The sequence below is a fragment of the Pipistrellus hanaki genome, assembly GCF_964339955.1.
Source record: "Pipistrellus hanaki genome assembly, chromosome: 12".
NCBI lineage: Eukaryota > Metazoa > Chordata > Mammalia > Chiroptera > Vespertilionidae > Pipistrellus > Pipistrellus hanaki.
The window spans coordinates 55,704,685-55,776,571 of record NC_140514.1 but is presented as its reverse complement, the minus strand read 5'-3'; the positions used below and the strand labels follow the sequence as shown (position 1 = coordinate 55,776,571).

Genomic DNA, 71,887 nt, shown 5'->3' with positions numbered 1-71,887 from the left:
AGAGTGAAGATGAGCAGTCGTGGTCCTCAATCTGGGACAGCTAACTAGTTTGCATTTGTTGGCGTGGAAACTTTCACAGTGGAATGGAGAGAAAAATGAATACTTGTCTTCTGTTTTGCCGAAGGAATAAGCAATAAACACTAAGAAATCAGTGCACAGTGTAATGATATTCCAAAGATCAGAGAACCTCAATAAAACAAAATAAAACAAACAAAAACAAAAAACAAAACTCCACAAATGTATATTTGGGTAAATCTCTGTCGAGAGAGGGAAATACATCACAGTATTTTAGAAGGAAACAAATGTAGTGTTTTAGCCAGTAATGATGATACTTCCTCAATCTCTAGAATAGTGGTCTCCATTTTAATTTGAGCACATTTTTATCATTAAGGGCTTCTGAGCACTTAGCCCTATCTACAAAAATAAAAGAGAAAGATGCAAATTGACCATACTTCTGCGACACCCACCAGCCAATCAGGAGTGAATATGCAAATTAACACGACAAAAATTGTGGGTTAATTTGCATACACTGGTGCCCAGAGTCTGGGAGTGGGATGTTTGCATCCTTGACATGGTGATGATGCAGGCCTTTTGCACCACCCCAGCCACTCTAGGCCTCTGGGCAGCGTGAGAAGGGGAAAAGGCTGTTCTGGGCAGAGCAAAGGCAGAAAGGCGGCTCTGGGCCAGAGCAAAGGCTGTGCTGGCTGCCAGGGTAAGGAAGGCCCATTCTGCACGAATCTTTGTGCACCAGGCATCTAGTTGTATGTATATTTACATAGAAATTATATACATTACTTCTGCATCTATGTCTTATACACACTGTAAAATCTACCAACACTGAAATAAAAAACTGCCATTGAAATGCATGAACCTTGATGTTCTGATGTTTTTCCCCAGGCCCCAGGGAAGAGTCTTCCACTTTACCCAGGTGTACCCCGGACTCAGAAACCTCAGCCCTAACATGCAAACACTGAGTGAGTTGGGAAGATCTGCTGAGGAAGGGGTGCAGCAGGCTCTCACACATCTATGCTAGTAATATGGGAATCACAGATGCACATTTAACAAGATGTTGCTTGAAAAAGCTCCTCTGGTTCCTAGTCCAGCATGTCAGGAGCTTAGAAATCATCACTCTATCCTAACAACAAGTAAAAAGCGAGTAAACCGAAAAATCCACAACTTTTCTTAGGTTTATCTAAGTGAAATCACTGGGCAAATGGCTGGCCCCAAAGGGAAGAGAGCAACAAGCAGGTCCACAGTCACAAATCACCTGAACAGAAACCTACAAGCAGAAATCTCACTGGAAACCAGGGCAGGGCTGCAAAACCTGAACTGTAATTGATAACTTGCTGGAGGCCCAGTGTGGACAAGCCCAAGAGATAAAAAGTCAAGGGGGCCTTTCATGATATTTTCAATTGGTTAAAAAAGTGTAACCAGTTAAGGAAGTGTAACTTTTGTGAGTTTTACCTCCTGGAGCTCTACCAAATTCTCACAGTGAAGATGAGCAAGGAGAGAGGAAAAGGCGTCAAGTGAGAGCACTCTGTTCTTCCCACAAGGTCTGCTCTCAGGGGGAAACCAGAGCCTCACCTGCTGGGGAAGGGAAACACCCACCTCCAGCCCCCTTGTGCCGCACTGTGCCCCTGAGAGAGAGCAAGGGACTGAGGACCACTTGTGAAGTTCCCAGCTGAGGATTCACCACAGGACTGCACCCCTCACCCCAAACCTCACCATCACCTCACTGAAGGCCTGTTTACAGCAGTTCCTTATACCCAGGGCACCATGTCTGCCTGTCAATAAAAAATTACAATGCATACCTAAAGGCCAAAACACAGTTTGAAGGGACTGAACAATCAGAACCAGAATCAGACATGGTAGGAATGTTCTAATTATCACATTGGAAATTTTTTTAAATGATGATGAATGTATTAAGGACTTTAATAGGAAAGCATAGACAGTGCAGAAGTACAGATGGATAATAAGAAGAGATCTCCAAGAAAGAATAAAAAAAAGAAGTGCTAGAGCCCAGCCAGCATGGCTCAGTTGTTGATTGTTGACCAATGAATCAGGAGGTCACGGTTCAATTCCTAGCCAGAGCATATGCCCAGGGTTGCAGGCTTGATCCCCACTGTGGGTCATGAAGGAGGCAGCCAATCAATGATTCTCTTGCATCATTGATGTTTCTATCTCTCTTTCCTTCTTTCTGAAATCAATAAAAAAATATATTTTAAAAATGCTAGAGGTTAAAAACATTGAAACAGAAATGATTCTTTCAATAGGCTCCATAGTAGAGCAGACAAGGCTGAGGAAAAAGAATCTCTATGCTTAAAGTTCTCACAATAGAACCTTCTGACTCTAAAGAGCAAAGAGAAAAGCCTGGGAAAGGGAGAATAGAATAACCCATAATTGGGGGACAACTACAAAAGTGTAACATACATGTAGTGGGAATACAAGAAGGAAAGAGAGATAGAAAGAACAGAAGAAATATTTGAAACAATAAGACTGAGAATTTCTTCAGCGAACAAACCACCAAAGCTCAGAAAAACACTAAGCAGGATAGGTGCCCCCAAAACTACATCTACGAATGTCATATTCAAACTCTAGAAAATCAAAGGCAAAGAAGAAAATTGTGGGGAAAGCCATAGACAAAACCACTTACCTCTAGAGGATGAGGAGAGTTATTTTCAATTTCTCATAAACCAGGCACCCAGGGAAGCAAGAGGGAGAGAAGTAAAAAATTTAGTGTTGAGGAAAAAAAACCACACCACTAACCTAGAATCCTATACTCTGTGAGACTGCCTTTCAAAAGCGAGGCAGAAATGAACACTTCCTCAGACAAACAAGAATTGGTGCAGTGTGTTGCCAGGAGAACTTACCAGGAGTGAGGCTTCCTGACTAACCATTGGAAGGATGTAATGTTAGTTCCAAAACAGTTGCAAGTATCTCTCTGAAGTTTACATCACCCTATCTGGCCATGATTTTTTAAACCGCACATGAAAGGAAGTGGGTAACTTCTACACAAACAGTGGGAGTGAATCAGCTGGAGGTGCTCCCCTTTTATTTAGACCCAGAATTAAAGAAGAGAGAAAGTTGGCGTTCATTGGTTGGATGACCACCATGAGCCAAGAATTGTGCCATTCACTTCATGTGTCCTAACCAAGTGGACAATGCTGAGTAGTTGCCTTTATTATCCCCGTGATACAACTAGGAAAGGACAGTGACCCAGCAGGTGATAAAGCAGGATTTAAACCCAGAGGAAGGCACTGTGATCGCCCAAGAAGCAATTCAGCTGCAGCTCTTTTCACAGAGAAAAACATGTCAGTAGTGTCATGGCAGACTAAGCGTTAGCATTCTGAGCCAGAACAAACCCTCAGAGCACAAGGGAAATGATAGTCCTCCTTGCACATTGCTTGGACCAAATGTTTGTGTTCTCCTCACTCCCAAATCCAGCTGTCGAAACCTAATCCATAATATGATGGTATTTGGAGGTGAGGCCCTTGGGGAGGTGAGTAGATGATGAGGGTGGAGCCCTGGTGAAGAGGATTAGTGCCCCCATAAAAGAGGCCCTTGAAAAAATGGCCATCTGTCTTGGTGTGGTCCCTCTGGGCTGCTATAACTAAAACCATGAGATGGGTGGCTTGTAAACAACAGAAACGTATTGCTCACAGATCCAGAGGCTGGAAGTCTGAGGTCAGGCCACCACAAGGTCCAGCTGCAGACTTCTGTGTCCTCGTGTGGCAGGAGGGGTGAGGGAGCTCTGTGGATCTCTTATAACAGCAGTGTTTCCATTCGTGGGGGCTCCTCCTCATCTAACCATCACCCAAAGGTCCCCCTCCTAATACCATCACATTGAGCATTGGGATTCCACTGTGAATTCTGAGGGGCACAAACATTCAGACCAGAGCACCACTGTGAACCAAGAAGAGGGGTCTCACTAGACACTGACTTTGTCAGTACCTCGATCTTGAACTTCCCAGCCTCCAGCTGTTACTAGTGACCCATTCCATGTATGTTTGCTATCACAGCCCAAAAAGACTAAGGCATTCACTTTGCCATGCCCTGGCTCAGAGGGGAGCCTGGCCAGGTCACTGTGATACACGGAGGCAGCAAATCGGATCCTCTGTCCCCTCCCTTCCAGGACAGACCGTCACATACAGTGGTTGTTTATAGGTAGATATCTGAGACAACCAACCCTCACTCCTGCCCCTGCCGAGGCCAGGAGGAGCCCCCCGGCAGGCAAGGGGAGGGGTCTGAGTGCGTTCTGAGAGCAGGTGTTTTCTTCAGAAGGAAAAAAAAACACCTGAGGAGTGTTAAAAGACTGGAGGTTAAAACTCCATTTGTGTTCTTGCTTGACATAGCACCCCTCCTTGAGCTCTGAGATGAGACTCACACTAGCACCCCCACATTCTAATAATTGTCTGCTCTCCAGTGTCAGGTCTGGTGCCGGAGAGAAGAACCAGACTTGAAAATAGAAATCTTTTCACAGCTTATGTTCAGTGAGCAAACCTGAGCTGAAATGATATGTAGCTGTTTCTGGTTTCCACTGGTCTCATCGAGTGTGGATTGTAGTAAAAAATAACGTATATATACACTTCCCCAAGAGAGGTACAATGTGTAATTGCATTAAAAAATAACGTATATATACACTTCTCCATGAAGTTTACAAGGTAATACTGCAATGCAATTCTGACACCAACCAACTAAAGTGAGCACACATGCCATAAGCTTACGGACGCCATCCCCAAAAGACTCCTTCACTCAAACACCTACCAAAAGTTCCAGGGTTCCCAGGGTACCCATACTTCTGGCCAACTGGTGACAAATCCAGAGGATTCCCACAACCTCCTCAGGTTCAAGATTCACTAGACTAACTCACAGAATTTAGGAACACATTATACCCCCAATTATCAATATATATATGGCTAATATGCAAAGTGTCCCCTCGGGAGGTCAACCAGTAGACCAGGAGTTCAATCACTCGCTATTATGTGCCCTGACCACCAGGGGGCGGCAGGGAATGAAAGAAGGCCATGGCCAGCAGCCAGCAGCCATGGAAGGAAGGCCCCAGCCAGCAATTGGAAGGCCCCGATTGGCCCTGACTGCCTGCCAGGCCTAGGGACCCTACCCATGCACAAATTTCACCCAGGTTTCTCGTAGTTTAATATAAAGGATACAAATAAAGACCAGGCAAAAGAATAGGCCCATAAGGCAAAGTATGGGAGGGCCCCAAACTCAAAGCTTTTATGTCCTCTAGTGAAAGTAAGGTGCACCCCTGGCGTGTTGATGTTTGGTTACCAACCCAGAAGCCTAACACAGCCCTGATGTCCAGGGTTTTATTGTGGTTTCGTTAGGTAGGCATGGACGATGAAGTCACTGATCACATGATGAATCCCCTCTCCAGCTCCTCTTCCCTCCTTGAGGTCGGGCAGATATCACCTGGTTCAAAGCCTCAACTGTCTAATCACACGGCTGGTCTTCACGCACATCCGTGCTGGGTCATCTTGTTACCATAAACTCAGGTGCAGTCCCAGGGCTCCATGATAGTGAAGACACGGCTATCACTTGGGAATTCCAGTGGCTTAGAAACTCCCTCCTAGGACCTGGAACAAAGACCACATATCCGGTATATCCTTTATCAAACAGCCAAGAGAGCTGCCTTAGACACTAAGAGAGACCTGACTTTCAGGCCCTGCTTCATGTTCGCCAGTAGAGAGAACTGGATAAATGCTGGGATTTTCCTTGTAGATATAAATTAGATGGGTTAGTGAATAACCAGCCAAATCTCTGAAGCAATTTGTCAGTCTTTTGTTTAAATCAATCACTTATTCATTTACTTATTAAGCAAATACTTAAAAAGCTACTAAGTGTCAAGCATGGCTTAAACTGCCAAGTGTGACCTGCAATTTATTTCCATAATGCTAGTGGGTAGACATTCCCCGGGAGTGACTACCTCTGAATCTTGGAGGAAAAAAATCATCATTCCTGAAGTTCTGGGAATTAGTTAGGAGCAGAGAGAAAGGTAGGGTGGGGAGGGTGGCTGACATTATCAATACCCTCAATCTGTGCGTGAGCCAGGGGAGCAGTGTGGTGTGCGGAAGGGGGAAAGAGAAGAGGGTCTATCTTCAAGTAATTTCTTGACTCCTCACATAAACCCACAGGATAGTGTCCTAAACGAGACAAATAAAGAGATGGAGCTCCATGTGACTATGAATGTGGCAGAACCGGTGAGAGAAGAGCCGGCATTGAACCCCAGGCTTCCTGACCCCAAATCCCGCCACCTCTCCTTCCATTACATCATACCTAACATCACTCTCCCTGAGGATTGCCCCTCAGCATGGCCACTCTCCTGAGTTAGGGCTTCAGAATGTTCTGAGACTTAAAGGACACCATCTCTTTTAAGGGAAGAGATTTCTGTTGCATCTTGGGCAACAGTTGAGTCACATTAAAGGAACGTGACAACCACTTTCTCCTAAAAACTGTCTTTTCTCAAACGAACTGGGAGTATTTCTTTGCCTGTTTTCTTCCTTTTCCATTTGGAAAAAAAGACACAAGCATCTTCTTTCTCTGCTTCTACTTTCCCACATTAGAACTTTAATAGCCAGCCACAGTATTAGTTATCATTGCTACATGTCAGATCGCCTCCCATGCTAAGCAGCTTAAGACAACAAACATTTATCATCTCACAGAGTTTGAGAGAGTCCGTCATCCACAAGTGCCCTGATTGGGAAGTGTGCTTTGGACCTCTCATGAAGTTTCAGGAAAGGAGATGGCTGGGGCTGCAGTCACCTGAAGGCTTGACAGGGCCTCACACACTCACTCAGGATGCCCACAGCAGCCATGGCAGCTAGCTCCCCGCAGGGTGAGTGAGTGATGGGGTGGAGGGGGTGGCAGGGGAGGTTACAATCATGTCAGAAGCTTCAATATCTTTCATAGCCAAGTTTTAGAAGTAATATACCAGAATTTCTGTTTTATTTTCTGTTCACACAGACTAACCCTGATGTAATGTGGGAAGGGACTGCCAGAAAGCATTAATCATGGGGGGACACCTTAGATATTGAGCATTGAAGTTCCCAGCTCCCATCACCAATGACTCGTGTCCCCCCACATGTAAATACACTCACTCTCTCCTAAGGTCCATGCCCCACTGCCTCTGCTGACAATTATCTCATTACAGTATCAGCTCAAAGTCCAGGTCTCATTATCAAAATCAGGTCCAGGTGCAGAAGCAGCTTGTCCCTCACACACCCACCCTTGGCAGAAACAGGTAGAGGACAGCTGTATAGACATTCCTGTGTCAAAAGAGGGGACATGAGAGCACAGAGGAGCCACTGGCCCGTAGCAGTTCTGAAACTCCACTGAGCAATGCTGGCAGTCCGTGGATGAGGACCCAGCAAGGCACCGGAGCTCTTGGTTCTTTCCTGAGTCACCTTTCCTCTCCATGTTAATTAACACACGATACTTAACGTGGGGCTTTCTCAGCCTCCTCTGCTTCTAGAAGTTACCAAAGGCCTTTCCATTTGAACGGTCTGTGTCAGTGTAAGCGGGCAATGTTTCTGGAGATACAATTATCTTTAAAACATCTGGTCTCACATGGATCTAATCGGGGTTTACTCTATTAGATAAAAGCACGCACATAAACCTCTTCAAAATAAGCCCTCTCCGTCTGAGACTTCTGCTGAGGAATCGTCATTCTAAGCTTCTGAGAAGTTCTGTGGTGTGGCTGAGAGGATCTGTGAAGCATACCATTAATATTTAGGGGTCTTTTTCTTTTTGATGGAATGGTGCTCTGAAGCACCATCTTTGTTATTCCTGAACTCTTAGCAAAGGTTTTTACAGTCACATTTTTATTTTCATCTCTGGGCTATGCTATTCTAAGAGTGTCCTGTATTTGATCTTTGCTTAGAAGCTCTTTTAAAAAAAATATTTTTATTGATGTCTGAGAGGAAGGGAGAGTGATAGAGAGATAGAAACATCAATGATGAAAGAGAATCTGGCTGCCTCTTGCACAACCCCTACTGGGGAGGATACAGCCTGAAACCTGGGCATATGCCCTTGGCCGGAATCAAACCTGGGACTCGTTAGTCCTCAGGCCAATGCTCTATCCACTGAGCCAAACCAGCTCAGGCAGAAACTACTTCTTAACTTCAGCGTCAATGCCTACCTGGAAAGGTTGGGAATCTTCAAAAGCAGCCACTAGTGGCTCCTTTTTCCTCAATGTGTGTGTCTTCTCTCCTTGTCACTGTCAGGGGTCCTCAAACTTTTTAAAGTGGGGGCCAGATCACGGTCCCTCAGAGAGCTGGAGGGCCGGACTCTATGAACTACTAATTCCTACTGTAACACCTCGGCTGCGCTCACTGCCCAAAAAACCTGGCGGGCAGGATCAGACTCCTCTGCGGGCCGCATGTGGCCCGCGGGCCGTAGTTTGAAGACCCCTGCAAGCAGTAAGGAGGAAGCAGCAGCGCCTTCAGCTCTGTCCGAGCACCTCCTGTTCACATCACTCCAGTCGTTACACTTCCTGCCACCACGTAACACGGACCTCCTTCCTCCAGCATCCAATAAGACTTCTCCTGTAAGCCTCACCAGCAGCCTCAATTTAAATTCTGCTAACATTGTGTTCAAGGCAATTTAAGAGTTCATTCATGTGTTCTATATAGTCCTCCCATATTTCCCACTGCCACTAAAATGCGACATTCTCATATTTTAGGAACAGAGCAGCATTTTACTTTCAGTTACCAAAATCTGTATTAGCTGTCTATTGGTGGGCAGCCTCAACACATAGTAGCTGGAGATAAATGCTTACATGTTACAAAATGTCTAGGAGCCAGGACCTGGCTGCTCAGCTCGATGGTAGGTGGGTCTGGCTCAAGCTCTCTCGGGAGGTTGCAGTCAAGCCATGAGCAGGGCTACACCATCTGGGTGCTTGAGTGGGGCTGGAGGGCAATGTGGCTCTGGGCAGGATGCTTCTGTTCCTCACTCCCTGGCCTTTTCATGATGGGCCAGTTGGCTTTGTCTGGAGAAAGTATTTCCTGAGAGAGGGACAGAGTGACCAAGACAAAAGCTGCACTGTTTTCTATAATTTTATCTCTGAAGGGACCTGCCATCACTCTGCCGTGTTCTAGTGGTCACACAGGCCACCCGGGACCGTGTGGGAGGTGGCCACACGGGGTACTGTGAGAGGCAGAGATCATGGGCAGCCGGTGACAAGGCTGATCTCGGCTGTCACCTGCCCTCGCCAGCACTCCACGGCCACGATCCCCAGCAGCTTCTCCAGCCTGCTCAGAGCTCGCTGCAGACCCACATCTAACATCAAAGGCCGGGCTGCTCCCTCCTGCAAGCACTGTGCATGTGACCGTAATGTGACGAGTCACCTTTCAAATAGAGCCATAGCTGGTTTCTCTGCCTCGGGGGAGACAGCCCAGGCTCTGAGAAATTCACAGAGGAGGAGAGCTTCTCTCAGCACCGAAGTTCCTGCCAGAACAGAAGCACACTCCAAGCTGCAGGTCACCTATGCTTCCCAGTTTACCTGCCTGCTGCTGGTTTATTCTCGGGAGGAACCAAGTGACGGTGGCACCACTGCCTGCAGGCCCAGTTCTGGACGTGAAGTCCTGGGTGCAAGCGCTGCCCGAGCACAGAGCAGTGACTCCTGCATGGTCCCGCCAGGGCCCGGGGCCAGCGGCTGGGCTCAGGGTGAAGCTTTGCCGGCGGCGAGGAGACTGCAACTGCATCTCCTTTTCCAGGGAACCGTAGGGAAGCCTGGGCTGCCCACTGGGCTCAGACAGGCAGGAGGTCCCAGCCCCAGGAAACATTTCCACATTGCAAGTATATGTATGTGGTGTGTGTGTGTGTGTGTGTGTGTGCGCGCGCGCGTGAGAGTGAAGAATGCTAAGTAGAATATGGTTTCATTGTTGTCACTGAGCACCTAGTGTCTAGAAACTAGATATCAGATACTAGATACCAGAAACATAGTTCCTGCCTTCAAGTACCTCATAAGAGACAAAACATCAGCCCTGCTGACACCTTGATGTTGGACTTTTAGCTGCTAAAACTATGAGAAAATAAATATTTTAAGCCCTAGAAAACAAATAGAGTTATCTATATCTATATATATAAAAGCCTAAGCAACTATTACAATAGAAAGACTGGAACAACTAGTTGCTATGATGTGCACTGACCACCAGGGGGCAGATGCTCAAACAGGGGCTGTCCCCTGGTGGTCAGTATGCTCCCACAGCGGAAGCACCCCTCAGCCAGAAGCAGCTCATGTCTGGTGAGTGCAATGGTGGTGGTGAAAGCCTCTCTTGCCTCTGCAGCAGCACTAAGGAGCAGTGAGTGTAATGGTAAGGAGCAAGCAGGTGGGTAGTTAGGAGCGAGGGGTCCCAGATTGTGAGAAGGTACAGGCCAGACTGAGGGACACCCCTTCCCTGCTCAGCGCACAAATTTCATGCATTGGGCCTCTGTTTTTTTTAATAAACAAAAGTTCTTAATGTAATATAATTAAGCATATCAATTTGTTCCTTTATACCTCCTATGTTTGATTCAAGAAACTAGTGATCTGGTGCATGAAATTTGGGTGGGTGGGTATCCCTCAGCCCAGCCTGCACCCTCTCTAACCTGGGACCCCTCGAAGGATGTCCTACTACCAGTTTACAGGAAATGGGGCTAAACTGGCAGTCAGACATCCCTCTTGCAATCCAGGATTACTGGCTCCTAACCTCTCACCGACCTGTCTGCCTGATTGCCCCTAACCACTCTGCCTGCCAGCCTGCTTGCTCTCAACTGCCCTCTGCCACCAGCCTGCTCACCTCCAAATGCCCTCCCCACCAGCTTGATCACCCCAATGGCCTCCCCACAAGCCTGATCACTCACAACTGCCCTTCCCTCTTGGCCTCTAACTGCCTCTACCTCTGCCCCATGACTTTGTCCAGAAGGTCTCCCAGTCTAATTAGCATATTACTCTTTCATGCCTTTTTTTACTACCTCATTATGCCTTTTAGTGTAGTTAATGTGCAAATATTTATATAGATAAAGGTCTGGTGCATGAGTGGGGGATGACTGATTTGCCCTGAAGGGTATTCCTGGATCAGGGAGGGGGGTCTCTTGGGGCATGGGGTGGCCTGGGCAAGGGGCCTGTGGTTGTTTGCCCCCATGGGGTTAGGGTCCCCATGGGGTTAGGGTCCCAGCTGGGGGTGTGTGGACAGCCTGGGTAAGGGTACTGAGACCTGTTTTCAAACTGGCCACACCCCCTCAGGGCGGCAGTTTCCGCTGGGGTGCCTGGCCAGCCTGGGTGAGGGGCTGATGGCTGTTTCAGGCTGGCCATGCCCCCTTCAGGGTGGAGGTCCCTGCTGGGGTGCCTGGTCAGCATAGGTAAGGGGCTGAAGGCCATTTTCAGGCTTGCCACAGCCCCTGGTGACCCAGGCCTCCAGCCACTCCTTTTTCTGTCCCCCTCCAACCCCTCCTTGAGCAGAGGCCAGGGCCAGTTGGAAGCCTGGGTTGACCCAGGCCCCCAGCCACTCCTTGAGTGGCAGCCAGGGTTGGCGGGAAGCTTTGCTTCATCTGTCACCGGGGTCAACCCAAGCCTCCTGCTCGCTCCAGCTCTGTGACTGCCGCCATCTTTGTTGGATTAATTTGCTAACTTGTTCCTATTTGGCTGGTGGGCATTGTGGGGTGACAGTCAAGTTGCATGTTTCTCTTTTATTAGTGTAGATTTGTAGAGAGCCGCCTGAGAAGGCACATGGACATTCTTTTAATTCTTATCAGCTGAGCCCGAGGGCACTGGCAGAATCATGTTATCAGTACTGATTTCTTAATCCGTGTGCTTGGAATGACTCACCCAGGTCTTGATATGCTAAATCTTGTACCAAAAAATAAGGAGCTAACCCAGATCTTGATGAATAGGATCCGGGCACACCTGAAACTCCTTTTGACCTTAAACTCCCCTTTAAAAGCCAATAAATATGCTGTGTTGTCTGTGGTGAGTGTGACTGTCTCTCCATCAGAGAGATGGCACCCACCTAGCTCCCAGCCTTATAAATCTATTTCTGCCTCTTGTCTCTTTCTTCCTCTAATTTCTTAATCCCCAGCTCCTCCCCTTAGGAACCTGTCGTTTTTTCATGCTGGATGCAGAAAAAGGAGAAACACCACATAGATTGTCCTTTCCCCTGAGTTCAAGATATTTTCACTCTCTGTTAAGAGTACAGGCAAAGTTCCTGTGTGAGTCTCCTACTGTTGCTGGAATAAATTACCACAAATATGATAGCTTAAAGCACATGTGTCAAACACAAGGCCAGCAGGCCAAATCCAGCCCGCCAGGCCTTGCAATGTGGCCCGCACCACACTGTCATCACTGCACTCCGCTGTCAGTTTATGACATTGTCAGTTTATGACTGTTCAGTAAACCATTCGGCCCACGATTTAGGCTGGATTTTAGATTTTGGCCCCTTCTCTGATTGAGTTCGACACCCCTAGCTTAAAGCAACAAGAGTTTATGACCCTGCCATTCCGGAAGTCAGGTGTCTGCATGGGTCTCAGTGAACGAAAAGCAAGGTGTTGGCAGGCCTTGTGCCACCTGTGTTCCCTGGTGGGGCGCCTCCCTCACCCTCAGAGCCCCAGGGCTGGCCACTGTGGTCTTGTGGGGTCTCTCCTCTGTCTCCCCCTCCCATTTATAAGGTCCCTCGTGATTATGCTGGGCCCACCCACATAGCCAGGATGATCCTTGCAGCTCAAGGTCAGCTGAATATAAAATTAACTCCATCTGCAACTCCGACCACATAATTGAAGCCATTCACAGGTTCTGGGATTAGGGCGTGATGTCTCTCATGCCCACGTTGTCGCCCGCCCTTGTTCTGGCTAGCTTCCCTGGCCTCCTTTCTTGACACCACCTCAGAGAGCCAGCAGACTTGTCCACATTAAAGTTGGAGGTTCTCCCCAGAGACCAGAGCTTGTCTTGGGAAGGTTAACCCTGATTATCCCAGAGGCCCCTCGCCCCTTAGCAGCCAGCCTTGGGAGAAGGATGGTACTGGGAATGGGGTTCCCAGACCCCTCAGCCGGAACCGTGTGTAAGCAGCAGCATCTGCCCTTGCTCTGCTCACCCCGGTGGGGAATGATGACAAAGCACAGAGCAAGTGTCCTCTCACCGGAGAGTCAGTGCTCCTTCACCCCCGCTCGGGTCACTCCCGCTCTGGCTGTGAGCACAGCCGGAATGCCCAGGAGCACCTCGTGGAGGCTCATCCCAAGGAGCAGAAGGCTCCCAGCGAGCTCAGGGCCCTGGTGAAGCTCATCATGTACTTCATTGGCTCTTCCTCCTCGAAGCTGAGTGCCTATTTCAGGACGGATAGCTGCCTTTCCTTGGTCTCTTGCCTTTGGGATGTGGGCTGGGGTTGGGGAGAGAAGACTGCGGACAGAGAGGTCTTTGTTATTGTTCAGTTTCTCTCTCGCCCCCATCCTAGAACTAAGTAATTTTAAAGCCTGCCTTTAACTCTGGGATAAACCACCTTGCATCTTGTGCCATTGCACACACTCACTGAGCCTGTGCCCCAGCAGCAGGGAAAACACTTCTTTGTTTCAGAGAAGTCACCTCTTTTTCCTGCGAAGTCACCTGGAGCAGAGCTCAGCTGGGCCGGGGGGGGGGGGGGGGGGGGGGGGGACACTGGGCAGTAAGTGTGACAGACTCCTTTTAACCATGGATCTGCCTCCTGCCCGGTCACACCAAGAGGCCAAGCGCTGCAGGGTCCTCCAGAAAGTGGGCTCCAGCCACTGCCTTGCACTTGGGAGGGAGGCAATGTCCACTGCTCGCACAGCTGCACCCTGAAGCACCCCTAAGGAGAGCCCTGCTAGGAAAGGGGGTCAAGCACGGTCAGGCCATGTTTGGTTAAAAACAAAGATATTACTTTAGTGATTCAATGTTATAATTTTACATTTTTCAAATATAAAATTATAACATTGTGTATATATTTGAGAGAATGGAAAAATGCCTATTTGAAACTTAAAATAATATTCAGGAAAAACATGAGATCTTTTAGGTTTGGAAAGGTGGTAAATCTTTAGGAAACTGCTCTAAAATAATAAAGGAAACATCCTGTGTGGCCAGAAAATGAGCTGTGACCATGAGTCTCCTGAGTCCCTGCCACCGCTCCCTGAAATCCAGAGGAGGCTGCCAACACCTTTATCAACATCGCCAGCCTCAGATACACTCGGGCTCTCCTGTGGTTCCATCTGATTGCTCAGTTGAGACACATGCCCGAGCCCAGCCACAGAGAGGATGGCACAGTGACTCACACAGGGAGGATGGCACAGTGAATAACAGGGAGGATGGCACAGTGAATAGCGCAGAGGATGGCATAGTATATGAGCTTCACAGGAACGCGGAAGGGCTGGGAGCACTCACCCCCGGGGAGGCGGGTCTGAGGGGGAGATGTGCACTCTGACTGCAGGAGAAAGAAAGCAGCCGTCCTGTGTGACTGGGTCTTTGGAGAGCAGAGGTGTTTTGCAGCAGAGATCTGGAAGTGGGTGACTACCCACAGATTCTAGAATTAGGATTCACTAGACCAGCGTTTTTCAACCGCTGTTCCGCGGCACAGATGTTGCCTGGTGTGCCGTAGGTGCAGACAAGACAAGAATTTTATAATTTTTCACTATTTTGTTTACTTAATATTTCATAATAAAGTAATTATAAAATACTTTCTTTGTGTTTATTTGATTCCTATTCAAGAGAATTACTTTATATATAGTCAATATAGGCACAGAGTTAAATTTTTTAACATTTTCTAATGGTGGTGTGCCTCGTGATTTTTTTCATGAAACAAGTGTGCCTTTGCCAAAAAAAGGTTGAAAAACACTGCACTAGACCTTACCTTCACTTCATAGAGTCAATGGGCCCCACATGTTGTGTTATGATTGGCCTCTTACAGTGACAAAATATCTTTTTGAAAATAAAGAAAACTGCCTGTGTAGGGTAAATTTTCCTGCCTGTAGTCAAATAGCTGTGAGCCTCATGCTGTGACTCTCCATGGAAACTCCTAACAGCCTGTGTGGGTTTCGGCCAAACGGATGGTTCTGGGAGTTTGATCAATAGTTTGTGCTCAGTGTTCACAGTTTAGTCCATTTGTTCCAGGGAAACCTTTTCCTTATACTTCAGTGAATTGTGATGGATATAAAGTGCAAAATTATAAAGCTTAATGACTGTCTTTGTCTGCTCTGCTCAAACAAAAATGTCATAAATTGACTGGCTTAAAAAACAAACCTTGCCGAAACCGGTTTGGCTCAATGGATAGAGCGTTGGCCTGAGGACTGAAAGGTCCCAGGTTCAATTCCGGTCAAGGGCATGTACCTTGGTTGCGGGCACATTCCCCAGTAGAGGGTATGCAAGAGGCAGCTGATCGATGATTCTCTCTCATCGATGTTTCTAACTCTCTATCCCTCTCTCTTCCTCTCTGTAAAAAATCAATAAAATATATTTAGAAAGAAAAGAAAAGAAAAGAAAAGAAAAGAAAAGGAAAGAAAAGGAAAGGAAAGAAAAGAAACAAACCTTTGCTTCTCACAGTCTGGAGACCGGGGAGTCCAAGATCAAAGTGCCAGGGGATGTGGCATCTGCTGAGAAGCAGCTCTGGAGAAGGCCTCCTGTGACAGAGAGCAGACGCCAGGAAGCAAGCCCTCGGGCTCTTGTTTCTGGAGCACCACTTCTGAGCCAGAGGCTCCTTCTCATCACCTAACCACTCCCAGCGGCCCCTCTCCACACAGCCTCGTGTGGGGGTTAAGGTTTCAACTTAGGAATTTTGGAGGGTTATAAGCATTCAGTCCATTCAAGGACATACCACACACACACACACACCCTCATCAGGAGATATGGAATATTTCCTGCATCCAGAATGCTCCCCTATACCCTGTCTAGTCAACATTCCCCAAACAGCTACTTTTAAGACTTACACATGTAAGTTTGTTTTGCCTGTTCTTGAATTTCATATAAAGTAGAATCATGCATACTTTTTGATATTCGTCTTCTTTTATACATGGTATTTGGATGTTCATTCGTATCAATTTAGGTAAACTTTAAAAACTGCTCATTTTAGCACAGAAAAGCATTTTTGGTTTTGAAAGCAAATCCATGGCGCACCCACAGGAGCAGGAGAGTTTAAGACCAGCAGAGGGCACAGTGGTGTCTCTCAGAGTTCTGTGGGCGTGGTGTCATTCTGCAGTATATGATGCTGGCACTGCCTGCAGACTTCCAACGATTTTAGTGACAATAACAAAGAGAAGAAGGGAGGAACACTGATGTTTCCCTCTCTCTGTCTCTTCCCCTCCCTCCTACTCACTCTAAAAAATCAATGGAAAAATATCCTTGGGTGAGGATTAACAAAACACACACACACACACACACACACACACACACACTCTCTCTCTCTCTCTCTCTCTCTCTCTCTCTCTCTCTCTCTCACACACACACACACACACACACACACACACACACACTCTGAGTGTAGCCAGGCCAAAGAAATGTGCAGGCTGCTGGGATGCATGCCAGGGGATTTTGTGGGGACGTAGGGGTGTGGAGTGCTCACATAGGATTTTTTGAAGGTCAAATAACTGTCCTGTGGCATGTGGATGGTGTCCCCGGGCAGCCCATAGCAGTCCACCGGACCAGTGGTGCTACGGGCCTCCCCCGAGGTGTCAGTGGGAACCTATGCTCTAATTATCCCCTCACCCCATGTGGTGTCACTGACACGGCCAGCTTCTTTGAGCCTGTGCCCTCTTAGCTGCTGGTCCATAAAAACCCTTACTGTCTCCTCCACTGCCACCTCTCACCAGCCTGTCAGAAGATTCCCCCACCTCTTTTTGGATTATTGGGGGGTGGGGGTGTCCCACAACTTCCAGGGATGAATCTGTCCACCATCCCCACAGGGCCAGCTTCTTCCCAACAAACAGACTGAGAAGGGGTGGGCTGGGTCAGGGTGGGGGCCTGTCTAGTCACAGCTTCAGACTTCATCCAGTCATCATCCCTCCCAGTTTCCAGCCCCGACGCTGAGCTCAGGGCTCCTGCCACACTTATCTCATCTCAGTAAATGTCTCCTTGTTCTGGAAGCAGGGTTCCCTTAGCTTCAACACCCTCCCAATGCCCCCAATGCCCCCAATCCCGCCCTGCCCCAGACTACACCCACATCGAGACTGGTTTAATGCTATTTTTCAGAAGGGCTCCAAGTGTCTGCCTTCTATGAGCTCAGAATCCAAAGGAATAAATAATAAGGCATTAAAGGACTGATGTTACAGAGAATTAATGCATGAACTTTTTACAATCTGCTCCATAAGCTTTAATTCCATTGACCTATTTAACCCCACACCCGACTGCCCACCACCCAGGAGCTGTGTGACCTGGGGCGGCAGGCACAGCAGGCTCCCAGGGACTTCAGCCGGCCTGCCCCAGGCTGCCCAGCTGCCGGCCCCGAAGCACAGCTCCATTCACATCTCAGCTGCTGAAGGTGACAACAGGAATGTGCCCTGGTCCCTGAGCCCTGCCTGGCTGCAGATGCCAACAGGCCCCTCCTGGCCTGCAGCAGCAGCCCGCCTGCCAAGGCTCAGGGGCTGGCCAGCTGGCTCCGGTAGGCGCACACCTCTTCAGGTCAGGCAGCAGGTGCAGGATGGCCGCCAGGAGGATCTTCAGGGCTCCATGCAGACCTTTGCCAAAGACCTTCCCCAAGGCACTCACCCTGAATTCTATACCCTGGACTGTGAAATGTCCTACACCACCATCGGCCTGGAGCTGACCCGGGTCATGGTAGTGGACAGCACAGTGCAGGTGGTGTACAACATGCAGTGCCTGCATGCACCTGCTCATCTGGAAGATTGGACAAGATGCCGAGACCCAGTGCTGACCACAACACAGCATTTGAAGGACATGAGTATGGATTTGGAAACTGCTGTGTGATCACACATGTCTCTTGCCCCAAAAGTCTAACAATAAAGGAACATTTCAATAAACTAGAATACATCTTTAGTTTTTTCCCTCATCATGTTTATTTCCTTCTTGGCTTCTGTGCCAAGTCAGCATGGCCAAGTGTTAACATGAGGAGGGGTGGTGAAGGATTAAAGAAAAGACAGACAAAACGAGTACTATTGGGGCTTGGTGGATCTTCTGTGCCTGGATGAGCATACAAAAGGTGCAACCTGAAAGCCCACGATTTATTTTATAGTCTGATTAAAACATTATGCAAATGTTCCTCTTTGGGCAACACTGCTGCACCTCCCCCAGCTTGTTAGCTGCTTAGGAAGGAATTAGGGAGGGCCACAAGGTCAGGCTTAACTATGCCAGGAGAGCTCTGTCCTCCAGGCCCTGCCTTGCTGGTGGCCCTGGAGGTTTCTTCCTAGACTTGTTCCCTTCCTCTCCCCTTTTTATTTTGTTTTTAAGTTACTGCAATTAGTATAAGCTTGAACATAAGCCTCACTATTAAACAATAACAAAACAATGCTAAAGCAACACAGCAATAAAAGAGACATCAAACTACAGACATGTTAACATTTTTAGCTACTAAATGAAAGTTTCTTTTGCTGCTGGTGTATATTTATTCAGAGTCCTCAGACTTGGCTGTGCAAGACTTTGCAGAAGACTGGTAGCTAACCAATGCTAGCATAGCCAGAACCATGGTTGAGGGAGTAGCTTCCAGGTTTTCATATATATAATTGAGTTTTTACATAAAGGAAGAGAGAGAGATAGAGTTAGAAACATTGATGAGAGAGAAACATAATTCAGCTGCCTCTTGCACACCCCCTACTGGAGATGTGCCCACAGCCAAGGTACATGCCCTTGACTGGAATCGAACCTGGGACCTTTCAGTCAGCAGGCCGACACACTATCCACTGAGCCAAACCGGTTTCGGCTCCATGTCTTCTTTTTCTTCCATTTGCTGGGACTCAATTGTCAGCTTCTTCACCTGTCCCCATGTTGGCACCTTGGCCCCTTGCATTTCCTTCTTCTTCTGCATTGCTGTCATCGGTGCAACTCTGTCTTTTGAACAAAGGGACACAGAGCTTCTCTGGGTCATTTGTGGTGATGCATGGAATGATCTGGTACCCAAAATGGCTGCACCTCTCCTTCTGGAAAGATACCAGCACAACTGCCGCCTCACAACATTACTGGATCTGGCCCAAACCACTGTCCAATTTCTATATCCTTCCACTAGGGCAGTCAGCAAACTCATTAGTCTACAGAGCCAAATATCAATAGTGCAATGATTAAAATTTCTTTTGAGAACCAAATTTTTTAAACTTAAACTTCTTCTAATGCCACTTCTTCAAAATAGACTCACCCAGGTCGTGGTATTTTGTGGAAGAGCCACACTCAAGGGGCCAAAGAGCTGCATGTGGCTCGAGAGCCTCAGTTTGCCGACCACTGCACTAGCCTACCCCAGCAGAGGCTATTATATTGGAGGCCTGGTGCCTTTCAGCTACTGTGGGACCCTCTGCATCGCAATTCAAAAAATGTAAAGTCTAAAGAACATGACTGAGTTTGTTGTGAGGTGAAACATAACATCCCTCTCCCCCTTTTCTGTTTTAGTAATTGCATTTGAAGAGTATGATTGGCTCTTTCCACTTCAGCTTGACCTTGAGGGTAGTTAGGGATACCAGTTAAATGACAAATTTGATATTGCTGACAAAAGTGCTGAAAAGCTGAACTAGCATATTCGGGTCCATTGTCTGTAGCCCTAAGGGAGTTCATAGTACCTAAAAGGAGGCTAAATAATGACTAATTACTTGCTTGGAACTCTCTCCCTTTTGGGGAGTGTCAAATATAAAGCAGGAGCAGTCATCTACATTAACATGTACCCATCTATGCTTACCAAGACATGGGTGACATCCATCCATTTGACAGATATGATTAGGTTTAAGACCCCCTAGGATTAACTCCTAATGATTGTACAGAGCAATGAATTACACACGGAGAGCACTACTTACCGATTTGAGGAGCCTGACCCCGAGAAAGACAGAGTGGTTTGTAAAAGGCAGCAGCATTGTGATGATGCCATGCATGGGAGGTCTGGGCAGGAGAAAGTGGGGTAGCCTCTTGTATTACAGCAAGGAGGCGATCCATAGCGTCCCTGCCTATAGCTAACGGACCAGGGAGGCCTGAATCAGATTGGATATGACCAATAAAGCAGGGAAATTTTTGTTATATAATATAATAACCTTTTGAAGGCTGAAAAATAAATGAACAAGGTCCTCTGAATTAGTGTGCCCTATAGTAGCTTTTTCAATAATTTTGGCCATATTTACCATGTATGCCTGATCACAACATACATTGATGGGCTCCGTAGCAAAATCTGTCAGGCATAAATAGGAGCTTGTACCGTATTTTTCAGACCATAAGACGCACTTTTTTCCCCCCCAGAAGTGGGGGGAAAAAGTCCCTGCGTCTTATGGTCCAAATATAGCCTACACATATACTTTTAAAAAAAAGTTTCTTTACTTGCCCGGCTCTGTGTGGTCTCTGTGTGCTTGCCCGGCTCTAAAATGGTTCTAAATGCTGCTGTTTACTTTACAGGGTTGATTACATGTGTTTATGACTGTGATGTTGGGTTTTAATGCACATAAAATATTTTAGGACACTATTTGTTTCAGAATCTTTTTTTCTTCATTTCCCTTCTCTAAAAACTGGTGCTTCTTATGGTCCGGTGCATCTTATGGTCCGAAAAATATGGTATTTCTACCCATTTTGCTGAAATACAAGGGGTTTGACGGACCTTTGCTCCCCTGCTGCAGTGGTACCCAGCCTTTCCAGAACTGGATCCATCTGTAAAAATGGTTAATGCCCGAGGTTTAGGTGTGACTTCACCATCTTTGGGAAGGTAAAGGTAGTAACTGAGAGAAAATGTAAGACTTTATTTGCAGGATAATGGTTATCAACCTGTTCGGAGGAATTAGCAAGTGCAGCATGTCAACTTGTTGATCCTTGCCAGAACCAGTCTTGCTATGTATCTTTAAATGGAACTACAATGAGCTCAGGGTCTCAGCCCAGTAACTGGCCTGTTCGAAGGCAGGCTCCATCTATTAGCTGGGAAACCAAATCTCCTTAGTTGGAGAATGGGCCAAGCATAGCCATTCACCAACTCCAGGAGCTTGCCAAATGACCCAGTGGGTGTACGTGTTCGTAGCGAAAAGTAAACCCTGTAAAGGAAGGGAGTAATCAATTCTAGTAAGTTGTGCTGAACTTAAGGCATCCTCAACATTTCGTAAGGCTGTCTTGGCTTCCTCTGTCAAGCAGCACAGAGATGATATCTCCTATAAGTATATTAAATAAAGGGCTTAAGTAAACAGTAATTAATATTTTTATCTTTTTTAAAAAAATTTTCTTTATTGATTAAGGTATCACAAATTTGTACTCATCCCCCCGCCCCCATTCCCATCCCAAACCCTTCCCCACACGTGGCCCCACCCCCTGTTGTCCGTGACCACTGGTTAGGCTTATATGCATGCTCACAAGTCCTTTGGTTGATCTCTTCCCCTTACCCCCAACCTTCCCTGCCTTCCCTCTGAGGTTTGACAGTCTGATCAATGCTTTCCTGTTTCTGGTTCTGTTTTTGTTCATCAGTTTAAGTTGTTCATTATTTCCCCTAGATGAGTGAGATCATGTCCTACTAGAAATACATTTATAAGAACCGAAAATGAGACAAGCAATAATGGTTATGCTGAGAGGTAAATGAATCAGTCTTTAGTGAGTTTCTTTCTGGGCCAACAGTTCTTTTGAGTCCCAATCTCAATGTCAAACAGTTCCTTATGTGTACATGTCAGCAATGATATTTCATTTCTGGATGGTGAACAAATGGTGGTAATGCAGGTCCAACCCTCTCTGGTTTTGTCCTGGGCAACCTGCAGGGACACACAGCTGCTGATTGCTAGTATGGCAAGGCTTTCTCAGCATCTTCCATCTCTGGACTGCTTCTCTTCTGTCTTCAGGCTGGAGCACTCCTGTCAATTCCTCTCTGTTGCAGGAATCCACATGGTCTTGGAGTTGTTTTCTGAAAATAGACAAACATATTCTCGACCAAAAGTTAATAAAGGAATATTTTCTATAAATTTGACTTGGAATCCTTTCTCATTTTTTTTGCCCTAACAATTTTCCTTTGGCTTGCTTTGACACCATGTGTGTTTTTCATGGGGGTCTTGCTGTTAGCATTACAAATGAAAGTTAATTTTCTAAAGTAAAAATTTTCTAGATGTAATTTACTTACAAGATATTTTTCCATACATGATATTCTTCTACTACCCTCCCCCTTTCTTTTGATTTAAATATTAGGAGGCTTTTGGAAATTTTATAATGTAATCTTGATAGCTTTTAAATTTTAATTTTTTTGCACTAAAATATGATTGCTTTAGGTTCATTACATGTTACACAATTTTATCATGAGATGAATTACCAAGAAAAAATTTAGTTAACACTTTAGGAACAGCTTTTTGACCAGTATAATTAATTTTTCTAGAATATTCACTTATTTAAATTAGCCAATTTAAATTAGTCTGAGAACTTGACTACTATTTTACTGTCAAATTTAATACTCTAACAATAATCTTATTTTACCCTGTAAATATTAGTGGAAAGGACTATTTGCCTTCTTGAGTGCCTAGGCCCTGAGTATTCCTGGTGCTAGGCTGTATTTAGATATCAAAACCCACTTCCCCACACCATGGGTGCAAGACAACTCAAACAAGTCTTATTGCAGTGAGAAGGCAGCTGCTGTCGGCCAAGTCTCTGTCTGTTACATGGGTCCCAATTTGAGCTGGGCATGGGAAGCAAAGCAGCCATGGGAGCAGGAGACTTCCCTCAGAAGGGGTGAGGGTTCAGACCCCTGCAAAGTTGGAGGGGGGTGAGGGTCTGTGCCCCACCTCTGCTGACCCCCAAGTTCTCTCCTCATGGCTCCTCTGCGACTGTGCCTGTCTTAGGTTGTTCCTCCCCTGAGGAATCTTACCCGCCTCTGGCTAACCAGCCATCCTCCTGGTCCAAGCAGGGTGATATGAGGTTCAGTTCTGTCTCCTTAGTAGCCTATGCCCCCAAGGACTCCACACCCAGCACCTGCCTTGAGATCCTCTTGCCTGGTGGTGAGGCCCTGGCACCGATCACATATCTTGGGGAACTCAGGTTTCTTCTCCAAGGAAGGCCCAGCTCCCCACAATGGGCGAAAGACAGACCCATGGTACCAGCCACCTCGAGGCTTCAACCATGGCATGAACTGAAAGCTCAGGCAACAGCTGTGGGCAATTGGATTGTGAGAAGATGGTCCCTCTTGGCCAAAAGAGCAAGTGGGGACAATATAAAATGCTCAGGTGCCTTCCCATGGGGGCCTCTACACAGTGGAAGGGATTAAATCCTTTCATGTCCTTTATCAATTGCTGCCAGACATTCAAAAAATTAGTTTGTAAGTTTGTTTGGGATAATTGTACATTATACTGTTGTAAGTCTAAAATATTAAGGGATGTGTTACCTTTGTCTCCAACCACCAAAAAGATGATGTTTTATTGATTCCCAAGGGTGCAAGGTACTATTATAGGTAATGGAGATAATACAAATCTGGGAAAAATTATAATGAGATTGTAGAATCATATCATCTAAGGATATTCTTTGCTCTAGGCTAGGGGTGTCGAACTCAATCAGAGAAGGGGCCAAAATCTAAAATCCAGTCTAAATCGAGGGCCGAATGGTTTACTGAACAGTCATAAACTGACAATGTCATAAACTGACAGCGGAGTGCAGTGATGACAGCGCGGTGCGGGCCACATTGCAAGGCCTGGCGGGCTGGATTTGGCCCGCGGGCCTTGTGTTTGACACATGTGCTCTAGGCCATGGCAATTCCATTTCAAGCTGTCTGCCAATTTCTTTTTGTATAGACAAGGTCTAAGTTACATTTTCTGCACTTCTCCCAGGAACAAGTAGTGATAATCTGTAGAGGGCCAAATGGGAAGACACCTGGATGTTCTTTAGATTGTTGCTGACTGGGCCCGGGATATTGGCAGAATCATGTCAGTTGCACTCCCGCCCTGGGAGTGCAAAGATGTTCTTAGTTCCTGGCTTGTGTTTGTACAGGAGGAAGGAGTGGATGGAACCTGGGCTCTTCCAGGCTCCTTGTTTTCCTGTGAAACCCCTGGTTGGATTGGAGTATAAATAGATGTACTGCGTGGCTTAGGAGGTTGTCAGTCTGTCTCTCCAGCAGAGGAGGTCAGTGGCCCTCCCAGCTCCCAGCCTGAAATCTATTTCTATGTCTTCTCTCTTTATTTCTAATATTTCTCAATCCCTGGGCACCTCCACTTAGAACCAGTTCGTTCATCTCTCTTTCCATGCGGGACATGGAAAAGGGAGATCCCTGCAGCTTCATGCCCCTGCAATAGTCCCTTCCTTTGGTGTCCATGTAATCCAGAAACCTCTCTTTAATTTTACACACAAAGGGACAGTGGTTTGATTTTGTGTCATACAAAAGAGAAACTGGGTGGCGACCCCTTTGTAATTGTACTTCCTTGCCTCACCCATGGTCCTCCTGGATGACCAAGGTGTTTGGTATTATTGGTGACTACATTAGGCAGGGTATCAGCCCAAATAAGGGCTTTTACCCATGAAGGGTCAGGAACATAAGTTCAAAATACTTTCCCATTTGCCCCAGGTAATTTTACCTTATAGCTGATGACTACTAGCATGGCAAGGAAGACGTTCTCAGGCGTTCTTGGGGTTCTGGTTACCTCACAATTTCTTTTCTATTATTTTTTATTTTTTATTTTTTTACATATGTGCCCTTACTCCCACATTACCCCCACCCTGCATTCATGCCCCAGCCCCTGTTGTCTGTGTTCATTGATTAGGCTCATATGCATGCACACAAGTCCCTTGGTTGGTATCTCCCCTTTACTCCCACCAACCCCCTCTTTTCTGAGGTTTGAGGTTCTGATCGATGTTTTTCAGTCTCTGGATCTATTCTTGTTCATCAGTCTATGCCGTTCATTATATTCCACAAATGAATGAGATCATGTGATATTTATATTTCTCTGCCTGGCTTATTTCATTTAGCATAATGTTCTCCATCTCCATTCATGTTGTTGCAAATGGTAGGAACTCCTTTTTTTTTTTTTTTTTTTTTTTTTTTTTTACCATAGGGCAGTATTCCATCGTGTACCACAGTTTTTTAATCCACTCATCTGCTGATGGGCATTTAAGCTGTTTCCAAATCTTAGCTATGGTGAATTGTGCTGCTATGAACAGAGGGGTGCATATATCCTTTCTGAATAGTGTTTCTAGTTTCTTGGGATATATTCCAAGAAGTGGGATCACTGGGTCAAATGGGAGATCCATTTTTAGTTTTCTGAGAAAACTCCATACTGTTCTCCACAGTGGCTGCACCAGTAGCAGTAGTTAATTTTAAAGCAGGTCAAACCTAGTTAATATCTACTAATAATTTCTGGAAGTTATCTAATGTAAATAATGTGTCTGTCTGAATTTGAATTTTTCTGAGATTTCATTGTTTTCTCTCAATAATGCTGCCAAGATAAGAAAAAGGAAATGTCCTTTGAACCATTTCAGGTACTATGCATAATTCAGCATATTACAGGGAATCCTGGAAATATATAAATATGTGTGTGTGTGTGTGTGTGTGTGTGTGTGTGTGTGTGTGTGTTTTATTATTATGAGCTAAGAGAATGTCATCCATATAATGAATAATATAAGCCTCGGGATATTTTTTCCTTATAGGATGTTTGGCTATGACCACAAAATCCTGACATAATGTAGGACTATTGGCCATGCCTTGAGGCAATACTTTCCATTTATACCTCTTTATAAGCTCGTTAATATTTATTATAGGGACACTAAATGCAAATCTTTTGCAATCCTCAGGATGAAGAGGAACAGTAAAAAAGCAGTCCTTAAGATCTAATAGCAATATTGATATTGCAATGGGATACATGTAGGGTTTAGTAACCCCAACTGAAGGGGCCCCAAAATCTCCATGGTTTCATTAATTCCTCTTAGGGCTTGCAATAGGCTCCATTTACCAGATTTTTTCTTTATTACAATGATGGGTGTGTTCCATGGGCTGTGAGTGGGTTCAATATGTCCTGTCTCAAGCTGTTTTCCGAACAAATCTTACTCAACTTTTAACTTTTGTCCTATTAGGGGCCATTGATCAATCCAGACCGGTACCTGCAAGCCAGGTAATTGTGGCTGCTGTACGTTGGGTCAGAGAAATGATCAAGGCCCCTGTTGAAAATTCTGGTAACCTAATTCGTGCCTCCCCTTTTGAGTGGACATTGGGATTGATGACTGACTCCCTTGCTGACGCTTTCCTAGTCCCTTGAGGGGGTAAAATCCTTGAGTAATCCTTAGAGAAGTCACAATGGAACTCGGACTTGTTATGAAAACCCCCATCTGCTCTAGCATATCCCGTCCCTATAGGTTAACAGATAACTATTGCAATACATAAGGTTGAAAACAATCTGGATCTTCCCACTGAAGGAGCTGAGCATCTGCAAGGGTTGAGTAACAGACCCCACTCCTGGCAATTCAGAAGCCATGGCGTTAAAGGCCAGGCCTGGGGCAATGTCTGAAAGCGATGATTGACACATCAGATGCAGTATCCATAATCCCTTTAAAAGGCTTCCCATTAATACTTAGTTCTAACTCAGGCCAGCCCTGCTTAACTGTTCTTGCCCAGTATACAGCGTTGCTGGACCCAAAGCCCACTGCACCATGGGGCTGCCCTTCTGGATAGTAAGACAGAAGGAGAATTTGTGCTATTTTTGGTTCTGGAAAGACCTGAATTATAGTATAAACTGGAGGCCTGGTGCACGAAATATGTGCATGGGGTTAGGGGTGTCCCTCAGCCCAGCCTGCACCCTTTCCAATCTGAGACCCCTCAAGGGATGTCCGACTACCTGTTTAGGCCTGATCCAAGTAGGGGGATTGAGCCTAAACAGGCAGTTGGACATCCCTTGCACAATCCAGAACTGCTGGTTCCCAATTGCATGCCTGCCTGCCTTCCTCATTTTCCCTAACCGTTTCTGCCTGCCAGCCTGATCACTCCCTTAACCACTCCCCTGATAGCCTGATTGATTCCTAACTTCTCCCCTGCCATCCAAGTTGCCTGTAACTGTCCTCCCCTGCCAGCCTGATTGCCCTTAACTGCCCTCCCCTGCAGGCCTGGTAACCCCTAACTGCCCTCCCCTGCAGTCCTGGTCTCCCGCAAGTCCCCCACTCTGCAGGCCTGGTTCTCCCCCAGTTTCCCTTCCCTGCAGACCTGTTCCCCCAACTTCTCTTCTCTGCCAGCCTGGTCACTTCTAACTACCCTCCCCTGCAGACCTGGTCTCTCCCAACTGCCCTCCTTGCTGGCCATCTTGTGGCAGCCATCTTATATCCACATGAGGGCACAAATCTTTGACTACTGGGATTGGGCCTAAACAAGGCAGTTGGACATCCCTAGAGGGGTCACAAATTAGAGAGGGAGCAGCCATCTTGTGTGTTGGAGTGATGATCAATTACTCTTTTGTTAGATAGGATAGAGGCCTGGTGGTTACCTAGTTTTCCCTGAAGGGTGTTCTAGATCAGGGTGAGGGTTCGCTTGGGTGGTGGGATGGCCTAGGTGAGGGGCCTGTAATGGTTTGCTGGCCGGCCACACCCCTTGGCAACCCAAACAGAGGCCCTGGTATCTGGGATTCATTTATCTTCTATAATTGAAACTTTTCAAACTTGAGTGGAGGCCAGAGCAGGCCTGGATGCACCAGAAGCTTGACTTCCTCCATTGCCAGGGGCAACCCAAGCCTCCGGCAGGCTCTAGCTCCACAGCTGCCACCATATTTGTTGGGATTTATTTCCCTTTTATAATTGAAACTTTGTAGCCTTGAGCAGAGGCCAGGGAAGGCCAGAAGCTTGGGGCAACCCAAGCTTCCTTCTTGCTCCAGTTTCATGGCAGCTGCCATATTTGTTGGATTAATTTGCATACTCACTCCTGATTGGCTGGCGGGTGTGGTTTATAAGTGTAGCAGAGGTACAATCAATTTGCATGTTTCTCTTTTATTAGATAGAAATGTTTGTGCTAATACTTTAATTTCAACAGTATAGTCCTGATCTACCCTGTTTCCCCCAAAATAAGACAGTGTCTTATATTAATTTTTGCTCCCAAAGATGTGCTAGGTCTTATTTTCAGGGGATGTCTTATTTTTCCATGAAGAAGAATATGGTACACATTTATTGTTAAATGAAAATAAAGGAAATTTATTACCTGTATACGGTACGGTAGTACGGTAGTTGTCAACACAAACCAGACAAACTGTGAATCCTACAGTATCCAGAATTTACTCATTTATTCAATGACAATCATGTCATCATCTTCTGGAACATCATCATAACAATCCAATTCCTGAATTTCCTGGTGAATTTCTTGTGACTCCATTTCTTTCAGAATCAGTGGACCAAATGTTTAGCCTAGAGGGGCCCTTATTTTCTGGGGGATCCCTTATATTTCACTCAGAAGGAACCCTTGTAAGTAGGTCTTATTTTCAGGGAAACATGGTATCATACAAGGGAGAATTTGAAATCCTTTCAATTTCAAATTGCTCCTCCCTAAAACTAATCCCATCATGCTCTCCAAAAGAGGAGCGTGTATGCCGGAAGCAATGGCCTGAGGCCCAGTCTTCAGGGTTAGGACATAAAGGGAGGTAGGGCTGAGGTCCAATCCTGCAAGTCCTATCAGGGCCCGGAACAGGTTTCCAACAGTTGGCTTTGGGACTGAGCTGCAGCAAAGGCTGCAGTGGGGTCAGAAATAAGGTCCCTACTGTTTGGGGGGCTGGGGCTGGAACCGCTTGAAGTCCCCCTGCCTATGGGGCATTAAATTATCTTTAACATCCGTCTCAGAGCAGCATTCATTTACTCAAAACTTTTCTCTCCTGCATCTTGGACACGGCCCAGGCTGCTTGTTCCCACTCCCTGTAGCCTTTTGACTTCCATTTCTACCATTGCAGTCTCTAGCAAAATGCCCTAGCTTACCACAGTTAAAGCATCTCCCTTTTTCTGCTGACAAGCGGTTATTTCTTTTAATGTGGCAGCTAATACTGCTCCTTGAACATTGGCTGGTCCAATGTCAGCACAAACACGATGAAATCAGTCACAGTACCATTCTTCCTGTAGGTAAGGCCTCCTGACATACTCCATTTGTATTTTCAACAGCCAATTGTTTCGTGAGTATCATTCCAGCCTCAGAGTCAGCCACACCCTGCCTACTACTTGGAACATCCTGATACGGCTCCTCTGAGCCTTGCCTAATTTTTCTTCAATCTAGAGATGTTTCCCCTTTTTTTGCCAGCTGCCCCCAAGCTTTGGTGGCACAGATATTTACTGCTGATAAGTTTGCATGGGGTTTACTAACTGAGCCTGCCAAGCCCCAGGAGTTCTGGTGACCAAATTAATTGTAATGGAAACCCCATGAGCTGGGTGTCTGCTAGCCTGCTCTGCACTAAGCTCTGCCCAGTTAGATTTCCATATGAGTAATCTCCAGGTGAGAGACAAGCCTTTGGGACAGTATTCCAATCACTAAGAGCCCTAGCTTCCTCTGATAATGTATCTAGTAAGCCTAGCACACAAAGGGAAGTTAGTCCACACATAGAACTATATCTTTTAAAACTTGGAAGGTCTTCAACTCCTTCCAAGTTTTAAAAGATATAGACAGGGCCATGGAGCATCTGACCTGCAATCTGAGGATCCGGCTGCTCAAACACAGGGTATAGACTGAATCCTGAAGGCAAGGAGACGCAGTCCAAGAGGACTCGGGTCCTGGCAGACGAGTGCCCAGACCCACGTACAATCAGAGTTCTGCTCCACCCCGGAGGGGAGGTAGGGGTGCATGGAAACAGGAGAGTGAGATGTGGGTGAGCCCTCCCACAAGGTCACAGTGCCTGGTCTCTACCTTGCTCCCAACTTGCGCTGTGTGGTCTTGACCTCTGTGAGCCTTGGCTTCCTCCCCTTGGCCCAGAGACAGCACTGGTTGTGGAGTTTGTGTGGGGCACTCAGTGGCCTGGCACAGGAAAGGCTGAGCAGAGGATGGGGCTCACCCTCTGGACTGCGAGCTCCCTCCTCTGGATGCGGTCCCCAGGGAGCTCAGGCATTCTAGAAGCCAGTCCAGAGAAGATCAGATTAAGTAGGGTGGGTTCAGGGTACAAGTCTGGTTAGCAGATTGGAGAACAAGAAGTCAAATAGAAGTGATTGGCTTAGCAAGTTAATCTGCTGGGAGGCGGGGCTTTCTGCCTATATAAGGGCGAAGGGCAGCCAGCCTGAGCCATTAGACTGCAGAGCCCAGGAGAGCAGGACCATGCCTTCGCCCAGAAGAAGTCGAAGAGCAGCACCAGCTCCAGCCCTGCTGAAGGCCACCGCACCCAGCTGGTTTCCTCCCGGACATCTGCAAGCTCTGCGGACCCATACTCGTGCTTCCTGCCCAGCCCCAATCCTGCTGCCCCTGCATCATCCTACTGGCCCTGGTGGCCTGCTCCTGGATCCCCCCAAACACTGCTGGGCCCCCAAATTTCTCATTATCCAGCCAGAGTCGGTGAGGAGAGGCCTCGCCCCCCGCACCCAACTGCCCACCACCCAGGAGCTGTGTGACCTGGGGCAGCAGGCACAGCAGGCTCCCAGATGCTCAGCCGGCCTGGCCCAGGCTGCCCAGCATCCCACCCCAAAGCACCCCTGCATCCACATCTCAGCTGCTGGCAGGGACAAGAGGAGGGTGGCCCTGGTCCCAAAGCCCTGCCTGGCTGCAGGTGCCAAGAAGCCCCTCCCAGCCAGCAGCAGCAGCCCTCCTGCCAAGGCCCAGGGGATGGGCAGCCAGCTCCCTGAGACACGTGCCCCCTCAGACATGGCCCCCGGCACCATGCCCCCCAAGCGCATAGCCCGCCGCCCACCCGTGCAGAGTTCTCAGCAGCCGGTGCCACCAGAAGAGGCAGGAGACAAAGTCCCCGCTGTCACCCGTCAGCGCACCCTCAGCCTGTTCCTGGACCAGTGTCTCAAGTTCTGCCCCTCCACCCAGGAAGCCATCGAGAAGGCGCTCCAGGAGGAGAAGGCTGCCTACCACCAGAGCCCCAGCAAGACCAAGTACCACAAGCTGGCCCACAGCACCTTGCACAGGCTGTGCCGCCTGGCCCCCCGCCCCGGGCCCGGTCCCTGCAAAACCCTCAGCGCGGTGCCCCAGGACGTGGATCTGGGGGGCATGTTGGCCACCCAGATCTGTTTCTCCCTCCAGCACCCGGACAGCCCCCTTGGGGAGGATCCTGTGAAAGGAGCAGCCCTGTACCTTCGCCTCAAGGAGCTCCTGCTCACCCAGGCCCAGCTCAAGGAGCTGGGCTTCCCCTTCCCCCACCCCGAGAGGCCCGGGGGCGCTGTCCTGTTCACCAACCAGGACAAGCCACCCCCAGACCCCTCCTGCAGGCTCTGCTGCCGCTGTGGCACCCAGTACCTCGTGGCGCCCTCGGGCTGCTGTGTGCAGCAGGAGGCATGTCACTACCACTGGGGGCGGCTGCGCCCCACTCCAGCGCCCGAGGGCTGGCAGATCCAGTACACCTGCTGCTCGGCCGCCATCGGCTCCCCTGGCTGCCAGGTGGCCCAGCAGCACGTGCAGGACGGCCGCCACGAGGACCTGCAGGGCTTCATGCACACCTTTGCTAAAGACCTGCCCCCAGGAGCTCACCCCGGCATCTTCGCCCTGGACTGCGAGATGTCCTACACCACCGCCGGCCTGGAGCTGACCCGCATCTCCGTGGTGGACAGCGCCGGCAGGGTGGTGTTCGACTCCTTCGTCAGGCCCCAGCGCCCCATCGTCGACCACAACACCAGGTTCTCCGGAGTGACCGCGGCTCACCTGGCCCGCACCAGCGTCTCCCTGCAGGACGTCCAGGCCGTCTTGCTCGCCCTCTTCAACGCCGACACCATCCTCATCGGACACAGCCTGCACAGCGACCTGCTCGCCTTGAAGCTCACCCACCGCACCGTGCTGGACACCTCTGTGCTCTTCCCGCACCACCTGGGCCTCCCCTACAGGCGCTCCCTGCGCAGCCTCGCGGCCCAGCACCTCGGACGTGTCATCCAGGACGGGGTTCACGGCCACAACTCCATTGAGGACGCCATCGCCTGCATGCAGCTGGTCATCTCGAAGGTTGGACAAGACGCCCAGACCCAGCGCTCAATGCCGCCCAGGATTTAAAGGAGGTGACTATGGATTGGGAAATACTGTGTGATCATACCTGTCTCCTGCCCACATGTCTAACAGTAAAGAAATGGTTCAATAAGCTAGAGTACATCTGTAGTTTTATTTGTCATCAGGTGTATTTCCTGTCTGATCTCCATGGCTCTGGGTTGAATATCCACGTAAGAAGCAAAGTTGTCACGATTTCACTCAAGGTCCTGGCACCTTCCAGGGTTGCATACTCCATCCCCAATGTGGGGAATTCAAAGGGCAACTGCCCAATGTTTCTCTCTTATCATTGATAATTCTATGTCTTTCTCCCTCTCCCTTTCTCTCAGAAATGTAATGAAATATTTATTAGAATAAAGTTTATTTCCTGATATTTAACATAATTCTGATTTATTATAGAAAATTTCCTGTTGGAAAAAACTCTGGCCACACCTGAGGACAAATCAAGTCAGAATCCTATTAGTCTGTAGGCAGAGTTAATCTCTGGAGGGGTTGAGTCTTAGCCTGATCTGATTAGTCAGAAACAGCCTTTAACACTGACTGTCTATTTTGAATGATAGCCTCATTGGTTATAGTAATCTTGGTTTCAAATCCTTGCTTCCCATTACCTTGAACACTTCATGCCATTCCCCTCTGGCCTTTAAAGTTTCTGATGAGAAATCAGGTGTCAGCCTTATGGGAACTCCTTTGTAGGTAACAACTTTATTTTCTCTTTCGGCCTTTAAGATTCTCTCTTCGTCTTAATTTTTGGCATTTTAATTATGATGTGTCTGGGCGTGGGTCTGTTTGGGTTCTTCTTGTTTGGGGTTCTCTCTATCTCCTGAACTTGTGTGACTTTTTCCTTTACTAGGATAGAGAGGTTTTCTAACATTATTTCTTCAAACACCTTCTTTATTCCTTTCTCCCTTGCTGCCTCTTCTGGCACACCTGCTATTCCGATATTGCTATGTTTCACATTGTCCCATAGCTGTCCTCCTGTTTTGAATTGTTTTTTTCTTTTTGGTTCTCTAATTTAGTGATATGTTCAACTCTGTCTTCTAATTCACTGATTCAACCCTCAGCTTCCCCTACTGTGCTGTGTATTCCTTCCAATGTGTTCTTCATCTGTGTTATGTCATTCTTTATCTCAGACTGTTTTTTTCTCATAGTCACTATATCTTTTTTCATACTGTAGAGCATTTTTATGTTTTATTTTTTTAAATATATTTTATTGATTTTTTTTTACAGAGAGAAGGGAAAGAGATAGAGAGTGAGAAACATCGACCAGCTGCCTCTTGCACACTCCCTACCAGGTATGTGCCTGCAACCAATGTACATACCCTTGACTGGAATCTAACCTGGGACCTTTCAGTCCACAGACCAAAGCTCTACGGCTGAGCCAAACGGGATTCGGCAGTGGAGCATTTTTAATATCATTACTCTGAACTCTGTTTCAGATAAATTTCTTATCTCTGCTTCTTGATGTCTTCTTCTGGATAATTTGCTAGTTCTTTCATTTGGGGGTTGTCTTTTTGTATCCTCATTTTGGCTACCGGTTCAGGTTTGTGACTATATTTGGGTTTGGGTAGATACTCTACAACTCTCAATCTCTAGTGCAGACCAGTGTTAAAGGCTATTCCTGATTAATTGAATCAGGCTAAGACTCAATACCTCCAGAGATCAGCTCTGCTTACAGACGAATAGGATTCCAACTTAAATTGCCCTCAGGTGTGACCAGAGTTTTTTTTCCAATGGGGTAGAGCAGTTGCTTCTGCCTGAGGCTGTTACTTTTAATCTCTTAAGTGCCCTCAGGGCAAAGTGTTTTCCAATAGGGTGTGTCAACTAACTCCTTCCGCAGGCCAGGCAGATGTCTACCTGGGAAAGATGTCCTCCACTGTGTGAGGGATTGGCTCAGCCCAGGAAACTTGGGGTGTATGCCTTCTGAGATCCCCCAAGTCCCAGTCCTGGCTTCTGCTCTCACAGCTCCAGTCCACTTCACCCTCCCACTGTCAGAGCACAAGGTGGGTGGCTCCGCAGGGAATTTTTGTTCATTGGCCCTTTAAGAGGGTACCCAAACTTTCAGCTAATCCCTGGCAGACAGCACCCCACTGCTTTTCACAGCTAGAGGTTATATGGGTACCCTCCTCAGGTTGGTGCTCTCTTTTGGAGAGCCGAGCTTCAGGATTAATCCCAGAGTTCTCAGTGGTACCACCCCTGCCCCTCTCCCACAATTTAGATATCTCTCTGGACTTCAGTTGCCCTCTGTGGATGCACCACCAGCCCTTTTGCGCCTCTGCCCCTCATACCACACTCTATGCCAGTGGTCAGAAAACTCATTAGTCAACAGAGCCAAATATCAACAGTTCAATGATTGAAATTTTTTTTGAGAGCCGAAAACCAACTTCTGTGCATGGGCCACGAAGTTTCAATTGCACTGTATGTGTGTGCCCACACGTGGAATTTTGTGGAAGAGCCACACTCAAGAGCCAAAGAGCCACATGTGGCTCTCGGCTGAGGTTTGCCAAGCACTGCACTATGCCCTCTCCACCTTTGGGCCTTGGGTATCAGGGTTCTCTCCTGTGAGTTTTCGGTTGATTATTCAGAAAGCCTTTCCCTGCAGCATTCTCCTACTCTGCCACCATTTTTAATCCAGTCCCCACCCCATTTATATTAACTTTTTCTGTAGAGTATAGATATGCACAGCAGATGTGTTTCAGTGAGTTTTAAAACACAGAGGCCTTAAGTGACAGCCTAGTCATTAGGGAAATGCAGATAGACACCTTAGTGAGATAGCACTTCACAACCATTAGGTAGGCCACTATCAAATTAAAATACGAATAGTGCACAGGCCAGATTGACTCCATGATTGGAGGCTCCACCTTTGGATCAAAAGGTCTAGGATTGCTACCCAGTCAAGAGCATATTACTCAGTTGTGGGATTGATCCTAGGTCCCAATCAGAGTGTGTGTATGTAAAATTCAATTGATTGCTCTGTCTCTCTCCTATCATACCTATACTCTCTATAAAAATTAATTTAAAAAATATACCCCCCGCCATATTTTTAAAATTAAACTTTGACACTTGCTCCACATGGACGATGACCATTGAGAATATAATGCCTGCTGAAAGCAGCCAGACCCTTAAAGGCATGTTCTATGGAAATGCACTTTCTTTTTTTTCTTTTTTCTTTTTTTAAATATATTTCATTGACTTTGTACAGAGAGGACGGGAGAGAGATAGAGAGTTAGAAACATCGATGAGAGAGAGTCATCAATCAGCTGCCTCTTGCACACCCCCCACTGGGCATATGCCCGCAACCAAGGTACATGCCCTTGACCTGAATCGAACCCGGGACCCTTCGGTCCCCAAGCCAATGCTCTATCCATTGAGCCAAACCGGTCCCGGCGGAATTGCACTTTCATGAGGTGGTCAAACTAACAGGGACAGAAAGTGGAAGGTAGCAGCCAGGGACTGCGGGAGAGGGAGGAAGAGTTAGGGTGTTTCATAAGTAAAGAGGCTCCCTTTAGCCAGATGAGAAAAGGGGGGGGAGCCTTATGGAGGGATGAACACGTGTTCCAGCCTCCAGAGAGGAGAAGGCAGAGGACAAGGAGACATTGCGTCTGACCACTCTGTCCCTGAGCAGGCAACAGAGAGGACCTCAAGGCAAGGAGACCAGTCCAGCAGGCCTCAGGTCCTGGCAGACCAGTGCCCAGACCCACATTCAATCAGAGTTCTGCTCCACGCTGGCGGGGTTGGCGGGTCCTTGGAGTGTAGGGAGAGTAAGATGTGTGTGAGCCCTCCCACAAGGTCACGGTGCCTGGTCCCTGTCTTGCCTCTGACTTCCGCTGCGTGGTCTTGTAATCTGTGATCCTTGGCTTCCTCCCCTTGTCCCAGAGACAAGAGTGGTTGTGGGGCCAGTGTGCGGCACTCAGTGGCCTGGCACAGGGAAGGCTAAACAGAGGATGGGGCCCACCCTCTGGACTGGGAGCTCCCTCCTGTGGATGCAGTCCCCAGGGAGCTCAGGCATTCTAGAAGCCAGTCCAGAGAAGATCAGATTAAGTCGGGTGGGTTCAGGGTTCAGATCTGAACAGCAGATTGGAGAACAAGAAGTTAAGTAGAAGTGATTGGCTTAGCGAGTTAATCTGCTGGGAGGCGGGACTTTCTGCCTATATAAGGGCTGAGGGCAGCCAGTCTGAGCCATTAGACTGCAGAGCCCAGGAGAGCAGGACCATGTCTTCGCCCAGAAGAAGTGGAGCAGCGCAAGACCCAGGCCTGCTGAGGGACACGGCAACCAACTGGTTTACTTTCGGACATCTGCAAGCTCTGAAGGCCCAGCTGGGTGCTTCCTGCCATCAGCCTACAGACCCTGGCGGCCTGCCCTCGGAGCCCCCAATGGACAGGTGGGCCCCCAAATTTCTTCTCATCCAGCCAGAGTCGGTGAGGAGAGGCCTGGCCCCCCGCACCCGACTGCCCACCACCCAGGAGCTGTGTGACCTGGGGCGGCAGGCACAGCAGGCTCCCAGATGCTCAGCCGGCCTGCCCCAGGCTGCCCAGCATCCCACCCCAAAGCACTCCTTCATCCACATCTCAGCTGCAAACAGCGACAAGAGGAGGGTGGCCCTGGTCCCAAAGCCCTGCCTGGCTGCAGGTGACAAGAGGCCCCTCCCAGCCAGCAGCAGCAGCCAGCTCCCAGAGACAGACGCCCCCTCTGACCAGGCATCCATGGCGCCCAGCTTGGTGCCCCCCAAGCGGATGGCCCGCCGCCCACCCGTGCAGAGTTCTCAGCAGCCGGTGCCACCAGAAGAGGCAGGAGACAAAGTCCCTGCTGTCACCCGTCAGCGCACCCTCAGCCTGTTCCTGGACCAGTGTCTCAAGTTCTGCCCCTCCACCCAGGAAGCCATCGAGATGGCACTCCAGGAGGAGAAGGCTGCCTACCACCAGAGCCCCAGCAAGACCAAGTACCACAAGCTGGCCCACAGCACCTTGCACAGGCTGTGCCACCTGGCCCCCCACCCTGGGCCCGGTCCCTGCCAAACCCTCAGCGCTGTGCCCCAGGACATGGGTCTGGGGGGCACGTTGGCCACCCAGATCTGTTTCTCCCTCCAGCACCCGGACAGCCCCCTCGGGGAGGATACTGAGAATGGAGCAACCCTGTACCTTCGCCTCAAGGAGCTCCTGCTCACCCAGGCCCAGCTCAAGGAGCTGGGCTTCCCCTTCCCCCACCCCGAGAGGCCCGGGGGCGCAGTCCTGTTCACCAACCAGGACAAGCCACCCCCAGACCCCTCCTGCAGGCTTTGCTGCCGCTGTGGCACCCAGTACCTCGTGGCACCCTCGGGCTGCTGTGTGCAGCAGGAGGCATGTCACTACCACTGGGGGCGGCTGCGCCCCACTCCAGCACCCGGGGGCTGGCAGATCCAGTACACCTGCTGCTCGGCCGCCATCGGCTCCCCTGGCTGCCAGGTGGCCCAGCAGCACGTGCGGGACGGCCGCCACGAGGACCTGCAGGGCTTCATGCACACCTTTGCCAAAGACCTGCCCCCAGGAGCTCACCCCGGCATCTTCGCCCTGGACTGCGAGATGTCCTACACCACCGCCGGCCTGGAGCTGACCCGCGTCTCCGTGGTGGACAGCGCCGGCAGGGTGGTGTTCGACTCCTTCGTCAGGCCCCAGCGCCCCATCGTCGACCACAACACCAGGTTCTCCGGAGTGACCGCGGCTCACCTGGCCCGCACCAGCGTCTCCCTGCAGGACGTCCAGGCCGTCTTGCTCGCCCTCTTCAACGCCGACACCATCCTCATCGGACACAGCCTGCACAGCGACCTGCTGGCCTTGAAGCTCACCCACTGCACCGTGCTGGACACCTCTGTGCTCTTCCCGCACCACCTGGGCCTCCCCTACAGGCGCTCCCTGCGCAGCCTCGCGGCCCAGCACCTCGGACGTGTCATCCAGGACGAGGTGCGGGGCCGCAGCTCCATCGAGGACGCCATCGCCTGCATGCAGCTGGTCATCTCGAAGGTGGGGCAAGACACCCAGACCCAGCGCTGACCACAACCCAGCATTTGAAGGACATGAGTATGGATTGGGAAACTGCTGTGTGATCATACATGTCTCCTGCCCACATGTCTAACAATAAAGAAATGGTTCAATAAAGTAGAATACATCAGTAGTTTTCCTTTTCATTATGTTTATTTCCTTCTTGGCTACTTTGCCATGCCAGCAAGGTCAAGGGTGAACCTGAGGAGGGCAGGGAAGGACTGAGGAAAAGACAGAATATACTGGGAGGATGCATTTTCCGTGCCTGGATACAGACACCGAGGACACAGTGTGCGAGTGGATGTTTTATTGTATAGTCTGACTAAAGCAAGGGTAGGTTTATGCAAACATTTTAGTTTTGGCATCACTTGCTGCACCTCCCTCAGCCCATTAGCTGCTTAGGAAGGAATTAGGGAGGGCCACAAGGTCAGGCTTAACCATGCCAGGAGAGCTCTGCCCTCCAGGCCCTGCCTACTTGGTGGACTTGCTACACGACAGCCCGGAGTTTCACCTTATACTCGTTCCTTACTTCTCCACCTTTTACTTTTAAGCTACTACAATTAAAGTAAGCTTGTATATAACCCTCACTATTGAAACAATAACAAAGAAATGCTAAAGCACAGCAATAAAAGAGACATCAAACTACAGACATGTTAACATTTTTAGCTACTAAAAGAAATTTCTTGGGCTGCTGGCATATATTTACCCAGAGTCCTTGGATTTGGCTGTGTAAGACTTTGCAGAAGACTGGTAGCATAGCCAGAACCATGGTTGAGGGAGTAGCTTCCATCTGCTCAGACTCAGTTGTGAGCTTCTTCAGCTGTCCTCGTGTTGGCCCCTTGCGTTTTCTTCTTCCTCATTGCTGTCATCAGGGCAACTCTGTCTTTTGAACAAAGGGACACAGAGCTTCTACGGGTCCATTGTGGTGACACAGGAAACACTCTGGCACCCAAAATGGCTGCACCTCTCCTTCTGGAAAGATCCTAGCACAACTACTGCTCCACATCATTATTGGATCTTGCCCAAACAATTGTCCAATTTGTGCATCTTTCCTAGTGGCAGTCCGCAAACTCATTAGTCCACAGAGCCAAATATCTGCAGTACAATGATTGAAATTTCTTTTGAGAGACAATTTTTTAAACTTAAACTTCTAAAGTCACTTCCTCAAAATAGACTGGCCCAGGCCGTGATATTTTGTGGAAGAGCCACACTCAAGGGGCCAAAGAGCTGCATGTGGCTCCCAAACCACAGTTCACTGACCACTGCACTAGCCTACCCCAGCAGAGGCTACTGTATTGAGGCCTGGTGCCTTTCGGCTGCTGTGGGACCCTCTGCATCACAATTCAAAAACTTTGAGTATAAAAGGCATGACTGAGTGTGTTCTGAGGTGACACATAACATCCCTCTCCCCTCTTTGTTTTAGTAATTGGCTCTACTTCAGCTTGACCTTGAGGGTAGTTAGGGATACCAGTTTTATGACAAATTTGATATTGCTCACAAAAGTGCTGAAATCAGAACTAGCATATGTGGGTCCATTGTCTGTTTTTAGCCCTAAGGGAGTTCTTAGTGCTGTAAAGTCCGGTAAACAATGACTAATTACGTGCCTGGCACTCTCCCTTTGGGGGAGACTCAAAGATAAAGCTGGAGCGGGCATCTCCATGAACATGTATCCATCTAAGCTGACCAAACTCCAGGACGTGGGTGACATCCATTTGCCAGATTTGATTAGGTTTAAGAAAACCTAGGATTAACCCCTAAGATTGTACAGAGCAATGAGTTACAAAGGGAGAGCACTGCTTATCAATTTGAGGAGCTTGCACCTGGAGAAATACGGAATGGTTTGGGCAAGGCAGCAGCGTTGTGATGATGCCATGCATAGGAGGTCTGGGCAGGAGAAAGTGGGGTAGCCTCTTGTATTACAGCAAGGAGGCGATCCATAGCGTCCCTGCCTATAGCTAACGGACCAGGGAGACATGAATGAGATCAGATATGACCAATAAAGCAGAGAAATTGTTGCTCTCTAATAACCTTTTGAAGGCTGAATAATAAATGAACAAGGTCCTCTGAATTAGTGTGCCCTATAGTAGCTTTTTCAACAATTGTGGCCATCCTTACCACATAGGCACTATCACTGTATTCCTTCATCGGCTCATAGCAAAGTCTGTCAAGCATAAATAGGATCTTGTATTTCTACCCATTTTGCTGAAATACAAGGGATTTGATGGACCTTTGCTCCCCTGCTGCAGTGGTAACCAGCCTTTCCAGAACCGGATCCATCTGTAAAAATGGTTAATGCCTGAGGTTTAGGTGTGACTTCACCATCTTTGGGAAGGTAAAGGTAGTAACTGAGAGAAAATATAAGACTTTATTTGCAGGATAATGGTTATCAACCTGTTCGGAGGAATTAGCAAGTGCAGCATGTCAACTTGTTGATCCTTGCCAGAGCCAGTCTTGCTATGTGTCTGTGAATGGAACTACAATGAGCTCAGGGTCTCAGCCCAGTAACTGGCCTGTTCGAAGGCAGGCTCCATCTATTAGCTGTGTAACCGAATCATGAAAAGGAGTTAATCCCTTAGTTGGAGAATCGGCCAAATATAGCCATTCACCAACTCCAGGAGCTTGCCAAAAGACCCCAGTGGGTGTACGTGTTCGTAGAGAAAAGTAAACCGTGTGAAGGAAGGGAGTAATCAATTCTAGTAAGTTGTGCTGAACTTAAGGCATCCTCAACTGTATGTAAGGCTGTCTTGGCTTCCTCTGTCAAGCAGTGAGGATGATGGAGATGAATCTCCTGTAAGTATATGAAATAGAGGGCTTCAGTCAGCAGTAGTTAATTTTAAAGCAGTTCGGTTCCAGTTAATATCCTGTAATAATTTCTGGAAGTTATCTAATGTAAATAACGTGTCTGTCAAATTTTGAATTTTCTGAGATTTTATGGTTTTCCCTCAATAATGCTGTCCATATAAGAAAAAGGCTGTGTCCTTTGAACCTTTTCAGGTGCTACGCATAATCCAGCACTTTACAGGGAATCCTTAAATATATATATAATTTGGAAGCGTCTCATTGTTATGAGCTAAGAGAATGCCATGCATATAATGAATAATATAAGCCTCAGAATATTTTTTCCTTACAGGATGTATGGGTAGGACCACAAAATCCTGACATAATGTAGGATTATTGGCCAATCCTTGAGGCAATACTTTCCATTATATCTCTTTATAAGCTCGTTAATATTTATTACAGGGACACTAAATGTAAATCTTTCCCAATCCTTGGGATGAAGAAGAACAGTAAAAAAGCAGTCCTTAAGATCTAATAGCAATATTGATATTGCAATTGGATACATGTAGGGTTTAGTAACCCCAACTGAAGGGGCCCCATAATCTCCATGGTTTCATTAATTCCTCTTAGGGCTTGCAATAGGCTCCATTTATCAGATCTTTTCTTTATTAGAAATATGGGTGTGTTCCATGGGCCGTGAGTGGGTTCAATATGCCTTGCCTCAAGCTATTCTCAAACCAACTCTTGTCAACTTTTAACTTCTTTCCTAATAGGGGCCATTGATCAATCCAGACTGGTATCTGCAAGCCAGGTAATTGTGGCTGCTGTACGTTGAGTCTAAAATATGATCAATGTTGAAAATTATGGTAACCTAATTTGTGCCTCCCCTTTTGAGTGGACATTGAAATTGATGATTGACTCTCTTGCTGATTCTCTCCTAGTCCCTTAGGGCAGTGATTCCCAAAGTGGTCAATATCGACCCCCAGGGGTCTATGACAACCTGCAAGGGGTCTACGTCAGCGAAAAAAAAATTTGGGGGTCCATGAAATGAAAATGGGGGTCCACGATAGTGGATCTCAACATACACTGATAGTACCTATTTACTTACATCATATTATCTTATAATATAAAAACATATAAATTATTTATAAAAGTCCTATGAAGTAAAAAATTTATTATATATGTTTATAAAATTGTGTAAGTTGTAGGATAAAAACCTGCACATAATGATATACCAGTATCATCTTGTTACAAGCATACGCGCAGTAAACATTCTTGCCAATTTTTGTCTCAATGCTTCGCGAACTTGCACCGACTTGTTCAATTCGTCACTCTATAAATATGAATGTGAGAAAAATATGTTCATTCGTTTCCTGAATCTTGAATAGGAAAGTGCTGAGAAAACATTTAAAAAAATATAAACTGGTAGTTTATCATACAAATTATAGTGAATCAGTGTTATTTTGTTTGAGAATGCCGGAGAAAAGTAGGTACATTATTTTTTATTAAATTTTATGTTACGTATATTTTATATAACAGATACAAAATTTTATTTTGAGTAGTTTTAATTTAAATTCAATAAATAAATGTATAAAACTTAACATGTGTTTTTATTTCAAGTTTTTAACACTAAACTTCACTACAGTTAGAAATTTACAAAAAAACCAATATCAGGTAAGTAGGGGGTCTACCCAAAAACGGAAAACATGGCAAGGGGTCTATGGCACAAACAAGTTTGGGAACCTCTGCTTTAGGGGGTAAAATCCTTCAGTAAGCCTTAGAGAAGTCACAATGGAACTCGGACTTGTTATGAAAACCCCCATCTGCTCTAGCATCTCCAGTCCCCATAGGTTAACTGGTAAGTGTTGCAATACATAAGGTTGAAAACAACCTGGATCTTCCCACTGAAGGAGCTGAGCATCTGCAAGGGTTGAGTAACAGACCCCACTCCTGGCAATTCAGAAGCCATGGTGTTAAAGGCCAGGCCTGGGGCAATGTCTGAAAGCGATGATTGACACATCAGATGCAGTATCCATAATCCCTTTAAAAGGCTTCCCATTAATACTTAGAGCTAACTCAGGCCAGCCCTGCTTAACTGTTCTTGCCCAGTATACAGCGTTGCTGGACCCAAAGCCCACTGCACCATGGGGCTGCCCTTCTGGATAGTAAGACAGAAGGAGAATTTGTGATATTTTTGGTTCTGGAAAGACCTGAATTACAGTATTAACTAGAGGCCTGGTGCACGAAATATGTGCATGGGGGTAGGGGTGTCCCTCAGCCCAGCCTGCACCATCTCCAATCTGGGACCGATTAAGGGATGTCCAATTGCCCGTTTAGGCCTGATCCCAGTATTGGGATAGAGCCTAAACAGGCAGTCGGACATCCCTTGCTCAATCCAGGACTGCTGGTTCCCAATTGCACGCCTGCCTGCCTTCCTGATTGACCCTAACATATTCTGCCTGCCAGCCTGATCAACCACTAACCACTCCCCTGCTAGCCTGATTGATGCCTAACTGCTCCCCTGCCATCCTGATTGCTCATAACAGTCCTCCCCTGCAGGCCAGGTCACCTCTAACTACCCTGCCCTCTGTCCTGGAATCCCCCCCCCTCGACTGTCCTTCCCTATAGGCAGGGTTGCCCCCAACTTCACTCCTCTGCAGGCTTTGTCATCCCTAACTGCCCTCCCCTGCTTGCCATCTTGTGGCAGATATCTTGTGTCCACATGGGGGCAGCCATCTTGTGTGTTGGAATGATGGTCAATTTGCATAATATTCTTTTATTAGATATGATAGAGACCTGGTGCACTGGTGGTGGGAAGCTGGTTTGCCTTGAAGGGTGACCCAGATCAGGGTGGGGTTCTCTTGGGGTATGGGACAGCCTGGGTGAGTGGCCTGTGGTGGTTTTCAGGCTGGCCACACACCCTGGTGACCCAAATGGAGACCCTAATATGTGGGATTTATTTATATTCTATAATTGAAACTTTGTAGCCTTGAAGGGAGGCCAGGGCAGGCAGGAAGCTTGGCTTCCTCCATCGCCAGGGTGAACCCAAGCCTCTGGCTGGTTCCAGCTCCATGGCTGCTGCCATCTTTGTTTGGATTCATAATTGAAACTTTGTAGCTTTGAGCAGAGACCAGGGTAGGCCAGGGCAGGCTGGAAGCATGTCTTCCTCCATCACTGGGGTCAACCCAAGAGTCCTGCTTACTCTTGCTCCATAGTCTCTGCCATATCTGTTGGGATAATTTACAGACTTGCTTCTGATTGGCTGGTGGGCATGGCTTGTGAGTATAGAGGAGGTAAGATCAATTTGCCTGTTTCTCTTTTATTATATAGGAATGTTTGTGCTAATACTTTAATTTATCCATTATAGTCCTGATCTATCATCCCAGAAAGAATTTGAAATCATTTTACTTTCAAATTGCTCCTGATTAAATTAATCCTATCATGCCCTCAGGAAGGGGAGCATACAATGGCCCGAGGCTCCATCTCCTGGGTTAGTACATACAGGAAAGTGGGACTGAGGACCAATCCTTTACTTCCAGGAATGGCACAGTTCAGGTTTCCAATGGTTGGCTTTGGGACTGAGCCGCTGGAAAGGCTGCAGTGGGGTCAAAAATAAGGTCCCTACTGTTTAGTGGGGCACAGGCTGGCCCCGCTTGAAGTTTCCCTGCCTAGGGGCATTAAATTGTCTTCAATATCAGTCTTGGAGCAGCACTCATTAACCCAATGCTTTCCTTTCCTGCATCTTGGACACAGCCCAGGCTGCTTGTTCCCACTCCCTGTAGCCTTTTGACTTCCATTTCTACCATTGCAGTCTCTAGCAAAATGCCCTAGCTTACCACAGTTAAAGCATCTCCCTTTTTCTGCTGACAAGCGATCATTTCTTTTAATGTGGCAGCTAATACTGCTCCTTGAACATTGGCTGGTCCAATCTCAGCACAAACACGGATGAAATCAGGCACAGTACCATTCTTCCTGTAGGTAAGGCCTCCTGAAATACTCCATTTGTATTTTCAACAGCCAATAGTTTCCTAAGTATCATTCCAGCCTCAAAGTCAGCTACAACCGTGCCTACTGCTTGGAACAAGCAGCCACACATCCTTGCCTAATTTTTCTTCAGTCTAGAGATGTTTCCCCTTTTGTTGGCAGCTGCCCCCAGGCTTTGGTGGCACAGATATTTACTGCTGATAAGCTTGTATGGGGTTTACTAACTGAGCCTGCAAAGCCCCAGGAGTTCTGTTGCCCATGAGCATATTAATTGTAATGGGTACCCCATGAGCTGGGTGTCTGCTACCCTGCTCCTCACTAAGCTCTGCCTAATGAGATTTCCATAATGAGTAATCTCCAGGTGAGGGACAAGACTTTGGGACAGTATTCCAATCACTACCCTGTTTCCCCAAAAATGAGATAGTGTCTTATATTAATTTTTGCTCCCCAAGATGCGCTAGGTCTTATTTTCAGGGGATGTCTTATTTTTCATGAAGAAAAATATGGTACACATTTATTGTTAAATAAAAATAAAGGAAATTTATTACCTGTATATGGTACGGTAAAACGGTAGTTGTCAACACAAATCAGACAAAGTGAATCCTACAATATCAAGAATTTACTCATTTATTCAATAACAATCATGTCATCGTCTTCTGGAACATCATCATAACAATCCAATTCCTGAATTTCCTGGTGAATTTCTTGTGACTCCATTGCTTTCAGAATCAGTGGACCAAATATCTCATGTTTAGCCTAGGGGGGCCTTATTTTCAGGGGGGTGCCTTATTTTTCACTCAGAAGGAAACCTGTGAGTAGGTCTTATTTTCGGAGGATGTCTTATTTTCGGGGAAACAAGGTAGGAGCCATAGCTTCCCCTGATATTGTATCTAGTAAGCCTAGCCCACAAGGGGAACTTGGTCCACACACAGAACAAGAGGTCTTCAACTCCTTCCACGTTTTAAAAGATATAGACTGAGGACCATGGAGCATCTGACCTGCATTCTGAGGATCAGGCTGCTCAAATACAGGGTATAGACTGAATCCTGAAGCATCTTCCACAGCCTGCCTGGCTGCATGCAGACTCCGCTGGAGTAAAGACAGAGGCACTATATTGGTTTCTGCTTGTTTTCGGGGGAAAGGAGAGGCTTAGGAGCAACAGTAAACTCCCCAAGTGCTTGCACCTGACCCCCACCTTCCCATTCCCACAGGCACTGTTCCCTTGCTGCCTCCTCCTCAGATTCTCATTCACTTTTGGGAGGAAGAACATTGTGCTCAGGGCTCTGCCCACAGCAGCTGTAGCCCTGGGGACTGGAAGAGGCAGCAGAGGCATCCATGGTTGCTTCCCATTCTTACTTCCCCTACCACAGTCACCCATTCCTTTCCGGAGTGGGTCCCAGGTAGTCAGGGACCACAGACTGAAAGTAGAGGCAGGAATTCCCTCTGGACCTTCACCTACTTAATGATTTCTAAGTTGCTTTCCTACCTTCTCCCATGTCTCTGCATTTACCTTTCCTTCCTCTGGAAACCAGGAGCAAGTTTGATTTACCAAATCCAACAAATCAAGCCACTGATGATGTCTAACAGAACAGCCCCGTGCGTGGAGCACAGCTTTAAGCATAGATACAGATAAGTTCTTTTCCTGCCATCCTGAATTTCCCATTTTTACACCTAGCTATTACTAAACCACGTAAACTGCGCTCCTTACCTTACCTTTTGCTTTCTGCATGTGCTTCACTGGAGCGCCCTTTCACCTTGCAATTGTAGTTCTCCTGAACTCAGGCCCCACGTTGGATGCCACAGGTGCCACACCAGCACTGCCAGCACTGCCAGGAGGGGCGGAGAGGTGGGGGGGAAGGATTGAAGAAAAGACTGACAAGAGATACAGCTAGGCACCGGTGGAACTCCGGGCCTGGATGAGGACACAAAAGGCACAGGCTGCAAGCAGATGCTTTATTTTATAATCTGATTAAAACAAGGGTAGATTAGCCAGAATCGGTTTGGCTCAATGGATAGAGAGTCGGCTTGGGGACTGAAGGGTCCCGGGTTCGATTCCGGTCAAGGGCATGTACCTTAGTTGCGGGCATATCCCAAGTAGGGGGTGTGCAGGAGGCAGCTGATCAATGACTCTCTCTCATCGATGTTTCTAACTCGCTATCTCTCTCTCTTCCTATCTGTACAAAATCAATAAAATATATATTTTAAAAAAAAAAAAAACACACAAAACAACGAGGGTAGATTAACATTTATACAAATGTCCTTGTTTTGACAACACTAGCTGCAACTCCCACAGCCCATTAGCTCCTTAGGAATGGATTAGGGAGGCTACAGGTGGGGCTTAAACATACCAGGAAAGCACAGGTCCGGCCAAGGCTTCACCTTAGAGACCTCCTTACGGAACCTGCCTGGGTTGCAGGTTCTATCTGGGATATGGGACATGCATGAGGCAGCCAATCAATGACTACCTCATCATTGATGTTCCTCTCTCTCTCTCTCTCTCTCTCTCTCTCTCTCTCTCTCTCTCTCTCTCTCTCTCTCTGTGTGTGTGTGTGTGTGTGTGTGTGTGTGTGTGTGTGTCTCCCTCTTGCTACTCCCTCCATCCATACTTTCTCTCTGAGATATAATTTTAAAATATATATATATTGAAATCATAACAATAAAAAATAAATAAAATGAACAGCCCTGTCCAGTTTTCTCAGTGGTCTGAGCATCAGCCCATGGATCAAAGGGTCGAGGGTTCCATTTCTGCTCAAGGGCACATACTTCAGTCAAAGGTTTGATATCCAGCCCCTACGCAAGCGTGTGGGGGAGTCAACCAATCAATGACACTCTCTCTCTCTCTCTTTCTCTCTCTCTCTCTCTCTCTCTCTCTCTCTCTCTCTCTCTCTCTCTCTCTTTCTCTCCCAATTACCCAGATCAATGATAGAGAATCCCCTTCCCTTCCTTCAAACACTCTAAAAAAATCAATGGAAAAAATATCCTCTAGTGAAGATTATTAGCAAATGAAAAATAAAAAATTACCAAGTGGGGCAGCAATGGCACTTCTGGGGAGATACACACAAAAATGACAGGCAGGGTCCTGAAGGGATGTGTGGGCACACCATCTCAGAATAGAAGCAGCCACCGAGGAAGGTGCATTGAGAGATGGAAGGATATGAAGCAAAAGGGATTATAGACTGGGACCAAGGGACAGCATTCAGCTTTCCAAACGGAAGGACATGCTGACACATGCTCCCACATGGATGGTGACCCATGAGGATATGATGCCTCCTGATATCAGTCAGCCCATCAGGGTATGTTCTGTGGAATTCTACTTTCATGAGGTGGTCAAATTCACAGGGACAGAAAGTGGAATGTAGCAGCCAGGGAATGCAGGGATAGGGAGGGAGAGTTAGGGTGTTTCATGGGTACAGAGGCTACCTTAAGCCAGCTGAAAAAAGGGGGGGGCGGAGCCTTATGGAGGGATGAACACGTGTTCCAGCCCCCAGAGAGGAGAAGGCAGAGGACAAGGAGACATTGCGTCTGACCACTCTGTCCCATGGTCCAAGCAAGGCAAGGAGACCAGTCCAGCAGGCCTCAGGTCCTGGCAGACCAGTGCCCAGACCCACATTCAATCAGAGTTCTGCTCCATGCTGGCGAGGTTGGCGGGTCCTTGGAGTGCAGGGAGAGTGAGATGTGGGTGAGCCCTCCCACAAGGTCACAGTGCCTGGTCCCTGTCTTGCTCCCAACGTGCGCTGTGTGGTCTTGTCCTCTGTGAACCTTGGCTTCCTCCCCTTGGCCCAGAAACACGACTGGTTGTGGGGCCAGTGTGGGGCACACAGGATAAGGCCCACCCTCTGGACTGCGAGCTCCCTTCTGTAGATGCAGTCCCCAGGGAGCTCAAGCATTCTAGAAGCCAGACCAGAGAAGATCAGATTAAGTACGGTGGGTTCAGGGTACAGATCTGAATAGCAGATTGGAGAAGGAGAAGTCCAGTAGAAGTGATTGGCTTACTGAGTTAATCTGCTGGGAGGCGGGGCTTTCTGCCTATATAAGGGCAGAGGACACCCAGCCTAAGCCATTAGACTGCAGAGCCCAGGAGAGCAGGACCATGCCTTCGCCCAGAAGAAGTCGAAGAGCAGCACCAGCTCCAGCCCTGCTGAAGGCCACCGCACCCAGCTGGTTTCCTCCCGGACATCTGCAAGCTCTGCGGACCCATACGCGTGCTTCCTGCCCAGCCCCAATCCTGCTGCCCCTGCATCATCCTACTGGCCCTGGTGGCCTGCTCCTGGATCCCCCCAAACACTGCTGGGCCCCCAAATTTCTCATTATCCAGCCAGAGTCGGTGAGGAGAGGCCTCGCCCCCCGCACCCAACTGCCCACTATCCAGGAGCTGTGTGACCTGGGGCGTCAGGCAGAGCAGGTTGCCAGATGCTCAACCAGCCTGGCCCAGGCTGCCCAGCATCCCACCCCAAAGCACCCCTGCATCCACATCTCAGCTGCTGGCAGGGACAAGAGGAGGGTGGCCCTGGTCCCAAAGCCCTGCCTGGCTGCAGGCGCCAAGAAGCCCCTCCCAGCCAGCAGCAGCAGCCCTCCTGCCAAGGCCCAGGGGATGGGCAGCCAGCTCCCTGAGACACGTGCCCCCTCAGACATGGCCCCCGGCACCATGCCCCCCAAGCGCATAGCCCGCCGCCCACCCGTGCAGAGTTCTCAGCAGCCGGTGCCACCAGAAGAAGCAGGAGACAAAGTCCCCGCTGTCACCCGTCAGCGCACCCTCAGCCTGTTCCTGGACCAGTGTCTCAAGTTCTGCTCCTCCACCCAGGAAGCCATCGAGAAGGCGCTCCAGGAGGAGAAGGCTGCCTACCACCAGAGCCCCAGCAAGACCAAGTACCACAAGCTGGCCCACAGCACCTTGCACAGGCTGTGCCGCCTGGCCCCCCGCCCCGGGCCCGGTCCCTGCAAAACCCTCAGCGCGGTGCCCCAGGACGTGGATCTGGGGGGCATGTTGGCCACCCAGATCTGTTTCTCCCTCCAGCACCCGGACAGCCCCCTTGGGGAGGATCCTGTGAAAGGAGCAGCCCTGTACCTTCGCCTCAAGGAGCTCCTGCTCACCCAGGCCCAGCTCAAGGAGCTGGGCTTCCCCTTCCCTCACCCCGAGAGGCCCGGGGGCGCTGTCCTGTTCACCAACCAGGACAAGCCGCCCCCAGACCCCTCCTGCAGGCTCTGCTGCCGCTGTGGCACCCAGTACCTCGTGGCGCCCTCGGGCTGCTGTGTGCAGCAGGAGGCATGTCACTACCACTGGGGGCGGCTGCGCCCCACTCCAGCGCCCGAGGGCTGGCAGATCCAGTACACCTGCTGCTCGGCCGCCATCGGCTCCCCTGGCTGCCAGCTGGCCCAGCAGCATGTGCGGGACGGCCGCCACGAGGACCTGCAGGGCTTCATGCACACCTTTGCCAAAGACCTGCCCCCAGGAGCTCACCCCGGCATCTTCGCCCTGGACTGCGAGATGTCCTACACCACCGCCGGCCTGGAGCTGACCCGCGTCTCCGTGGTGGACAGCGCCGGCAGGGTGGTGTTCGACTCCTTCGTCCGGCCCCAGCGCCCCATCGTCGACCACAACACCAGGTTCTCCGGAGTGACCGCGGCTCACCTGGCCCGCACCAGCGTCTCCCTGCAGGACGTCCAGGCCGTCTTGCTCGCCCTCTTCAACGCCGACACCATCCTCATCGGACACAGCCTGCACAGCGACCTGCTGGCCTTGAAGCTCACCCACCGCACCGTGCTGGACACCTCTGTGCTCTTCCCGCACCACCTGGGCCTCCCCTACAGGCGCTCCCTGCGCAGCCTCGCGGCTCAGCACCTCGGACGTGTCATCCAGGACGGGGTTCACGGCCACAACTCCATCGAGGACGCCATCGCCTGCATGCAGCTGGTCATCTCGAAGGTTGGACAAGACGCCCAGACCCAGCGCTCACCGCCGCCCAGGATTTGAAGGACGTGACTATGGATTGGGAAATACTGTGTGATCATACATGTCTCCTACCCACATGTCTAACAGTAAAGTAATAGTTCAATAAGCTAGAGTACATCTGTAGTTTTATTTGTCATCACGTGTATTTCCTGTCTGATCCCCATTGCTCTGAGTTGAACATCCACGTAAGAAGCAAGTTGTCATGATTTGACTCACAGTGCTGGCACCTTCCAGGGTTGCATACTCCATCCCCAATGTGGGGAATTCAAAGGTCAGCTTATCAATGTTTCTCTCTTATCATTGATAATTCTATGTCTTTCTCCCTCTGTCTTTCTCTCTAAAATGTAATTAAATGTATATTAAAATAATGTTTATTTCCTGATTTTTTGAATTGTTAGTTTTTTCTGTTTATTACTTATAAGGTCCTCAGTCTCATAATTCTACTATAACTTTATATGTATGTTTAAACATACACAAATGCATGTAAACGAGATGAAAAATTTAAAGCTTAGATTTCAGCATTTAGATATCTCATTAATTTTATAAAACTATGAATTTACTAATCACATGTATCATCATATTAGAGCTTTACAAAGACCAAAGATATGTTGCTTATTTTGCATTGCCTTTGTAATTTCTGCCTTTAAACCTTTTTAAAAAAATAAATCTTTATTGTTCAAATTATTACAAATGTTCCTCATTTTTCCCCTCCATTGCTTCCCTCCACCAGTTTCCCACCCCACCCTCTGCCCTTTCCCCACCCCCCATTGTCTTCATCCATAGGTGCAAAGTTTATGTTCAGTCTCTTCCCACACCCCCCACTCCCCTTTTCCCCAAGAATTGTCAATCCATTCCCCTTCCATACCTCTGATTCTATTATATTCACCAGTTAATATTGTTCATCAGATTTTTTAATTCCCTTGGTTTTTAGATTCACTTCTTGATAGTTACGCATTTGTTGTTCATAATTTTTATCGTTATCTTCTTTCTCTTCCCAAAGAACCCCTTTCAGCAATTCATATAATTGTGGTTTGGTGGTGATGAACTCCTTTATCTTTTTTTTATTTGTGAATCTCTTTACCTGGCCTTCGATTCTGAGTGATAGCTTTGCTGGATAGATTATCTTTGGCTGTAGGTTCTTGCTATTCATCACCTTGAATATTTCTTGCCATTCCCGTCTAGCCTGCATGGTTTCTGTTGAGAAATCAGCTGACAATCTTATGGGTGCTCCTTTATAGGTAACTACCTGCTTCTCTCTTGCTGCTTTTAATATTCTCTCTTTGTCTTTTGCTCTTGGAATTTTAATTATGATGTGTCTTGGTGTGGTCCTCTTTGGATTCCTTTTGTTTGTGGTTCTTTGTGCTTCCTGTACTTGTAAGTCTAATTCTTTCACCAAGTGGGGGAAGTTTTCTGTCACTATTTCCTCCAATATGTTTTCGGTATCTTGCTCTCTCTCTCTTCTTCTGGGACCCCCATAATTCTGATGTTGGTTCACTTGAAGTTGTCCCAGAGGTTTCTTACATTATCTTCAACTTTCTGGATTCTCTTGTCTTCTTGCTTCACTTTATTTCCCCTAATCTCTCTTCAGACCCCAAGCTTCTGTCCACATCTAATGACCCCACAGGCTCAGGGACAGCTGAGGAACCGTGCCTGGCTGGGGTCGTTAAACAGCCATGTAAAACCCAGAGCCAGTGAACAATCGCTATTGCTCCAAAGGGGCCACACTGCACTCTGGTCTGAAACAAATGGAATGTGCAGCAAGATACCCGGACCCACTCTCAGATAGCTACGATCCAAAAAAGTGACAATAGCGATTTCTGGCAAGGAGGTGGAGCAGCAGGTGGGAACACAGATGGCGCAGCCACTTCAGGAGATAATCTGACACCTTCTATGAGGCTAAACGTGCTCTTGCCATACGATCCAGAAATTACTGTCTTGGGCATTTACCTCCTGATTTGAAAATGCACTCAGAAACCTGCACATACATGTTTAGAGCAGCTCTACTCATAATCATCAAAACCTGGGTGCAAGCTCACGTACAGATTGTGAACCCCAAGAAAGATGTCCTTCGGTAGGTGGGTGGATAAAGAAACTGTAGTCCCTCCAGACAATGGAATGCAATTCAGAGATTACCAAGAAATAAACTACCAATCCACTCACTAACATGAATGGACGTTGCATTGTCCTACATATGAGTGTGTTGTGCTGAGTGAGCAATGCCACTCAGAAAGGCTGTGTACACTCTAGGATTGCATTGATATGAAGTTCTGATAAAGGAAAACTATTAAGATGGGAAACAGATCAGTTGTTGCCAGGGACTTGGAGAGGAGGGGGTTTGAATTAGAAGGAGCACATAGAAGATTTTTAGGACTGAGACAGTTTTGTAGGACACTATAGTGGTGGGGACATCACATTGTGTTTGCAAAAGCCCATGGACTCTTATAGCACAAAGAATAAACCTTAATGTGGGCCCATTAAAAATCAATTAGGAGGTCAGGGGGTTACAGGATGGGATGTAGACTGGCAAAAGAGTGTAGCTGTGTACCGATGCATGCCACTGAGGGAGGTGGGAGGAAAGGTGCTCCCTGAGGAACTGGGATGAGTGGTTTCTGTAAGACTGAAGACAAGACACTGCACACATGTGCTTGAACTTTAGCTGTAAAGTTGTTTCTTACAGGTGGAGGGATGAACAAGTGTGGGTATACTTGGATTAACAGGATTAGTAAAAGATGGTGGGTGGTGGGTGCCAGCTCCTCAGTGCTGGCTGGGATTTTACAAAGAAGCAAGGGGAAGCCTACAATGAATTAGGAGGTGAGTCGGTATGAGATATCAGTATATGCTCGTGTTTCACTTCATATAGACACAGATGATAAATCTGCCCTAATAAAAGAGAAAAATGCAAATTGACTGTACCTTTGCAACACCCACCAGGCAATCAGGGGTGAGTATGCAAATTAACCCACCATCTTTGTTGGGTTAATTTGCATCCACAGGTGCTGAGTTGCCAGGAGCAGGACACCTGCATTGTCGCCATGGCAACAACGCAGACGTTCTGCACCACCTCAGCTGCTTCGGGCCTCTGGGCATCATGGGAAGGTGGAAAGGCAGCTCCAACCTGAATGAAGGCAGTGCTAGCAGCCAGTGGAAGGAAGACCCATTCTTGCACAAATCTTCATGCATTGGGCTCTAGTATAGAAATAGGTATGGATATGTGCACACTCATGTTCCCAAGCTCTGTCTGAGAGAGTCTAAAACCAATGATACTCCAGTTGCAGTGAGCACAAGTATTGCTCAGATCTTGGTTTCTAATGCTATTCTTCAATAAAAGGAACAAAGGCTCCTTGGAGAAATGGCTGAGTCTAAGATGAGAAAGGGAATGTGCCTGGAAATGAGTTGGGACAGAAAATAGAGAAGAGTTTACAAAACATGATGGGGTTATGGCAAAAAGACACAGGAACATTGGAAAGAACTGCCAATGGTCAAAGCTAGAACAATCTGGGCAACAAAGTTATGTACTGTTGGATTATAACCCAAGCTGTAAAGTGATACCCACGTGCCTGAACTTAACAATGATTGAAGAAATAAATGGGAGAGGGTTAGACAAATCCATGCAGAATTCCAAATAATTATGTAGATTCTACTCCTCTCAAGGAGGTGGCACATAGCTCCCACCTTGAGGCATGGGGGCGGGGCAGATGTTTAGTGACTTCATTTCGAAGAGCACAGATGGAAAAGGCATGTGGGGGTGGGGAGAGGAACTTCACAGTGCAGAGGTCTGACAGACCGCCTCAGCCAGAGGATCATGGTCAGCACCATCAGTGATAAATCATGATGATCAGGTTCCCTCGACCTGATGTGACAAGAGGGACACTTCACCGGTGATCTTTCTTCCCCAATCCCAAATCCCACTCTCATGAGAAAAGCACCAGCCAAACCAAAATCAAGAGACCTTCTATAAAGTGCCTGCTCAGTTCTCAAAAAAACTGAAAAGCTCATGTACAGATTGTGAATCCCAAGGAAGAAGACACTAAGAAGGACTCCTGGTGGCTACCGGGGCTCAAATTAAAACAAAACAGACAAAAACACAGAATCCAGCAGCCCTGACTGGGTAGCTCAGTTGTTGCAGCACCCTCCCACACACCAAAAGATTGTGGGTTTGATTTCTGGTCAGAGCACACACCTAGGTTTCAGGTTCATCCCCAGTGAGGGCACATACAGGAGGAGGCGGCTAATTGATGTTTCTCTTCCACAGCAATGTTTCTCTATCTTCCTTTCTCTCAAAAAAAAAAAAAAATGAATAAAACACATATTCTCAGGTGAGGATAAAACACACACACACACACACACAGACACTCACACCACACACACACACACACACACACACACACACCACACACACACACACACACACACACACACACACACCACACACACACCACACACACACACACACACACACCACACACACACACACACACACACACACACACACACACACACCACACACACACACACACACACACCACATACACACACCACACACACACACACACACACACACACCACACACACACACCACATACACACACACACACACACACACACCACATACACACACACACACACACACACCACACACACACACACCACATACACACACACACACACACACACACACCACATACACACACACACACACACACACACACACACACACACACCACATACACACACACCACACACACGGCAAAGAAAACCAGAGAGTAGTAGCTATTTCTCCACAAACTGTACTTCAGGGAGAACCACCGGCACTGAACCTTTCTCTGCACTGAATCGCCTGCCTGCACTGTGTTCTGCCATCTGAGCCAGTGCTTACAAACATTTCCTGGAATCTTATTCCAACCAATAGAACTGAGGCTTTCCCCATCCAATCAGAGCTGTGCAGCTTCAACCACCCAAAGCGGCTCTATTCTGTCCAATGAGGACAGTGCCTTTTGGACCAATCAAACTATGAGGAATTGGAGTCCTCATTTGCATGAAGACAGACCAATCGGGGACCAGAGACAGGGACCTCTGCCTGTATAAATCACCTCCTCTCTGGCTCTGGAAGCATATTTTCCCTTTCCAGCAGAGACTGAAGACTGCCTTTCAGAGCAGGTCAGGAGAGGGACCTGGCCCAAGACACCTGACCCCCAGGGCTGTTTCACATGCTATTTTCACAGCCAAGCCGCACTGTACCCGAAGTTGTTATTGCATTGGCACCAATGACCATCTATTGACAAGATGTTAATGTAAATAAGACTGACTCCATCTTTGTACCTCCACCACCATTTTTTTGTTTTTCTATTCAAGATTTCATGCTATGGACTCTGACCTAACTAGTCTCTGCCAACACCAAAGCCTCATAATTAATGATCGCTTTGCCCTATAAACTTACACAATGTAAACATATATGCCTTCAGAAGTGGCCAGAATAGCACAGCAACCAAGGTAAATACCAAACTAGGTGATGGCATCAATTGTAAGCAATTCTCCATCATAAGACGATCAAGAGGTATGGCCCCTGGCTCATGCTGTATTTTGTCCCTTTGCCTTGTCAATCAGTACTTTAGCTGGAGTATAAAAATAAACTATAATAGCTGTCAACCAGGGGAGATTAGCTATGGGATCCTCTTCCGTTCTCTGTAAGTAAGTTACCCCACAATAAACTGTGGTAACCTATGGGGTTGCCTGCATCTTTTTTCAGTCTTCAGATATCTTCACTGTACCACAATGAGACAGCTCATTAATAACAAAGATCGTCTGAGAAACTATAACATTCTAGAGGTGCCTACAGAAACCTCATAGCGGAGTGACATGGAGTCCTGGATGGGATCTTGGGACAGAGAAAGAACATTGGGGGAAACGAAGGCAATCTGATTAAAGTGCGGACTTAGGTAACAGTACTGACCTATCACTGTTGGTGCTCCACAGCACCATAAGGGGTTAGCAACAGGGGACAGGTGTGAGGGACACAGCGATTCTGCATTAGCTTTGCACCTTAATCTAAATCTAATTCTAAAGTAAAAACTTTACTTAAAACGGAAAGGACGAATGGAGCTAACTTTATACTTGGGTAAAGAAAACTTATTCACCAGAATCCCTCTGAACTCTATCAGAAGGGTACCCACGTGTCTGAGCAGTGCTTCAGGAATGGAGCCTGAGCCTCCTTCCCCAAAGCAGCCAGTGCCAGCGGGAGGCCGGTCACCGGTCACCGGTCACCGGTGTGCTGCCCTGGGAGAGGCTCACAGCAGCGGGGAGGGGCTGGGAGGAGGATGCGATGGAGCAGGAGGCGGCGCCCTTCACCTCCGGTTCCGCAGGCCTCCTGAGCTGGGAAACGCTGGTGGGAGTGTTTTTAAACTTCAGGAGGAAACTGGTGGAGTTGGGTAAAGACAAAGGAATGAAGGAAGTCGAGGCTTTGAAGACATTTTTGAGGGTGGAGAATGACTTCAGTCCCCTGGAGATTAGCAGGAGCCTTCCGAGGCACTGGGTCCCCAGGCCTGGAACTGAGGGTCCAGCCTGACAGACATGGATGGGAGGTCAAGGGCAAACTGGACCCCCAGGTAATGTCTGGGCACATATTGTTTCCAACTGCTGACCCAAACTGAAAATCGTCTCTTCATGATCAGAGGTTGGGAGCTGTCCCTGACCATTGAGGATTTTCACTAAGTTAAGAGCATCACTCTGAGTCAGTGATATTCCTTATCACACACACACATATGCACGCACACACATATACACATACACACACACATACACACATATATACATGTTCACACCCATGGGCACATGCACACACACACCATGGTCATGCGTCGGCCAATTCATAAAGCAAACTAATGTCATTTTTGTCTTCTTGCCCTATCTTGTCTGTTTTCGGTGTCCTTTGTTACGAAGCGAGTCCCCAAGAGATGAACCACCGGAGCCAATTTGATTAAGCATGCTAGAATTTATTACAGATTCGAATCCGGGCTCAAACCTTGGCTGACGCAGCAGCCGGCAAACACCCAGGTGAGAGCCCCGATGGAGGGGCAGTCCCTCCTCTTATACCTCTTTTCCGCACCCCTCCCACCGTTGGTCTGTCACTCCCAGATTGGGCCCTCAGGACAAAGACCTGGCCGCCTGAGCTATTTCTCAGGTAGTTTACACAACCTGGCCTGTTTTGCCTCAAGCAGAATGTCTGTTCTGACTCCAAACAGGAGTGCAGGATGCTGCTGTTTTGATGATGCCAATCTCCTAGCCAGATCTGGAGGGAGGTCTGCATATCTTACTACAAAGGAATTCCCGGCACTGAGTTATGACTATTTTTTTTTAACTTTTCCCCCCTGGCCTGGTCTGTCTCCAGAGTCCTTATCTCTTGGGCTGTCACATCCTTCTCCCTCACTTTCCCTAGGACTTCATTTTTTACATCTTCTATAAGTGACAGATACCATAGTCACGGTAATCCGTTGGCATTTACCTAACGTAATAAAATGGGGGAGGGTGTTTCTGGTGCTTTCAGGCTGTGTGATCTAACTTGTGTTGGAAGGTATTGGGGGGGGGGGGGTATTGGCATCAAACCCCTCTCAGTGCAGTGATTCCCGTGGGTCCCTGCGCAGCAGCGTGGGCATCACCTGGGAAGGGGTTGGAGACACACGTTCTCGGGCCTCGCCCCCCGCCTGCTGTGGGGCAGCTGGGGCCCAGGGATCTGGCCCAACAAGCCTCCAGGAGGCTCCCGCACTCACTCAGGTTTGAGAACCACTGATCTAGGGACTCCGATCCTCCTAAGGCCAAGCTGTGGGCTGGGGTCATGCACTCTGAAAAGCTCCAAAATGTGACTGCACATCGCCTGGGAACTTAAAAGGACAGCCCTGCCTGCACCGCATTCCCCAGGTGTGCTGATTCCCACGTTACTTTTTTAAAAGCTCCCGAGTGATTGTAATGTGCAGTGACGCTGAGAACCCGGCCCTGGTCCAGCCCAGGCCTTCTTACTGTCCCCCTGAGGATCGGGCTCAAACTGGAGCTGACAAGAGCGAGCGCCAGAACCCCTGGGAGGGCTCATAACCACCTCGGACCTCTGACTCGGCAGGTCTGGGATGCCGTGAACTTTTCTGCATTTCTGACAAATTCCCACAGGCTGTTGCTGCTGCTGGCAGGGACCACACTTTGAGAACACTGGCCTAAGGCTCAGACTTGAATGGCTAGCCACCCTCCATCCCGTCTTCCACAGGGGGGCGTGTGAGCAGCGTCAGGCTGGATGTGCTTGGAAACACAGGCTGCCCCTCCCCATGGAGGCACAGCTCCTCCGGCTTCCAGCCTCCTGGTGAGTACACACACCCTCACACACACACACACACACACACACACACACACACACTCACACACACACACACACACACACACACACACACACACGCTCACGCACGGTCTGAGAATAATGGTCCCCAAGGTGTCCGTGTCCTGATCCCTGGCTCCTGTGAATGGTCTCTTATTTGTACAAGAGACTGTAGATGTGATGAAGTAGGGATTTGAACCAGGAAGTTATCCTGGTTATGGGCGTGGGCCCAGTGCAAGGGCCCAATGCCAGGTCCTCACTGGAGGGAGGCAGAGAGAGGTTACATTCAGAGGAGGAGGAGATACCATAGGCAACAGAAATAAGATGCTGCCGGATTAGAAGGAGAACGGCCACAGGCCAAGGGATTCAAGAAATGCGGCCCTGGAAGCCATGAGCCCTGGAAGCCGTGAGCGGGAGGGGTGGCTTCTCTCTAGGCCTCCAGAGCATGGCCTGCGGACACTTCCATTTTGATCATGAAACTGATTCCCCACTCCTGGCTGCCGAGCTGAGCTGTGGAGAAGAAATGTGTGTTGAATTAAGCCTCTGAGTTTGTGGAAACTTGTTACAGAAGCCATGGGAAACTCGCTCTCTCCCCCTCCTTTCTCCCCCTTTCCCACCTCTCCCTCTCCCTCTTTCTCTGTCCTTCTTCTTCCCCTTCCCCTCCTCTCTCTGCTGCTCTCTCTCCTCCTCCTCCCGCCTCTCTCAGGCACACACACAAGGAGTAGGAAGCCCTGAAATGAGTGAAAATTAAGTTTTCAGTAACTCACTTCCTCTCCACAGCCCAGAGAGTGAGAAAGGAGAGCATCACGGCATTCCCACTTCCCAGCTGGGAAAGACTCTGCGCCGTCCTTACGGCCACACCGGCCACAGGAAACCCAGGGCTCACTCAGACCTGCAGACACCAAGTCCAGGCCCACATTCTGCAAATAATTTTAATACAAGAATCATCAAAATACACTCTTTAGTTTAAGGTTGACAAGGTCTGGGGTTGGCTGTTTTTAGCATTGTTACTATGAGTCCAGAGTGAGCTTTAAACTAGGGCTTAGTTTAGTCCTACTGTGTGGTGGCCTCGAGCACTTATTGATTTCTCTCCATTTTGGTTGATCAGAGCACAAATGTCATTAAGCCCTGTGAAAATTTTAGTGTTTTCGGCTTATAGCTCCCTGCTACCAGCTCCCCACATAGACCCCTGGGGGTTCACCTTCCATGTGCATACTTGGTATTCAGCAAAAGATTCTAGGGGAGCCTTAAACAGAGTTTTTGAGCTTTTTCATTCTGTAGCTCCCTCCTATCCAGGACTCTTCTCTGGAAATTCTAATCATGTCATCGTAACAAAGCTTAGTCCCTTCCTTCTTGTTCTACAGTTTGAAAAACGCCCTCAAGTGGAAGACCAGGGTGATTGTAGGTTCCCTCATAAACTTCCTTTCTGTTGGGGATCACAGTGAAATGCTGGCTACAGTCAAATGTCCGGAAACAACTGTCTCCCGCACTGTGGCTAGTTTTCCAGTATTTACAGCCAAAGAGTAAGTCTAGCACAAGCTACTTCATCATGCTTGGAAATGGAGGAGCCTATAGCATTTTCTAATGTAAAGGGCATGTCTTGAGGGATCTCTGGAGCAGTCTTCATGGACAGAGAAACATTTGAAGGGGAACCCTGTGCAAAGCACTGTGACTGGCCCATGGACATTAAACACTTGCGATTAATTGTGATGTGTAAACACATAAATGTGCAAGATAATTGCTTTGAGCATTTTAAGTGCTTTAAACTACTTTAAACATTTATGGGACAAGCTTGTCTATGTAACAGAATCCACTTCCTACCACTATGCTATAAATTTAATTTCCATCCCATACAGAGTGATTTCATTAAGGTGTCTGTTATTGTTGTTGTGGGGTGTGTGTATGTGTATACACACTTATCGATAATGGGATTTTAACTGTGTGGCAGAGTAGTCCAGTTTCTAAAGTAAATCCCTATAATAATAAATATTTGTCTAAAGCCTGCCACTCCATCCTCACCACATTTGGGCTTTTGCCTACAACGGTGACAGGGAAAGTGTCTGCGACACTGTTTTGGTTTGCTCATTACTGCGGCCGCGATGACATACACCCTCCACCCAGTGCTTATTTACCACTTGCTCTGCTCTCACAGTTTCCTCTTCTTGAGTTTCTGCTTTGGTTGGCTTTTGCTTGTTTGGTGGCTGTTTTTGGTTTTGTCATTTGGCTCCCAATACTTCCTTGCCTTATTGTGCATTCTCTGGTTTAAGGTTGGCAAGGTCTGGGGTTGGCTGTATTTACTTATCCACTGATCTTCATCACAGGTCCTGTTGTCCCAGCTCCATCTCACCAGAGCTGTCACGGAGAGGGGGAGACTATGTGGTGTCCTTCCATCCACCCATTAAAGCTCTCCTCTCCCAATACGTTACTGTTTGCTGACCCCCGAATACCAGAATCAGCTCCCCATTCCATCCTGGAGGTCAGCCCTCCCAACACAACTTCCACCGAGGCTTGGCCAATGTCCTTTCCACCCAACCTTTCCCGCCTCCTCTCCAGCAGAGTGAACTGTTCTCCGTGCCAGCTATTCCAAGCTGTAATTTCACCCTATAAAACCAGACTGATCATAAAGGGTAATGACCCAGAGTGGCTTAGTACTTGGCCTCCAGCATCCTACAATAGTTACTTAGGACAGGGAGGGCCAATGAACAAGAAACAGGAGAAAGGACACCCAGTGGGAGTTTCAGGCGCCAGGAGGAGAGGTGTTAAGATCCATCTTGGAGACTGCTCTTCACCAGAGCTCTCTGTTCTCTGCTTCATCTGTGCCTCTCTCGTCCTGACACCAAATTCAAAGAACAGTGAAAACCTCTATTTAACAAAAGACAAGCAGCTTCTACAAATGAGTGTGGTAATCTTAACAGTACATTTGAAAGCTCAAAATAGTAGTCCTGGAAGTAGCTATTTTATCATTCTGTAGGTTTGGCCATTTGTTTGATATGGGTTTGACTATATCATTTAACAAGCTTCAAATTCCCACTTCCATGGGCAGGACCTATGGGTGTGAGCTTTATCTATAAAGCAGAGCCTGGATAACTTTAGTAATTGGTGTTTAAATAATGCCCAACTACTTGAATGCCTGTGCATTTGGGGAAATGGGAAGGCCTCTTCTGTTGGCAGTAATAATCGGATGTGAAGCAGCAGAGTCTAAATGATTACTTCTTTAGTGGGCTTTTCCCATTTTCCCCATTTTCAGGAATTTTAATGAAAAAAATAAAAGCTGATCCATGAAAAAAATATCTGTATCTAAGCATTGTAAAATTGATTAGTTTCACTCAGATCTATAGCCAGTGGTATTTACCGGTAATTGTAATCATTTCCATCAAAATGTTTCAATTAATTTTAAAAACTAAATATTTTGTTGATTTAGATATTAGACTTCCATGGCACTAAAACAGATTATTTTTAAACAGCAAAATTTGGCCAATGTACTTACTCTAAAATTCATCAAAGATATTTATTTTAAGTCTTATTCAATACCAAGGTAAGGAATACTCATTGAGCTGGTTGGGGTTGTGAGAAAGCATTTATCCTCTGGATTAAAAAAAGAAGAAGAAGAAGAAAAAGATTCTTGCAGAGTATCTGAATTCTTAAGGCCCTTTTTCATGCTGTGCAAAATATGACCTGATTCATATAAAAAGCAACTAATAAAAGAAACCAAGTGCTCTGTATAATCAACATGAGGTGCTTACACGTGAGAACTCAGAGTAGATGGAACTGCTTATTACATTCACATTCAATCTTGAACTTGACAACCAGGTCTGGGTGTGTGTGAGGAGTGGAAGGAAGTTGCTGGAAAGACACCCCCTGATGGGTACAAAGTGCATTAATGGTAAAATTATATGAAGGCCCCAGCCTTCCAATGAAGATTCTTGTTGCTTCTTATTAATGGAAATGGATTCTCTTATTTTTCCTGTCAGATTCCAGCATTGCTTGCTGTAGGCTACACAGAGTATCTGAAGCCTCTCAGATGCCAGCTTCTGTGGGTATAAGACAGGAAGTGCAAATCGGTTTGGGGCCAAGTGCAAAAATATGCCCTAAACAGAGAATGCTCTGTGGGGGGCCTCTATTTTTTTTTTTTTCATGCTTTTCAGGCTGAGTATTAAATCAAGAGTAGCTTGTCTCTGTGGAAGTGGTGGTGTATTCAGCTACTTTTGGTCTTAAATGACAGTCCTATTGGATGAGTTAAAGCAAGTACATGGATTTATTGGAAATGTGTGGCCCCCTCACAGGCTCAGGAAGGTCTTGGACTCAGGAGAGTCCACCTGACACATCTTGAGGGTGCTCTTCTCTCATCTCCGCTTTTCCTCTACAACATTCTCCTTCCTCCTGTGGACTGCTTTCTCCACGTGACACTGGGACCAACAGTTCTTTCGGCCACAGTTAGTGATGCTGCCCCTGACACAGGTCCAGTGTCCCAGGAAAGAGACTTAGATTAGCTGTCCATTTCTGGGTCAACCAAGTGAGACCTGGAGAGCAGATCACCTAAGAGGGGGACACATGTTTGGAATAGGGGAAGGCCATTCTTGATAGAAAAAAAATCAAAAGAAAAATACTGGTGGGTGAGTGCTGGGCCAACAAGATGGTGCCTCATAACACTTGGCATGTTGGGTATTTGTCCTAGATGAGACCATGGATCCAATCATGGTTGGTCATAGGTTTTCTATGGTCCTTTACCCAATATCATTCTGATGTGGTCATCTTTTAATGGCTCAAAACAAAAGAAAGCAAACCATGTCCTAACAGCTTTCTCCCATCATGGAAAGAGAAATAGCATTTTGTGGTCTTGGATATGTGGTTTCCCACACGCTTCAAAGAAAGACGTAGGAAAATGGATAATTAAACTAAAGTGTGCTTACGGAGGACAGGGAGTGTGTCCTGCCCATCATGGGTTTTCTGCTTGTGGTAGAGCAGTGCCTTGCACACGTAGGCATTCTGTTATGCTTACTGACTTAAATTTTTGGGAAATTATTCTACCATATTGCGAGCAGGAAATCAATAAACAACTGCTGTGGACTGGATGTCTTGTAACCACACAAAAAAGTGGTTACAAGCTGGAATAAAGATGGACTTAAAGTCCCGCTAGGAAGTGATGGCCTGGAGGTCACTGTGCGGAGGGGCCAGAACGCCTGAGACGGGCAGGGGCTGCAGCCCTCTTGTGGGGCTGGCTGCTCCCTCACGGAAGATCTCCCACGTGAGGGGCTGCGAGCGTGCCGGGACGGGGCACCAGCAGGAGGCCGGGAAGGCTTGGTGAGTGACTTGCTGTGTGATTCTTGGAATGTTATTGAGTTCCTTTGGTTTGAAGTTCTCACAACATTACATTAAACTGCCCAATATCACACAAAAAATAATTGAAAAACAAAGGAAGGTTGCTACAAAGGCACGGTGTTCCTCTTGTACTAAAGTTTGCCAAGTGCCTGTCACGTGGGCTGTATAGTTTTACGCATTTAAAATACCTCACCGGTACTGAAGCATGGGCCTCTGCGCTTTTCTAAAAGCCACGCTAGGGATTTCCCCTGCCTGCCCACGCCTTCCCTGCTCCATGGCCTTCCCTTGCTCCACTCACCCCCAGGGCCCCTCGCTCATTCCCCTAAAACATTCCTCCTCTGCTTTTCCTCCCTCCTTTTCTCCATGGTCTCCTCAGCTCTTCTGCTGCCTCTGCTCCCTGACTGCCTCAGGGTGTCTGCTTCCCAGCACCTCACAGCGTCACTCAGGGGCCTGAGCTGCGGCCTGGTTGAGCTCTGCGGAGGCGCTGAGATTGGGGAAGGGTGCTGCTCGGGCTTCCTGCCACTGCACACAAACCACCCAAACCCAGAGGTGACCGCAGGGCCAGCTCTCCATGGTATTTCACACTTTCATGAGCGGGCGGCTCAGCTGGGCGCTTCTACTGCTGGCCTCCTGGGTCGGTCTCAGAGCTCAACTCATCGCTACACTTGGCTGGGGCAGAAGCGCCCACGAGGCCGCCCTCTGCTGGGCCCCTCTGGCAAGGCAGCCGACCTGCTCCACAGAAGCTGACTTTCTGTCTTTGGCCTGGAGGCCCCCAAATGTCACTTCCATTGTGTTCTTCTCTAATCCTCACCTGAGGACATGTTTTACTGATTTTAGAGAGAGGGGGAGTGGGGAGATAGAGAGAGACAGAGATGAGAGAGAGAGAGAGAGAGAGAGAGAGAGAGAGAGAGAGAGAGAGAGAGAGAGAGAGAGATGTATGAGAGAAACATGTCCCCACCAGGTATCAAACCCTCAACCTGGGTACGTGTCCTGACCGGAAGTCGAACCAGCAACTTTTTGGTTCACGGGATGAAGATCCAACCAACTGAGCCACACCTGGTTCTATTAATAGCATGTGGCAAACTTTTTCTAAAATGGACTGCTAGTATTTTAGCTTTGAGGGCCACCTCTGTCACAACTGCTCAGCTCGGCCTTGTAGCAGGGAAGTAGCGTAGACACTACACTCAGGAAGGAGCTGGCTGTATTCCATTGAAATTTTATTTAAAGGAGCCTGCAGTGTGAACCTACAGGCCACAGTTTGCCGACCTTTGCTATTGGTCTCAACAGTCTCAAGGCCAGCCCAGAAGTAAGAGAGGGAACAGCACATGCATCAGGAAGGAGAGAACCTGACGGTGATCACTGGGAGGCTGGGAGGCCACCAGCATGGCTAGGCCCGGGTCCTGTGGGCTGACTGCTGATGGGCTGGGAGGTCAGCGGAGCCCAGTGTGATGATGGGGGGTCAGTACATGCTTGCCAGCTTGCTGCTCTCCTGCAGACAGGGTTGGGGAGGAAGACGACAGGGTTGGGGAGGTAGACAGGGTTGTAATAAGACAGGGTTGGAGAGGAGACAGGGTTGGGGAGGAGACAGGGTTGGAATAAGACAGGGCTGGGGAGGGAGACAGGGTTGGGGAGGAGACAGGGTTTGAAGGGAAACAGAGTTGGGGAGGAAGATGGCTGGCTTCTGGCCTCCTTGGCAGCTGAGCTCTGAGTAAGGAGAGGGCACTGCCACAAAGCCAGCGAGGCTGAAACCTATAGCGAGCGTCCGCCACCCCCCCCCCCCCTCATGCTCTGCCAGTGAGGAGGACATACTTTTTCTTCCTAAAGCGATAAAAACCAGAAGAGCAAAACACAGTTCTTTTCCTCATGTATTCCCTTTGTGGATTTGCATTAATACGCCAATATTATTGGGACTGATCTATTGAAGGGGAAGGAGGAAGAAAGGGAGTAGAAAAATAGGGAAGGCAAAAGGTGATCTCCCCCAGCCACTCCGGGCAGGAGGTGGGGTGTGAACTTGGGGGGTGGCATGGGAGACGGTGAGTCCATGAAATAATGTTATGCTTGTGTGTCTGTCCGGTGGGTGTGGTATGGACAGCAGGAAGGAAATGAGGCTTGGCTTCGCAGGGAACAGAGGTTGGTGATGGGACATCCCTGGAGGGTGGGCGGTGCTTGCTTAGCAGGCAGCTCATGAACTCTGTTATCAGGGCTTGCAGTTCTGTCTGAGATGAAACCAGGCCCTCTTGCAGGTGATGCCCAGCATCCTCAGAGGAGAGTACCACAGGTGAGCTGGGAGCCCAGAAGGTGAGCTGGGAATGCAGAGAACGGGGAAGAAAGGAATTCACCCTGAGAGGGCAGCATAGGTGCGGCCTCCTGGCACCATTAAGACAAGCATGGCAGAGGAAGAGGGCAGCTAAGAAATTACAGAGCTAAGAGGCATCTGCTGGGCTCTCTGATTGGGTGGAGAGAGTTAGGCTCGCCCAGAAAGGACTGTTAGAGAAGAGAGAATGGGCCCGACGAGGGAAGGACTTTCTAACGATGGGAAAGGTTTCGAAGGGGAACGGCTTCTCCATGGAGTGCTGGATCCCGCAGGTCAGAAGTGTTCAGCCGCAGGTGGGTTACTGATGTCAAGTTCATTCACTTTCCTCCCAGGAGTGGCGCTCTGCGGAGACGGCCTCCCTGCTCACCTGTGAGCTCCCGGAGCAGGGCCTCACGGGTTCTGTGCCCAGAGCCTGCACACTTGGCTGGTCACCAGTCATGTGTGGTGATGAACAGGGAATGGGTGCCATGCTTACAGGTGAGATGGCCATGGCTGCTCTTCCCCTCAATGAATGGTGCCTAATTTATTGTTAGTGCATTTTCAAAAATGCACTAACAGAGTGTCTTGGGAATACAGCACTTAACACAAGGTGTGACCGAGGCTGACGTGGGGCTGGGAGCTCCGCGGGCTGGGGAGTTTGCACCGCACTTCTCTCTGCGTTTACAAGGAACCCTAAAGTTCTCTGCTCAGTAAGTAACAACACACATAGATAGTACACTGAAACAACACCAAAAATAAAAATAATAAAGGAAATGACGATGGCAGTGACGGCACTGGGGAGCTCGGGGACGGTGGTGTGGTGTGTCCTCAGCAGTGACTCCACCACTCAGCGGGGGAGGGGACCGAGGGGCTGTCACCTCCCCTGAGCTGCGGAGCAGTGGCCCCACACGGCCACTCTGCACTGTGCTGGGGTTCGAGACCCTGGCAAAGCTGCAGGGACGCCTGAGGCATTGGAGCAAGAAACACATCCGTGCTGCCAGGGCCTGCGGCCTGCAGCCTCCACTTGGACCAACGGTGCAGGGCCCGCTTGGCCGTCCTGGGTCAGGAGGGTGAGGCCTGGCGCACGGCAGGCCCCCAGCGGGCCTCCTGCTCCAGTCTAGGCACCGCACTGCTGCCGTCCACCGCACAAACTCCGCCTTAGAATCCTTATTTTGTGTCCAGGTGGTTGAGTTTTACATTGAGAAGCCACCATGCTCTTCTGCCCATAGGGAGGGGATTTGGCAGACGTGTGGGGGGAGGGTGGGCGTGGGGGGAGCCTGATGTGCACAGCTGTGCTCCCTGCACCTGAGGCTGCGGCTCTGTCTCTGGATCTCCTCAGCTGTCGGCTTCTTTTCCGCTAAAACGCTGCAAAGGCAAGGTGTGGAGAGACGGGAAACGCCTCATTCCACCTGCTAACCTGTTCTGGTGAGATCACCTCTCCCCACCAGAGGTCCTGAGGGATGTGAAGACGTTTACCAGAGACATCTTGGCTGTGTCCAGGGCCCTGGCTGGGGTTTACACTCATCCTCACGCAGGGCCGGGTAGCGTGCGGAGTCTGGACACTCCGCTCAGGCCGCGATGCCCACGGAGTCCGGGCGCCTGCCCCGGGCTTCCTCGCCCAGAGCCCGCGGAGAGGCCGCTGTGCATAATGAGGACTCTGTGCTCCTCAGTATTTTTTTTAGACCAAAGGAAACTTCCGTGCTTTTCCTGCCTTTGGCTTCAGTTTGTTATTTGAAATGGCAAACGTTATTGCAATTCAACATGGAATTTTGCTTAATAAACAGAAACAGAATCTTGAGGAACCACCACTGATCATAAAAATTAACCCTGTGGGTGCCAATCCTTAGGCGTAGACAGTAGCTATGGCTGGTATTTGGTGAAGACCTTGTTAGTGGACTGCTGCTATGAGCTGTTGCTATGTGTAACATATACTTTGCTAATATCAAACCTAAAATTAAAAAAAAATAACACAGAGACATTCAGAATGATTTCGTTTATACAAGATCTGTGTAGCCACAGACTCACTTTTAGGTGATTCACATTGACTCATTCCTCAAATATTTGCGTGTTCCCTTCTATGGGAAATTTTAAAAATAGAGTACTGTAAACACATCAAGAAACTCAAAGCTTAAAATCTAATGAAGCCCTCACTGGTTTGGCTCAGGCGATAGAACATTGGACTGCAGACTGGAAGGTCCCGGGTTCGATTCAGGCCAAGGGCACATGCTCAGATTGCGGGCTCAATCCCTAGTGGGGGGTGTGCAGGAGGTAGCGAATCAATTATATTTTCTTATCATTGATGTTTCTATCTCTCTCTACCTCTCCTTTCCTCTCTGAGATCAATAGAAATATGTTTTTTAAAATCTAATGGAGAAAAGAGAAATAAGGTGCACAGAGAAGTCCAAGGTAGAATGGAGGAAACATACGGTGTAGGAATTAATAAGAAAAAATATTTCTAGCCCAAAAGGGGGAAGCAGAAAAGGTCTCTTGGTAAAGGCAGCATCTGAGCTTGGCCTTGGAAGGTGGGGAGGATTAAAGGTAGCCACCCTTTCTTTGATGTTCTCCCACTGAGAAATGGGATTTTTGTACTTCCTTGCAAATGCCAAGGGCCTGTGCCTGCCTCAATCAATAAGACATTGGCTGTGTGCCTTCCGGGTGAAGACCTTAAGACACTGGTGCTCCCCTTGGCTTTTGAGCAGTGATCTTCGAACACTCCTTCTGGGAGCACTGAGACCTCCCGTAGGAACTACCCTGAGACTCATGCTGGAGAGGCCACATGTCAGCTCTTCAGTTGACAATCTCAGCTGGACCCAGACTATCCAATGATCCCCACTAAGGTTCCAGACACCTGAGCAGAGCTCTCTGGGACTGTCCAGTGAGCCCATCCCAGCTGAGTTGGCTGAGTGAGCACCATCAACACTGTGCAAGGCAGCAGAACCACCCGGCTGAGCCCTGCCCGGATAGGTAAGTGGGGCGTAGGGTTTGCTAGCAGAGGTGAGGCCCAGTGGATCCCTGGGGAATGTTGTGTGCAAAGCCATGAAGCCGAGAAGGTGCTGAGAATGCACTTAGAAATTGAGTTTAGGTGAAATTGGGTGACCTGCAGAAAGTATTAAGGAAAAATACCTGTTGTACATATTTTAAGACTAAATAAAGAGTTTGAAGGTCATGTTTATGTTATAGATTTTATAGTCAATGGGTGCCACTAGGATTCTGTATACTAGTATTTTTTATTGTGGAAATCTGTAAAGATACACAGAGGACACTTAGCTTGCTCTTCTAGTGCCATGTTTCTTATGAAGAGAAAGAAGTGGGGACACCAGGTCAGGGCAATGTTTGAAAAGGTGAATCTGATAATGTATAATAATGAGGTGGTGGATTGAAACCTCATCCAAAATGAGGGTTCCTGCTCACCTGGCTGGGGTGGTGGGGGAGCACCCAGGTGTCAGAGCACTAGGAATAAAGAGGTCAGAGGGGGTGCTGGTGATGAAAACCACTCCTGATATTTATCGAGTGCTTACTGCATATGAGGCTCTGTACATGTGACCTCTGGTCTCAGCATGCTAAATATTTCCCCATTGTACAGGACAAGGCCCAGAGAGGACACGGACTTACATGCATGGTTAGCATATGACACATTCCTGGAACTGTGTTCTTAGCTACTACGCCCAATGGCAGAGAGGAAGCCCCTGCAGCTGCTGTGGTAGCTCGGGGGGAAATACTGGGGTGAGAAGGACAGGCGAAGCCTGAGGGCAGCGGGGGAGTTTGGATGGTCAGCTGCGTGAGCTCAGTGTCTCAGACAGCACTCTGAGCCCTGCTTACATGGACATCCCCTAGAATCCTCCTTCCAAAACAGGCAGACTCCTGGCCCTCCCCAAGGCTGGCCATGTCAGAATCCCAGCGAGTGTGGCCCAGGAACGGGCTTTACCCAATGTTTTGGGGTTGTTAGATGAAGTTTGAGAAGCACTGGCATAAAGCAGGGGACCAACTTTAGCAGAGGGAGAAAGGAGAGCCATGCACTTCACAAATGTAGCGGGGAACAAAGGGCTTGTCACAGTGCCCATGCATAGGTAGGGTTTTATAAGTAAATGCTGGTGAACAAATAGACCAATGGAAGGAACTTCAGCAGACTGTGAAGGCCCAGCGAGTGGCTCCTGCCACATCACACTCCCTGTGTATTAAAACCTGGAGACTCACATCACACCCTCATACTGAAAGAGGGACATCAGTGGTGCTGGGGCCTGGTCGGAGTCACCTTCCTCTTGGGGCTCCTCTATGTTTGCATGGGAGAGAGGCAGGAAAGTCCCTCTGAGCAGGATCCAAGTCAAACCAGAGACCCGTCATGAATGAAAATGGCTGGAAGACAAATGACAGGTAGATGCGTGTGCTCTGTGCCATGTTATTGGTGGTAACAAACGTTACCCACAGTGCGTAAGGCAGACAAGAATACTGGAGCTGAAAACATTCCACTCTGGAATATTGTCCAGGCAAAGGATGTCCAGTGAGCATTTTGAGAACTAGATATGGATTGAACAAGCTGAATTGGTAAGTTGACCCAGTCAAATCTTACGCTTTTTAAATATATATATATATTTATATATATATTGATTTCAGAAAGAAAGGGAGAGGGAGAGAGAGATAGAAACATCAATGATGAGAATCATCAAATGGCTGCCTCTTGCACACTCCACACTGGGGATCAAGCCTGAAAGCCAGACATGTGCCCTGACAGGGAATTGAACTGTGACCTCCTGGTTCATAGGTTGACACTCAACCACTGACCATGCCAGCCAGGCAATCTTACACTTTTTAACCCTTCTTTTTTTTTACATTATTTATTTATTTATTTATTTATTTATTTATTTATTTATTTATTTTTAAATCAATCTTTATTGTTCATATTATTACAAAGGTTCCTCATTTCTTCCCCCTCCACCAGGTTCCCACCCTACCCTTTGCCCCCTCCCCATCCCCCATTGAACTCATCCATAGGTGCAGTTTATGTTCAGTCTCTTCCTCCC

General features: G+C 48.0%; 3 protein-coding genes across 3 annotated transcripts; all 3 read left to right on the top strand.

Annotated features, from left to right (window-relative positions):
- Window positions 1-30,308: 30,308 nt before the first annotated feature.
- Window positions 30,309-32,189, top strand: LOC311631173 (RNA exonuclease 1 homolog; the record flags this gene model as incomplete). The annotated part of the gene is made up of 1 exon (XM_084900987.1): window positions 30,309-32,189. One exon carries the CDS (start codon window positions 30,309-30,311, stop codon window positions 32,187-32,189), a length of 1,881 nt encoding a protein of 626 aa, XP_084757113.1.
- A 4,200-nt stretch (window positions 32,190-36,389) lies between these two features.
- On the top strand, window positions 36,390-38,204 carry LOC311631172 (RNA exonuclease 1 homolog; the record flags this gene model as incomplete). Its single annotated transcript, XM_084900986.1, has 1 exon — window positions 36,390-38,204. The coding sequence occupies one exon, from the start codon at window positions 36,390-36,392 to the stop codon at window positions 38,202-38,204; it is 1,815 nt and encodes a 604-aa protein (XP_084757112.1).
- Window positions 38,205-49,044: 10,840 nt separating this feature from the next.
- On the top strand, window positions 49,045-50,925 carry LOC311631171 (RNA exonuclease 1 homolog; the record flags this gene model as incomplete). Its single annotated transcript, XM_084900985.1, has 1 exon — window positions 49,045-50,925. One exon carries the CDS (start codon window positions 49,045-49,047, stop codon window positions 50,923-50,925), a length of 1,881 nt encoding a protein of 626 aa, XP_084757111.1.
- Between the last annotated feature and the right edge of the window lie 20,962 nt (window positions 50,926-71,887).